General features: G+C 34.3%; 5 protein-coding genes and 1 long non-coding RNA gene across 6 annotated transcripts; 2 read left to right on the top strand and 4 right to left on the bottom strand.

The window, feature by feature from the left end:
• Nucleotides 1–5,571: 5,571 nt before the first annotated feature.
• On the bottom strand, nucleotides 5,572–8,523 carry LOC140010208 (uncharacterized). The gene is made up of 2 exons (XM_072056724.1): nucleotides 7,365–8,523; nucleotides 5,572–5,988 (listed from the first exon to the last, which is right to left on the bottom strand). Exons 1-2 carry the CDS (start codon nucleotides 8,049–8,051, stop codon nucleotides 5,902–5,904), a joined length of 774 nt encoding a protein of 257 aa, XP_071912825.1. The 5' UTR covers nucleotides 8,052–8,523; the 3' UTR covers nucleotides 5,572–5,901.
• Nucleotides 8,524–22,796: 14,273 nt separating this feature from the next.
• On the bottom strand, nucleotides 22,797–24,116 carry LOC140010760 (uncharacterized). Its single transcript, XR_011817875.1, has 3 exons — nucleotides 23,958–24,116; nucleotides 23,106–23,215; nucleotides 22,797–22,994 (listed from the first exon to the last, which is right to left on the bottom strand). It is a non-coding gene; the product is annotated as an uncharacterized lncRNA (long non-coding RNA).
• Nucleotides 24,117–31,708: 7,592 nt separating this feature from the next.
• On the top strand, nucleotides 31,709–32,353 carry LOC140010567 (uncharacterized). Its single transcript, XM_072057860.1, has one exon. The coding sequence runs from the start codon at nucleotides 31,709–31,711 to the stop codon at nucleotides 32,351–32,353; it is 645 nt and encodes a 214-aa protein (XP_071913961.1).
• A 12,842-nt stretch (nucleotides 32,354–45,195) lies between these two features.
• On the bottom strand, nucleotides 45,196–47,924 carry LOC113698653 (probable pectinesterase/pectinesterase inhibitor 51). Its single transcript, XM_027218535.2, has 2 exons — nucleotides 46,886–47,924; nucleotides 45,196–45,970 (listed from the first exon to the last, which is right to left on the bottom strand). The coding sequence occupies exons 1-2, from the start codon at nucleotides 47,883–47,885 to the stop codon at nucleotides 45,285–45,287; spliced, it is 1,686 nt and encodes a 561-aa protein (XP_027074336.2). The 5' UTR covers nucleotides 47,886–47,924; the 3' UTR covers nucleotides 45,196–45,284.
• Nucleotides 47,925–52,663: 4,739 nt separating this feature from the next.
• Nucleotides 52,664–56,309, top strand: LOC113698047 (probable pectinesterase/pectinesterase inhibitor 51). Its single transcript, XM_027217716.2, has 2 exons — nucleotides 52,664–54,066; nucleotides 55,308–56,309. Exons 1-2 carry the CDS (start codon nucleotides 52,971–52,973, stop codon nucleotides 55,991–55,993), a joined length of 1,782 nt encoding a protein of 593 aa, XP_027073517.1. The 5' UTR covers nucleotides 52,664–52,970; the 3' UTR covers nucleotides 55,994–56,309.
• A 7,708-nt stretch (nucleotides 56,310–64,017) lies between these two features.
• LOC113697778 (UDP-glucuronate:xylan alpha-glucuronosyltransferase 1-like) lies at nucleotides 64,018–69,443 on the bottom strand. The gene is made up of 4 exons (XM_027217358.2): nucleotides 69,280–69,443; nucleotides 66,787–66,993; nucleotides 65,722–66,332; nucleotides 64,018–65,348 (listed from the first exon to the last, which is right to left on the bottom strand). Exons 1-4 carry the CDS (start codon nucleotides 69,300–69,302, stop codon nucleotides 64,369–64,371), a joined length of 1,821 nt encoding a protein of 606 aa, XP_027073159.1. The 5' UTR covers nucleotides 69,303–69,443; the 3' UTR covers nucleotides 64,018–64,368.
• Nucleotides 69,444–72,089: the final 2,646 nt, after the last annotated feature.

Raw genomic sequence — 72,089 nt, 5'->3', positions numbered from 1 at the left:
AAAAAAAGTAAATTTTCTTTCTATATACTCAAACCACTTCACTCTTTCCTTTCATCAGATTATTGACAAGCCCTCGAGCTGAACACTAATAAACTCAGCTCGATTCGTAAAGCCAATTGAGCATACATACATACATACATATATATATATATAATATGGTATACATGGTGAATTTAGTTGTTTGTAGACAAATACACTTGTACATAATTGAGACACATATACAACTCCATTCTTACTAACTTTCACAATGACAAATACGCAAATGAAATATAATTTCCAATAATGAATTATAAACAAGTAGAACACAATTTTTTGGATTACAATTCATATAATCACTAAAACAACAAAACTTTAAATAAAGACACCAAAGAGAAAGTATTAGATGGACGTCTAATAATCTTGCAAGTTGGCAATCTAACTTTTTTTTAATTTAAATATGTATACGGGTTTTTGAAACTGTTAATATGATATTATGTAGGAAAATTGAGAAAAGTTGGATTTAACCACATAAAGTCATTAGATTCGTTTTTGGATTTGTATTTTTAATTTACGTGGATAACTTTGTGAAACTAAGGGGGCATTTTTTGTAACACTAATGTCTAAAGTTTGAAATTGCAAAAATAAAAAATTTAAATAATAAAGTTGGAATCGGCTGAATTCATAAAAGTCACATCTATTAAATAATCTATTGAATTTGAGCTTGAAATTGAGATATTCTACTTTATGTACATTATGTAGTTAGATACCAATATATCAATTTATTAGTTTATAAAATTAATCTTTTAAATATTACCTTTTAATATCGATAGACGACATACCTCAATGACAAAGTAATTTCTTATGTGCAAGAGAGAGTACGCGTTTATGTGTGAACATGTGTGTTTTTAGAAATGAAAGATGTATATTTTTGGGTCTACAATAAATCAAAGATTTAGAAAGGTGCATTGGCAAAGAAAATGTGTATGTTTGTGAGAGTAAAAGAGATAGTGTGTGAGGATCTGATCATTGAGTGGGAGAGAAAGAAGAAGAAAGTATATGTATGTATGCCAAAGCATGTGCGCAAGATAGAGAAGGTACGTGTGTACGAGCAAAAGTATGTAGATATATACTCCTTTCGTCCTACTTTGATAATCCTGTTTTCCTTTTTCGTCTATCCCAAATTGTAGTCCACTTTCCAATTAAAAAATGTAGTTGTATTTTAATTTCTCTAAAATACCTTTATTCAATGTAAGTTGTTATTACTATAAACTATTTTATTTAATATAGATTGTTAGTATTGAATATAACCTACCTCATTTAATGCATTTAGATTTTTCAAAGCATATTGATATATGAAAAGATAACTTTATTTAATGTAAGGGTATTTTAGAAAAATAATAATCTAAATTTGTTTTTCCAACAAAGTTAACTATTTTTTTTTAAACTGTATGAAAAAAACTAGAACTATCAATATGAGACAGAGGGAGTATGGTTTTAAAGAAGTATGCTGATATATGAAACAATAATTTGGAATAATTATTATGATAATGGTATATGCATTCAGCAAATTAATTAGTAAAGCTTTTGCTAAAAATTTTGTATAGTATTAAGTGACCTTTAATGTATTTAAGAGTATCAATCAAACTCAACAAAAAAAAAATTTTAATTCATTAAGTTTAAGTATTCAAGAGGTTCTCAAAGACCGCCTAACTCGTTGATTGAACCAATTAAATTAGTGCATTACAGTTAGTTAATGCGCAGCTTGGTTTAAGCCTGTTACAAACATTGTGGTGTCCAAATTTTGAACAACTAGTGAACAGCCCTAACTTTAATATTCTTTTGACCCTTCGTATTTCAAAATATTTGATGTTTTAAGTAATAGGGGTTGAGAAATTTTGTCCTTTTTCTAAAATTAATGGTTAATTACTATAAGTCCCCCTAAAGTATGACCTGATCTTACTTTATTATTGATGCATTTGTTTGATGTAAAGTAAAGCGACACAATAATGATGCATTTGCTTGATCTTTGACATCGAAGCTAATTTGAGCTCAAGGTATTGCGTAGAATATGAATGCAATTCTCTACTACTTGCTACACTTGTGGATAGGCAGTCGGCTCCAAGATGTTAAAAATTCTTTTAAAAATTTAAAGTTTTCACTTATTCTTATAGAGAATAGATTTTGTGCCAAAAGATTTTAAAAATCTTTTTTTATCATCTTCAAATATTAAAACTTTTTCATTTACGACTATTAATTAATAAGGCTAATTTCCTAAAGTTGTTGCCTGAAAAAACTAAAGAAATTCAAAAATGGAAGAAGGGTTGGAAAATGAGAAAGAAAGAGATGTAGATTAGAATCTAATGAAGCGGAATAAATAGTGTTATTTACATGATTAAGAATTTCAACTTTCTCCCTGAGCACATATACACAAATTCAAGGCATATCAAAATTTTCAAAATGATGTATTTTTGAATGAATGTAAGCTCATTATTTTGTTATTTCACTTTAATTTTTAAGGAAAATAGCAAACAATGTGTATTTGAAAAAAAAAAGAAGGGAAATTTGGCCCAAATTTCTCCAAAGTCAGCCGGTAAAACAACGGCATTCCACAATTGTAAATTTATCTTGTGTGTTAAACAATTTGTAATTTTATCATGTTGGTCAATGAAGTTATTGATTTCCAATTACTGATATTCGATATCCAAGAATAAGTGAAAATTAAACTAACCAGAATTACTATTATTGTTGTTGGGAGAATTGTAATTTTGGTCCCCAATCTATAGTGTATGCACGAAATTATCCCCAATCTATTTCGAAAATCAATTTTAGTCCCCCAATCTATTCAATTTTGCGCTAAAGTGGACAACTGACGGAATCTCTTCAATTTCAATCGGAACTAAGTCACGTGAGATCACGTGCCGGCACTTAAAACCCCTTTTTCAATTTTTTATTTCTAAAACACATTTTTTCTAGTAGTTTGGCTTTTGGCATGGACACTCCTGTCCCTTCAGCCAGATCAATTTCCTCTTCGCCAATTCTTTTCCAATCATAACTCTGAATTAGAGATCCCAAGGCCAAACCCACCACCCGCTATGTTAGGCCAGAACCAGGGCAAGATCTCCTTCCCATCCCAAATGGAATCAACTTTGATGGCTGAACCTGCAAGCCTTCAAATCTCTCTGGCTTGAAGCTTGTTGGATCATCCCATACGTTTGGGTCCCTGTGAACTGCCCATGCATTAACTAGCAAAATTGTGCCTCACAGAATATTGTATCCCCCAAGTTTATAGTCATCAGACGACTCATGTGGCATTAGCATTGGTGCTGCTGGGTACAACTGAAGTGTTTCTAAAATAATGTTATGAAGATAAGGAAGATTGGATAGATCATGTTTGTCGACCAATCGATCAGTCCCTACTTGAGCATCCAATTTAGCTTGAGCTTTCTCTAGCACCTCGGGTGGTTGAGCAAAAGAGACAAGGCCCATTCTATAGTTACTGATGAAGTGTCGGTTCTAGCCGTAAGCATGACCTACCAATAATGGCTAATTCTAGTTCAACCATGAAGAATGGCTAATAGGGAAAGAATATACTTACCAGTATAATCCCTTTGATCATTTGGTCCGTATAATCCCATTGATTTCCAATTATCATCATCCGCTCTTTTCTCTCGGCTGCTTGCTTGCTTGCTTATGAAGTAGTATTGCTGCTGCTGCTCCTGTTGTTTGTGCAGGAGAGTTGAATTGGGTCCGTCTCTAGCATTGATTGCAGATTATCTCCATTACTAATGGAGGCAGGAACGAGACTTGGACTTGGAGGCCAAGTTGAGCTTCTTACTCGTGCTGTGGGTTTTGGGGGTTTGAAGGCAGCGGCCAACAAGAGGAGTAGTTTGGATTGTGAGATTAACCTTTGCATGTCTTTGTTTAATAAAGCTGAAAATATTAAAAAACGTTATTTAGAAATTAAAAAATTGAAAAAGGGGTTTTAGGTGCCGGCACATGATCTCACGTGACTTAGTTCCGATTGAAATTGAAGAGATTCCGTCAATTGTCCACTTTAGCGCAAAATTGAATAGATTGGGGACCAAAATTGATTTTCGAAATAGATTGGGAATAATTTCGCATATGCACTATAGATTGGGGACCAAAATTACAATTCTCCCTATTGTTGTTTTACTGCTTCTGAATATTTGGTGGAAATAACAAGAAGGGATGTTACTTGAGTGTAGGATTTTGTTTGAGAAAGTGAGTCAAGAATGATTAAATGAGAATATGTGCAAACTGAGACGCTTATAAATGCTCAATTCCCAATGATAACCCAAATAAACTTTTCCTTAAAATCTTTTTTCCTCATTCTTGCTGGTTTAGAGTAATGAAAATATCAGCTTAAAAAAACACATTTTAAAAAAATTAATCTATGTGATAAAAGTATAACGTCATAAAAGAGTTCACATTCAACAAATGTGACATTGAATTTGAAATTTTATGTAAGGGGTGGAGTTACATTCAATTCTTTTTAAAAAAAATTAATCTAGAGTTCACATTCAACAAATGTGACATTGAATTTGGAATTTTATGTAAGGGGTCGAGTTACATTCAATTCTTTTTTAAAAAATTAATCTATGTGATAAAAGTATAACGTCATAAAAGAGTTCTCATTCAGCAAATGCGACATTGAATTTGGAATTTTATGTAAGGGGTGGAGTTACATTCAATTCTTTTTTTAAAAAATTAATCTAGAGTTCACATTCAACAAATGTGACATTGAATTTGGAATTTTATATAAGGGATGGAGTTTGGAATTTTTTTGAATTTGTTCAATTCTTTTTAAAAAAAATTAATCTACGTGATAAAATTATATGCGTCATAAAAGAGTTCACATTCAGCAAATGCGACATTGAATTTGGAATTTTATGTAAGGGGTGGAGTTACATTCAATTCCTAAGAGACAAAAAAGTTTTACAGTGCTATATGACACTGATTGAACTTTTATCCTTTTCTAATTTCCAAAAAAAGTCGTATATGATATACTGGTTTACATATGTGTTGAAATTGAATCTCTACCAATTTTTTTTTTTTTTTAAAAATAAGCATTACCCCCTCAATCAGGGTAATATTGTCATAGTTTACTTTGTCCATGCAACTTGCTGAGCTTTGGAAATTTCACCAACATATCTTTTTATTTACTTATGTTTAATTTGTCTCCAAAATCTAAAATTTGCAATAGAAACTAAAACAAATTTATGTTTCTAGTCCAAATATTGAAACCATTGAACGACAACCATGAAATTTGAGTATACATAATGAAAAAGAAAACCACTAAGAGTCACTTTTCCGTTTTAAATAAAAGTTGAAAAAAATATGAAAAAAGGGAGTTGTTTCAACAAAAGTAATCAATGTTCAACTATCAATAAAACTTGAAAACTGATAATTTTGTAGTCTAGATAAGCTTGAAAACTTGAAAGCTGATAATTTTATGTTGAAAAGGGGGAAACAAAAGAAAAGATGCAGAACATAAATCAGAAAATGATTTAGAGGAAGTGAACACAGAAGTTCAATTAACATCAAAGAAACACCTTGTCTACCATATTTCAATTTGTCTTTAGCTAAATAATCATGTTTAAGCAACTAAACGTTTGACTTAATCCTCAGAGAAGGAATGTAAAGCTGGAGGACTAGTACACCAGTTCCTTGCTGCTTTTGAAATGTAATGTACTCAGAGGATGCAGAAAGAAAGACAAAAAAAAAAAAAAAAAAAAAAAAGGGCAAAAAGCTGCTGGTGCTGTCTCTCAACATGCAATTGATTCAAACGAATAATATTGGTTATGCAATAATAGATTTTGAAATTATGATAATTTGAAAATGTCCTAATTTTTGCCCCAAAAAGAAAAATGTACGACATAGTAATTTGTTATAATCAAATTGTTAACAGATATGTTTAACTTTCCACTCTGTGGAAGTAAATTCACTGCTTCTTGCAACATATGAAGTCAAAGTATTGATGGAGTTTACCTGCATTATGAACAATAGCGAGTAAAGGTGAGTAATTACTACATATCACTAATTACCTTCATGTTGCATACTTGAACGGTAGAGAATGGTATCTAAATGAAGAAAGTTAATATATCATTTCAGATAGAATAGAAAAGGTTCATAAGTTTATGGCTATCAATTCGGACAAGAGGAAAAATATGCTTCTTCAGCTGTCATCTTGCTATAAAGTGAAGATATAGAAAAATATGCTTCTTCAGAATGTGACTACAAATTACTATGTCTTCACCCACAATGGTGAATGTTGAATTATCTTCATCCCCAATGGTGAATGTTGAATTATCATCAATGAAGTACTAAAAGCTGGAGCTACCGTGACTACAATTATGTATTGTAGGGGCACCATGAGTAATCAAAAGATCAATCTTATGTTGACCCCTATCTTTGTGATATAATTTCTTTTTTCTTCCTAAATATAGACCATAAGCAACTGCAAATTAGGGGGGGAAAAAAAGGAGATAAGGGCTCACAACAAATTGGAGTGAAAGCACAATTTTAGCCTCTGCACTCTCTTAATGCAGGAAATTTTTCCCCACAATTTCCATTTTTTGGGTAGAAGTTCTATGCAACTGGTCTTATGCTTTCTAAGAAGCAAGATGTATGGGTGATTAAATAAATAAAAAAGAAAAAGTGGTAATCATGAAAATCCCAAAAGCCAACTCCCATGAAGAAATTTAGGGTTTGATCATCATGCTGAACACAGGGATCTTTTAGCACATCTGGGACTGCAAAAACAATCATTTGGACCTAGTGGACCATATAATTCCTATACCAAGAACCTTTCCAAAGCACATAATACATAGACAAGATTGACATAAAAGAAATATTGTATACATGCAACTCAAAATCCTCTTTGTTGTTTTCCCACAAAAATCATAAGCTTTCCAGAAAGAAACGCACGCACACACACGGTACACACAGTGGGGGGGAAAGATAGGCAGGCAGTGAGGGTATAATCATATTCAATTGCTTCCTCACGTCACTGTTTTATTCCTGGGATAGAAATCGGCCAAATGAGCTTTCTGAGGTAGAAAGGAAAAGAAACCTTATTCTATATATTAAACATATGGATATACACAGCTCAGGGTAACCGTTATGATTATTCAATTGCCCTTTAGTCAACAATATCCTAACAAACGTTTCTTGGAATCACATGATTTTTTCTAACATAAAATCTTATTCTAATTAACTTGAAACGTCACACCGTTTAATAATTAATTATATATACATAAAAATTGCTGTAGTACAATTATTAATCAATTAATTACTCAAGTAAGGACGTTACAATTTTACTAGCTAATGCTAGCACACTTAGTCATTAATTATCCACCAATTACCTCATTGTTGAAGCTCATAGGATCACCATTTCCATTACACCCTACAATGGGGGGGATTGGGGTAGCGGTGGGAGCAGTGACAGGGTCAAGACCCTTGTTTGACCAAGTTCGAAGAGGTGGACATGCCGGAACTCCGATGGGTGGGGGACTATTAGCTTGGAGTAGGCGGATTTGTCGCTTCAAGAACTTAACATAGCGAATGGCTTCATCTAACATGGATGCAGTGTCCATTTTTGTTCCCCCAGGGACGAGTCTTTGTAGAATTCGAATTTTTTCACTGATTCTCTCGCGGCGATGCCTTGCTGCAACACTTTGGGGATCATCACTAATGCGCACATTTCGCCTTTTAGGCTTCCGAACGGTTGCTGGATCAATGTCCACCGGTTGCATAGCTGCAATCTTGAACATCATTTCCTTCATGGCTCCTAGTTCTTCCTCAGGATCTTCTTCTGCTTGATCTTCTTCCATCTGCTGATGAGGATGATCATGATGATGATGGTCAATTTGACCGCTGCTGAGAATAGCTGAAGTTGATATATGTTGGCTTGACGAAGAAGGGATTTGATGGTTTTCAAAGACATAGTTAGGCCAAGGAGTCTCAAAGAAAATGTGATCATGATGTGCCATATGATTTTCCACAGGCATGGAGGTTTCCCATGCTGTGAGTTTTTGAGGGTTGATATCCATAAATTCAGCTTCAAATTTCTTGATTTAAAAGAAAAGCAGAAAGAAAAAGAAGAACCCTATTTGATGCCTCCTTCAATCCACATAAAGTGTAGAGTTCTGAAAAATGATAAGCACAAAACTTTCAACAAGATGGAGATCAAGAAAGGAAGTGAGAGATGGCTGATGGGAAATTGGAATGGAAACTTGTTTAAAGTTTCTGTACAACTTCTGGAACTTCTTTTTTTCAACTATTCTGCTACTCATAAGATTTATGAGTGAGGGAGAAAGAGATAAGAAGGGCAAAATGTTAGGTGGGACCACAATGAGTTTAGGGTGATGAAGGGCTAGGATTTCATTCTTTTGTGAAAGTAGTAGTACAACTTTAAGGGTCAAGAAATGCATTTACTGAGAATTGCAGGCTTTGCTTGATGGTAGCTTATTCCTAGAGTTCTCTCTGCCTTTCTGACCATCACGATCCTAGAATTTGGAGGCTGTTTTGTTCCCACGAGATAAGATTTGAAGTAATTAGTCCTTTATTAAACCAATCTAGTCATTAGATCTGCAATGTACAAAACCTTCCACAGTCGTGCATCACATTTTTAATGGCCATTTTATGACCTTTGTCCTCTAGTAATTGATATAACTTATCAGTTACTCACCTCTAATGATTACATATGTATGTGTGTATGTATTTTGTCATCACGAGAAAATTTATGTGAAACAATCAATCTTCGGAATTTAGTTGTCAAACTTAGTTAATCATATGGCAATTTTTTTTAGACAATTTGCAATAGATATGGCTGGCTATTGTCATGATAACAGTTTTAAATCTTTATTTATCTTGGTGGTTTGAAGATTTTGAGAGTCTAGTGATTGTTTGAAGCTATTTTACGGAACTTTGCCATTATTTATTTATGACTTTGCTTACGACCCATTATTTGTTTTGTGCAACCCAAAGGGAAATGAACAAGCAACCAATATACTGGAACAGGGAGAGTAGTCGCTCTTTAAAACTCTTGATATGCACTTTGTTGAATTGACAGAAAAACAATTTGAAACTAATGGTTTTCTTTTACTAATAGAATTCTTTGAGTTGGATTATCTATAATGTTTTGAGGATTTACTTTTTAACCACTTAAAACGATTAGTCTAGACAAACTAAAGAAAGTTCCACAAAAAGCAGAACCAAAGGAAACAAATTTAATTTGTAGACAATTATTTGCTATGAAACCAAATATCATTTTGCAGTTGTTAAAACTTTTCTAGAGGTGTCAGGAAAAATTAGACTAAGAATATTCACTAAGAAAAATTTGCCTCCATCTACTTAAAGGAAACTAAATTACAGAGTGTTGAGTGACTAGGATAAGCTTTGTTAAACATTACACTAGGCCGCCTTGTTTGTTCAAAATAGGAGAAATTCAATTTGGTTTTGGAAGAAGAAAAAGGCAAAGTATCGTTTTAACAGATTAAAACCTAAGCCTTCAAGTACTCTTTTGAATCATTTCAGACAAGCTCTTGATCTACCTTATTGCTTCAAATTAAGAATTAAGGCCTTGACAGTTCAAAGGTTCAAGAAATATGTTTAAAGACACAAGATACTAGCATGAAACTTTAAACTATTAAAAGTGCTATTCAGTTTTCCTTGATTAAGGCTTCTGAAAATTTTCAAACAACCAAAGCTTATATTTTTTGTGCGAGAAGTTAGCAAGGATGGAAAAGACGAGGATTCTCGTGCTATTTGGCTTTCAAATTTAAGCAATTTATGTGAATTTTGTGGGGAGTGGAGGGCCAAAAAATGCAAGATCTCCTCAAACTAAAAATTCGCAAATGCAGTCGATAGACACAAATTGAAATGCAGAAGGTTCATATGCAACAAAACCAAAGTTTATGGACTAAAACTTAATATGACGAAACATTTAGGGTTTCTTGTTATTAAAGAGAGGATAGGAAGGTACATTGGGACAAAAAGGAGTTTGCATCACAACCCATGTTCCAAAGTCCTTGAATGCAAAAGCTAGAAAGATCGACATGCAAGATGCTCGAAACGTCACCGTCATTGACGATTAATATTACCTAACAAGGAAACCAGTCTTTCGTTATATGAAGCATGAAGAAGACCGTACCGTCTGGTTGGAGACAACCAATCTTTGAAAAAAGAAGAAGAAGATCTCATGTTATCAATGGAGCTAGATTTCCCATATCAAAACGCATTTAACTAGAAAGCTTGCTACTAATTTATGGTTGAGTTCTTGGGTGTATTAGATGATCTATGTAACTTTAAATATTGCCACTCTTGGGAGAAAGTATACCAGTCCATATAAGGAGTACGAAAATGATTTTGAGGATGAAATTTTTTGCTTGAAGTAAGGTGTGAAAATGGGAAAAGAAATGCAATACGTTGTAGCACGGTATTAGACTTGAAATCACAAATGTACGTATACGGTGCAACTAGTTGCATTTGATTAGAGATAATGTCGGACAGGCAACTTTCGGAATATGGGGAAAAAATATGAATATAGATTAGGTCTATGATTTCACTCATTGATGGTAGATTAGGTTAGGATTGTGTTCAAACCAAATGAATTTTGAGCCTGACTGTGAAAGAAACACGCATGTACTCGAATTTGAGATCGAGTTTGAATAAATATCTTAAGACAAACTTGAGTTTCACTCATAAAATATATGTTAACATCGAGTTTAATTCGTATGAGTTTTATTTTGAGTCCATTTTACTTTAGTTAGAATTAATCCGTCATGAGTTAGAGTTCAATCATCTCCATTGTGTTCAATAGAGCTTGAGTAACACAGATTAATGCCTTATGGTATTTTAAATATGACATATAATAGGCATGCCACACGCTAAACAACACTCAAATTTCAATCGAACATATTTTTGAGCTTGATTCAATTGATTCAAGCTGCTTGACCTCAAGACTTTGAGCCCTTTTTTTTTTTTTTTTGTGAAAGAGAGGTGTTTTGGGGAAGGAGAGGGGGGGGGGGGGTTGGGAGACTTGGAGCTATTGCTACAACTAGGCAACTCGCTAGTTACTCAGTTGAAGTTGATTCTTTGCAGCCCCAAACTAGGACTCCTTAAGTATCATCCAAAAACATATGGCTAGTTAGAGTTGCATGCGAAGTTTCCTTTATTCCTATTGTAGTTTTACTTCTCGTTGCTTACAGCCTTTATGGTTTGTCAGATATATTGAATGGCAAACGCTTGACAGAAAAGTACAACAACTAGAACACTGAAAATGTACCAGATGATAGTACAAGAATTTAAGGTGTTCGTTCATAGTTTTCATCAATTGCCACTTGTAATTTGTTCTAAGCGCATGCTCAGTGTAATCATTAGCAATTTTCAGATGAAAATGATGGGTAATATAAATATGACAGCTTTCTTGAGTATTTACATTTAGGAAAATTTAAATTCAAGAATATCAATGTAAGAAAGACTCCCACAAATACACTGCTCAAAAGGAGGCAATAGCCTTTTTATCAGTTTCATTAAGAATCCATTCGTTGTTGCTAGTTTGACAGCTACTAAGATGGAATTTTGGTAATTTGTATGTATGAAATCTAAAAAAATATATAAAGAAAAATATTGCAAGTGTGTAAGTTTATTAAGATGCTACCCTTCGGCCTTGGATCGCGATGTGGAAGAGGTGCAGTTAAACTTTGATACAATTGTGCACGGTTAGTGTATTACTTTTCATATTAAGTTTACACTTGCATATGCAACTATCTTTTATATTTAATTAGTGTATATGAGTAAAATTCAAGTGTATAATAAAGTTGTATAAGTTTCTTTAAATCGTGTAACAAGTACAATCAGTGGTAGAGTGAGACCTATGGACAGGGAAGTAACTACCGATATATAGATTTGTAATAGAGTCAAGTCTTTAATATAGATTGTTGTCTAACCTTGTATGGAAATTGCTGCTCTAGAGTTATAATGATCTTCATAGTTGTGCTTAAACTAATAAAGATTGAATTGTTTTTTCTTTTTATAGTGAATAGTATATTACATGAAGGAGGAGATATACATAATAAGTATGTGAACTTTATAAATTTCAAAAGGTCTAACGTATGGAACTTTACAAAATTATTTGCATGAAGGGAGCAAATAGGTGCTTTGTGAACTTTATAAATTTCGTGTAAGGAACTTTACAAAATTATGGGGATGAAGATTGCAAATAGGTACTTTTAAAAATTTGGAGGGGGAGTAGGTGTGCTATCGAATTAAGTCAAGTTCGAGTAGCACCATACTCAAACTCGAATTCGATCACTATCAGTGTTACTCAAACTCGAGTTCGAACTCGATCAAGTATATAAATTTGAGTTCGAACTCAACTCGACATAATAGAAATCAAACTCGAATTCAACTCATTTGAGATCGAGTAAATTGCAAGCCTTATCAAACTCGAGCTACTGGAGCTTGAGATTGAGTTTCCAATAGCTCGAGTTTTTCTTTTCTTGTTTTTTACATTTTAGATTTTTTAGATTACCATTTTTTCATCAATCACTTTTTTTTACTGAATATAATTTCATATAAATTTATTAAAATACAAACCCATAATAGTCATTTCATAATTAAAATGTATAATATGTAAATAATATAAATATTTGATTAAGCTCATCGAGTACTCGATATTTATTACTGATACTTAAACTCGACTCGTTACACGTAACGAACAACTTAAGTTCGAGTTTGAATTCGGTCAAACCAAGTTTGAGCCAAGCTTTTGACCAAGTGGTCACAAACACCCCTATGGGGAGGGGTGGGGAGGCAAATAAGGTGTAAAATTAAAAACACTACAAATATATAAGGCTATTCTATAATTTCTTAGAACATGAGAGAAGGGCAATTGCCCACCCTCAGTACATGTGGCTCCACCATTGAGAACACTAACCAAAATACCCCATAAAAATCAAAGCCATACATGTCTCTTTTCCCTTGAATCATTCCCATGAAGCACCTTTGGCACTGATTGAGGAAGAAGGGACCTCAATGTTCCTAAACTGCTGGTTGGGGGCCAATTAGTACATTATTCGACAGATCAGTTACACTAGGATGCAAAGTACTATTATGCACAGAATTTACATGCAAAACCATCTAACCACATCGCATATACGTACAATCTGAACCAACATAAATTTTCAAACTCTGTTTCTAAAATCTATTTGTTTTAGTGTTTATATTATATTCTGTGAAATGTTTTAAGGCTCTTGGTTGCTCGTTGTTATGAATATGAATAATATTACTCGTAGCACGGGTTCATTCTGCATTGAGACCAGGTATTGCGAAACAAAAACAAAGAAAAAAAATTATAGACATGACTAGTTTAATGCAGTCCATCAAAGAATCTCATCTTTTATACATGAAAATGCATATGTTCAAAAGTGACCTACTAGAAAAAAAATACTTGCCAAACAGTTAGTGTAAAGATTCATTCGAGGTTAAAAGAATCGAGCAAATAACTAGTGGTGGCACTTGTTACCCTTCCTCATTTGTTGCCTTTTCAACTTTTTCTTATTTCTTGGAGATATGTTTCATTTAGTTTATTTATAATTTGCTAAAAGTAAAATAACTATACGGACCAATATGATAGTGATAGAATAACATGACAAAATTTAGTTCCATTACTACATGGGTAACGTTAATTTGATATGTTAAAGGGTGCAAGAGACCTATAATCAAATGCTTAGTACTAATTTTAACCTTGACACATAAGGTTTTAGTAAGGGAAAGGAGTAAGCAATGAATTAGAATGTCATTTATTTGTTCTTTCTTGGAATATATTGCAGGAAAATCAATAGAAACATTTCTTCTTGCACTAAAAGTCCTGCTAATTCACCTAGATTCGATTGGTAAATTACTTGTAGAATGTTTCATATATATATATATATATATATATATATATATATATTTTTTTTTTTTAGTTATAAGTGAAATGATTTGAATTCGAAACTTCTCACTTACATTCCCACCTCTTGAACTATTCAACCCATCTCCTTTCCCCTCCAGAATGTTGCATATACTTATCCATTGACTGCCATTTTCTCTCCTATATTTTCCTATTTTACCAAACATGGAGAAACCTCCTTTTTTATTTTTTTCCTTTATTTTCTATGTACCCCACTTCACTTAATTTTTATTTACTGTAATTTGTTGCAAAATGTTCTGGTCGTTCAATCCGAGCATTTGTTTTACCATTTCTTTGGTTTTGCACGCAAAATGTTTGTTTGAAGTACTTGCACGTAGATTGACAAGACGTCCAAGCAATAGACATGGCAATGTAATAAGAAGTCAATTTCTTTATGCTGGAACTATCACAAATTCTCAAAAGCAGTTTCTGAATTCCATAGACAGCTAGGTACCAATAGAACGTTGGTAACCTATGTATCATTGAATATTAGTTTCAAAGGATATATTAAGGAGATATTCATCCATCCTTCATCAAAGAAAACTTGGTTGGAGACTGGATTGGCTAAATATCTAATTATTTGTTTAACAAGGGAAGCCATGTTAAAAGAAGGGGTTAAAAAAAAATGCCTTTTGGCTCGTTAGGTCAACCATTACTTTCACTTCTTTGATCTTTTCGATTTTGACTTTAGTGCTATAGCTTTTGTGGCGCTTCGTTTGCTTCCTTAATATTAAGGATGAGACGAGAAAAACATCCATTGATGACAAAAAGGGAAAAGAGAAAAGGAGAGAAGAATAAACTTGAGTAAATAAAGTACTCATACTATTTTAATTCACAAATAAAAGCAAAAGGCTTGTACTATTTTTCTTTATGGTCATTTTATCATTAACCATACCTAATAGTTAGGGAAGAGTTTTTAAAATTTTTTTCACTATCAAATTCAGGATTTAGATTCTAAGCCGACAGTTCGAGAATGGAAAAAATATGAGGAGGAGAAGGAAGTTTTGAAAAAAGGGAGAAAAAAATTATTTGCCTAGAGCTTCTCATTTAGATTATAGTTTCTGGTTTATTATTTAGATTTCAGCCACCTAATGTGGGAGGGGAGAAAATAGTGGGTAATGAAGGTGCGTAATCTCTTTACTTTTGCTTCCTCGTCCTTTTCTTCTAATCAAACAGGGAAAAATTGAACCCTTTACTCCTTTATCTATTCTTCCACTTTTCTTTAAACAAAAGTTTAAGGCATTGCCTGGTTGATCAATACATTCTTAAATCATCTGATAGTAAATTTGTCGAACAAAAGTGAAACTTCATCATGCATGCTAGGTAAAATGCAAATCAAGGAAATGTTGGAGAAATTATTCATTTACTCCTCCTAAAAATTGGACAAAACAGGAATAACATAATACAATTGCATATCTCCTTTGTCTAGAACAAGAAATCTATAAAATTTCCATTTATTGCTAATCTCCAGTTGAAATCAAAGGAACATATCAACACATATTGGAGGACCAAAACCGAAATTCTTGAAATTCCATTCTCCTACTCTATAAACATATGCACATATATAGTGGTGACTCTAGGCAAAAAAAATTTTGAAATTCTAAATTTTTTGAGAAATTCAATTTTTTTTGTTACAAGCCCTATTAAAAAAATTAGAAAATTCCCTTAAAAAACCTATACAAACTATAGTTAAATTGCCATTCTAGGATACAATTCCCTCTGTCGAAAATTATATTAATGTATTTTATATACGTATTATACGTGCATGTATACGCTTGTAGTATATACATGGCATCCAATTAAGTATATTGGAGCGGAAATATCATAAATTATATTTGACCTAGTAACTTACACACATCTATAGACACATAAAGCTAATTATAAAAATTTTTAAATCAATTTGTATCTTGCAAGTAAATGGTCCCTATCAGAAAGAAAAGGAAGACAAGCATACAAAATGGTCCACACGTCCAAAAATGGTATTTTTATCCTCTCATCATAAGAGACTAACTTTGTCAAAAGTAAGTATGAAAGGAAAATCACATCCCGAGAAGAATTGATAAGGCCTGAGACTTCTCCTTCACTCGTACCATACAAAAGAGAAGTCAGGGAAGGAAGCCCAAAATTTCAACCTACAATTGCTCCTCAGAGTCCGCAATAACAATGACTAGTTTGGGGACAAAACTTTCAACTTTCCAGAAATGGAAATTGAGAAGGAAAAGTGGATGCTAGTCTTGTTTGGTCCAAAAATAGTTTAAAGAAAATGTCCCCCCATAAATTAGGTCATGCAGGTTAAGGGATTCTTCTAAGTCATTGGGAAGATGCACATGTAGATATGTATCATAGCGTCATCACTTTGTAGACCATTAGAGGTTCCTCAAAAGAAATTTTTGTATCATTGTCTAATGACATTTTTATCTGTCCAACTACTTTTTTTTTTAATCTTACTTATATTATCTAGTGGATGGGATAAATACTACATTAATATACATATAAATTTGCCGAATAACCTTCAATCCAAACGCACTCAAATTTATAAAACATGATTTTCAAAAATTAGTGTATGAAAATCATGTTTAGTCGATTGAACTTCTTCAATCATGAAGTTAAATTCCAAGTTCCTTCAAAATATTCATCCAAACAAGGACTAAAGCTAATTGCTAGCCAAGAATTCCCTTTAAACTTCAATTAACAAGCAAGGACATTGTAATTGCTAACCATCAGGATTTTACATTGATGAACTGTACAGATATATTGCTTTCATCGGATGGTTGTAGTTATACATGAGTTTTGTCTACTATATGCTCATAAGATAGCGTTTTATTTACCTTGAATAAAATCAGGTCCTTAAACATGACAATTATTTGGTTAATTCATGATCAACAGCATGATTTGTCAAATCGAAATTATTATCAGAATTCCAAAATTATTCTTGTCTCATATTACACTAAGCTAAATATTTCAGCTAAAGTATAATTTTTATGTAGCATGACAATGGCACAGCTAAGTATGCCGGAACTGAAACTGCAGCATAAAGAATGAAAGACTAAATTAATATTTATTGTAAATTCGAGTGTTCACTGATTTAACGATTTTGTGCTAAAGCATGTATGCAATTAAAATCCATATTTATTAATTAAAATTCATTTCTCGAACAGCAATTTACTGCAAATGTGGCTTACCTTGGAAACATTTGGTTGAGTTTCAAAGAGGAAATGGCACTTTTAACTTTGAAAGGTTCGTTTCACAGCATGTAAATTGTAGCCCAGAATGTATCTTTCTTTTTTTTTTCTTCCCTGGCCAGGGAATGGGGACTTTTTAATTTATTTTAGCAGGAAAGTGGAGGAATTTAAACAATGGAAAGGGAGAAGAGAAATATGAACCAGAAATTCTCAACACAACAATGAACAACTACATTAAGTCGATTATTGATTTTAGATGTACAATTGAACAAAAGGACTTTTTCAAATCAAACGAAGAGGACGAGTAATAAATGTTACATATGCAAAAGCTTACAAATTTGTAAGCATTGCACAAGTGTCCAATGACGTACATTTATTGGAATCCACACTCTTTTAACTTGTTACTTCTTTCACCTTTCCTTTTAAGTGAAAAGTCACACTTTTATCTACAACCGATTTTGGGTAATGTTGAGTCTATACCTGGCAATTGGGTGGATTGGGCGAGTTGATATTGAATTTTTATTTAAATGAGTTATACCCAATTCATCCAATTTTAAATTGGATTAATTTTAGGTTGGGTCATATTAGATTATCTCAAACTCATGACCCAAATATAACCCAATATATTAATTAATAGATCTTGATACATAAATTCTCTCAAATACATTTTTACATGCAAAAAAAATTTTCACACACATAAATACATTTTTGCACATTAAAATACTTTCATAGATACAAGCACACACTCACTTTTTAAATTCTTTAGAAATACATTATTTTTATACATTAAAATACACACTAATATACTTTCATAAATATACACGTATTAACTGTTTAAAATATTTCTAGTCCCATAAAAGATCCAATCACGCTTAAATTAAACTAAAATTTTGATGAGAGAGATACAATTCTCAACAAATTAGTTCAAATATCACTATTCAATTCATTTGAAAAGCTCCAATGAAAGCACAATTTGTGAAGTAGTCCAAAAACGATATGAAGCATGCCAGCAAACTTTACAAGATCTGGCACAATATGCTCAGCTGCTGATCTGGATAGGTTTCTATATTTCAATTGCATTTCTGATATGCTTTCTGGCGGTGGTGGCTGATATTTTCCATGGTTTTCTAAACAATATTTGTTAGTGGCATGGTTTTCTGAAATCTCAAACTAACTATATCATCAATAAGAGACTTTGAGAAACAATGGCCCACTGGGGCAATACATCAAACACCAAGCGTGGTTGAATATAAATTGAAGAAGAGATATGAATTTGCTCAAGAGTAGAGGTGGCAAATGAGGAGGTGGTGGTGATTCATTCGGGCAAAAGAACAAAAGTTATCGTTGAAGTCGTCGGAAACGAGAGTTGTATTTCTTGAATTTAATTTCTTTCTTTATTTTTTAAATTTAAGTTGGGTAATGGGTGCTCAAGACAAATACTCCAAACCGTCCAAAATATATTTGGATTTTTATTACCCAACCCAAATTTGACCCAACACCCAAATTACCTAACCCAATCTCTCAAATTAGTGGGTGGGTTGGGTGAGTTGTTGGGTTTTGGGCATAATTGCCATGTCTAATTGAGTCATTAGATAGGATTTTTGAAATCGAGCTATGTTTAAAATAGAATTGACAATAAGCTTACTTTCTACCCAAAAGATACATAATAGAATTGTGGTAACAAGGTGAATGGTTTACAAATATTTGGGGCAATATATAAACCACTAATCAACAATTACAAAGATGTCAATGAAAGCTTTTGTTTTGGAATTGCATATGCAATACTTCTCTAACCTTTATAAGTCAACAAATTAACAGATACAGACCCAGTTAAGGGGCGCTGTTAATGCCATAGTCCATTTTTCAATTTCACAGCCATTTTTATACAAAATGTCAAAATTACCCTTCTCAATTCCAAATGAAATTTGGACTTAGATTGGGTAGTTTTGTAATTGTACATAAACTGGTCGTGGAAACAAAATATAAGCTGTGGCATTATCATTTGTTCCAGTGACCTACTGTATTTGTTATAATAATAGAGATAATCTAGCAAGGAGCAAATTACAAACAGTCAAATTTTGGTTCAATTTAAGCATGTACATGGATGCCAAATCTATATGAATTTTAACGCAAATCTATATACCATTTTAGTTTTACGTTTTAGTTGAAGTCGTTTTGGGTTGTTTAGTAACGAAGTGCCATATTAGCAGTTAGTTAGTTAGCAGTAATCAAGAGGCTAGCAAAGAATTTGCCAGTTAATTATGTTGAGTAGAGAAATTTCATTATGTTTGAAGCCTTGAGAATGATTTTTTTTTAAATTTTTTTTCTAGTAGAAAATGGATGTGACTTAAGTAGTGAAGAGGAAGCGGGAACATTTGAATCCAGACAATTAATTATTGCGAATTGAAATCTCAATCTTAGTCACTAAATGCCTTCCTAGTGAATTATTGTAGAAACAAGTTGAGTGATACAATTGTCTTCCCGCCTCTAATTTCCAGAGCAATTCTTCATCTTTCTCATTCTCCAATTCTGTTTTCATCTGCTTCTCAATTCTTTTCTTTTTATATTAATTTCTCTCAAATCTTCTTCTATTACATAAGGGTCTGACAAATAATTCTCCAAGCTGTACACTCTACAAAAGAACAATGGGTTGGCCCTTAATTAGGTGGAGTCTGTCTGGGTCCAAAGTGGGCTGAATTGGTGTCTGTGTTAGCCTGTCTTTTGCTGGCAAAATGGGCTAGCTGGTGCATTGCCAGTCAACGGACCTACCAATATTTGACAAACATGGGGCTAGAACGGCATCACAGAACCATGGTTAAAGCAGCTTATGACAAAATTGTTTTTTAACAAAAAAATTGTTAGTCATTTTAACAACATTGTAATTGCTATTGTTGTTATTTTAACAATATAGCAATTGTGTTTAAAATTATTATAAGAAAAGTAAGGTCTTATTTGATAATTCAATTATGCACTTAATAGATTCAGATTTTAACATATATAGACGCGTTTGATAACAACAAATTGAACATGTGAATTAATCAAGTGATGCTAAATTTTCTAGACAAAACTTGTTTCCAAAAATAAGCAATAAGCTATTCACTTATCACTAAATGTGATATACATTCAAATGTATCAAATTTAATACTTAACAATTCAATAGTTTAATGGATTTAGACTTTAGATTTTAGATTTCGGGTTTTATTTTTCAAACTTCAATTTTATTAAAGTCACCCTAAGTTTAGAATCATGACCAAACTAGGGATTGAATAGTGAGAATAGTATACAGTCCTTGAAGGCTTGCTGTTTGTTGCACAAACTGCATTTGTGTCACCTCGTTTATCATCATACCATACAATTATAGAGATCCTATTCTCATCATGCAGTATAGAGAGTTCTTGTATCTCATATCGCCAAAAGAAGATGTTAGTTGAATTCTCAAGAGGAGACCAAAGGTTTCCCAATGAAGAATCGAAATATTTTTGGTTGAGTTTTTGGAGTACAGTTGTGGACACCACACCTTTACACCGAGAATTCCCTCGTGGGCCCAAAACAACTTAAGTTTGGGATTTTGGTATCATTTGCCAAGTCTACATTTGTACTGTCTTCCCCTCCAAGTCCAAACTCATGCATTTGTAAGTAGATCCAGCCAAATGTTACTGAAAATGCCTACGAGGAAATCTACTCTCACCTGAGATTTAATTTCACTTACTAATTACCCCTTTAATCATCTGAAAAATGGCTATTAAGTACAACATGAAGATCAATTGACAAACATGAGAGAGTAGAAATATGAGACTCCTAATGATTTGAGAGAAGAAATACTAAAACTGAAGAAGAATTCTTTCGAGATCGTAGTAAAACACAATGTTCTTGGTTATGGTATGTAGAACATTTTTTTTTGTTTCAATGAAAAATGGTAATCAGGCTGGGATCTTGACCATACATAGCGAACATGAAGACAATAAAGCGGTTATACATAGAAGATGATAATGAAATTCCTGGAAAGTTATATACAGCAGCTGCTTCTTAATCAACATGAGTAGCAAGCTTGAACCCTTGAAGACACTGAACGTTGTATGAAATGAAGTAGAAAGAAACATTGCTTGGAATAGTAAAACTTGTATGGCCATTGCTTCCAAGAAATGTTCCCTGAATTTCATCACATCCGATCCGAGGTAACCGTAAAAGGTAACATTGAAGACTTGGGCAACCATTGCTCCATACTCGAAATCTAACAAAGTAGTTGGGGCTTAAAAAAAAAAGGCTTTATGGTTAAAAAAAAATTAAAACAAGATTTTTGTTGTAGTCAAATTGCTAGGATGGCCTTACCGAGCACATCACCTTTGAAAAAGGTCTTCCCAAGAGTAAATGTTGCAACATCAATACAAACTCTCCAAGAAACTGTATACAAAATGGCAAAACTTGGGACACGAAGATAGATAATAAGAATGCAACACATGCCCATGGGTGGAAATACTGCCCATCTTCATTGTGATTCACTGTGTGGGTATATGGGAGCAAGGAAGGTTGTTTGATATATGATAGTACTTAATGGCATACTTCCCATTTCTTATATAGGGTTTTTTAAGGCATGTAAATAGATAATGTCTGGGTTGGATTCATCAGATTCATTCAGTTTCAGACTCACTAAATTTATTCAGACACACAGACTCCAGTAGGTCTAGTTACTCAGTTGATATCTATGGGTTATTTTATGTAAAATGCAATTAAAAATTCTAAATTCAAACACTATGGAACAATCAATAGAAGTTTTAGAAAAGGAAAAACTGCTCTTTTACATAAATTTTACATACACATGGGTAATTTTGACGCAAGATAATTTTGTCTGCTTGTGTATAAACCCACGTATAAACAAACATTATTTAAGTTTGTGTTTCTATGTGATGCCTGTAGATATGTATGATATTTTCTTATTTGTATTTTGTTTATGGAAGTTAATTATCAAATGTCATTAATGAAATATATAAATACTTTACTACTCTCAAATTATTTTAGAAAAAATTATTTTGCATATAATTAAACATTATAAGATGTAGTTGTTTCCTACACACATATATATACATATATATATACATACATATATATACATATATATATATATATATAAAGGAGCTGGTGTGTAACTGTTGGGTTGGATGATTTTCATCTGACATTTTTAAGGGCACTTTAGGGATAGGAAAAGTATAATACAAGTGAGCAGCTCAAGATACAAACATGGCATGCTCATTGAAACATGAATTTACAATGGTACCCTTTGTGAGATGATGGTTACATTCTTAAACGGTGCTTGTGTCTCGGAGATTGGTTCTGGGTAAGACTCAATGCGCTGCATTAAAATGCCAAGATTTATGTAGTTATTTAATTCTGTGTTTAAATAAAATTTGGTTGGTGTCCAATTCCAATCACTCACCACATCTAGGTGAATTTTCGGATGCGTGTTAGCATAGCTTACTTTCATATGTTCAATCCTTACTATCTCTGTGTTTTCGAGGGAGTTGACACCTATGTTTTCAGATTGAAATCGGATATTAACTCGGTCAAACTCAGGAGTCAGGGGTCAATGGGTTCGACCGGGTTCAATCAGGGTCAAATCGGATGATGTCATAAATACATCATATATATATATATATAGACACGCATACACATTCATTTTTCCTAGAAATCAAATTTATAAATCATAATCAATAACTCAAACATTCAAATCCATATCACAAAAACATATGGCAGCCCCTCTGCCACCAAAAATACATTTGATCATATGAATTTGGATCTGATATGATTTGAAGCTCTATCCTCTTTTCAGCAAAAACCATATGATTGGTGATATGAATTTGCATCTGCAGGTTCAAGTGTGAATAACCAATGTATTATCAAACAGTCAAATAATTCTTTATTTATCGTGTCAATAACATACTGGGTGAGGGAGCCAAAAGTAAAGTGTTCAGTACCTGATGGCAGTAGAAAAAAAGGTGTAGTAGTTCTTGAGAAAATGCCCACTCCAACAGCCTATATGTGAGCTTAATAATATCACAGCCATATCTATCATGATTGAACTGACCTACGTGCACATCCACACAAGCAACTCATGTAAATAGAACAAGGCAAATTATTGAGTTTTGGGTAGCTGAATTGTAAGTTTTTGGCAATTCCTATATAAACAAATTCCTGTTGTAAGTTATCATCATCTGAAGGAAAGATGAGAAAACAATCAAAATCTTACAATCCATTCCATTTTTTGAGGAAAGTTGAACATTGAGAGAGTCAGGCCAAATATAGTAATGTTGCAAGGCCAATCACTGACAAGCTTTGTGAATAATCACAAATTATCTTAAAAAAGTAACCATTAAACACATAAACACATACTAATATGATAACAATAACCTTAAAAAAGTATCAATAAACTTATTCAGCAAAGCTTTACACCTAATAAAGCCAACCAATGGTTAACTAATAACCAAGATAACTTATTACTATCATTCAAGTTGGCAACCAATCCAAAACGTATCAACACAAATGGCACCCTGAAATCGGACAATAAGCTCAAACTTCGAACTCCACAAAAACGTAATCGAATAAACAAAGTACTTCGAAGGAGCTTAACACAGCTGAGCAACAAAAATATAATCGGAAAAAAAATTCTATATCTAGAATCGACACCCATTTGAAGCTAAGCAACACAAATGTAGTCAATTTCACAAATAATTTGTGATTTGAACACAGGTTTTTGAAATATGCAGTGGAAAAAAAAGCCAAAATATAAAACTTGAAAAGCTCTTTAATCGGTTGATTGACCTCCCTACCTTGATGTCCTTTGAAGGGGATGGTGTTCTTAGGCGGCGCCGCTGTGGAGGTTGAAGGAGTAAGCGGCGATTAAGGAGATTAGGGTTTCTCTCTCTTCAATTTTTTTTCTTCTCGTTCATTTTTCTTTTTTTCCTGCTCGTTTTTCTTTTCTTTCTAGCTTTTAGAAGTTATTGTTTTACACGATCAATACAAGAGCCAAGAAGTCAAAGCTTTCCAAATAAAAAAATAGAGTCAGAATTGGAAAAATGAAAAAATCAAGTTTAATCTGGTTCTTCCGGTTCCCGGTCAAACCCGATTTTTGACCAGTTTTGACCGGCTTTTTGCCATTCGAGTCTTTTGATTGACTTAGACCGGATGCCTGGCCGATTCCCGGTCTGACCGGTTCAACTGGCCGGTTCGGTCCGAGTCTGAAAACACAGGTTGTGACAGGGTGTCAGCCTGTGCAATAATAAAAACCTACTCGAGAAAAATACAGATTTTGTATATAGCGGTGAGTAGGGTCGAATCCACAGGGACTGGGGATAATTCGTTTCTTCTAGAGTCTAAAGTATGGGGGGTTTTTGGATCAAATACTAACTAAATAAATTAACTGCAGAAAATAATTGATTAAGAGAAATAATTAAAAGAAACTCTAGCCAAGGGTACACTTCAGAAATGGTTCATGCACTAATCATCGATTCACAGATAATTCCACATCTATTAATAGATTGGTTATAGTTGTCATACACGCGATAAACAACCAACCCTTCCTTAATTTATCGATAGTTAAGGTACGACCGTTAACTAATTCCCTAACCCAAAAACAATCCTAAGTACAACCGTAGGATTTAATTTCTAGATTACATTAAAAATTAGAAAGGTCCAATCTTAACTAACAAACACGCTAAGAGGGTTTGTTTAAATTAGATCGTATGTTTCCCTGACATAAACCCAATTACGCCAGTTGCTACTGGGATAGAGGTAACGAACAATTACGGATTCAATTACCCCTATTTAGCAAAATAGCCTATATGAATAATTAATTATTGCGCACTAATCAATTATACACAAGAGCTATAACAATTGAAAGCAGGAATCATATGAATACTAATAAATGAAGGAAGCGATTAAAATAAATTAGATCTCACAGTAATTGCAGAACCAAATCTTCAGTTGTCCCTTGACTAGAATTAGAAGGTTAGTTCTCCATTAATGGAGAACAACCATGCGAAAAAGCTATCTGAATCTTACCAAATTGTTCCTGGCCAAATCAGCCAAGGAAGAAAAGTAAAAGTCGGCTACGGAGGAAAAGTCCCCGACCCCCGTACCTTCCCCCCAGCTTTTCCAAGTAAAAACAAATTTAAAAACAAGCCTCCCCAAGTCTCCTAATCCTCTACGTTTTTAGCCACTCAAAGGGATGAAGGAAATCCATTTCCTTTTAGGCCAGGCCCACCGAGAGAACAAACAGATTCCCATCCTAATTTCTCTCCTTCAAAATTGGTACCCGAGTACCAATTTTCCTAAACAATAGGAATCCTATTATAGATAGCTTTCTTCAGCTTTTGAAATGGCCCCACTGCTTTTCAGCATTGTAGTCCGCTGCTTTATTTAGTTTTGGAAGCTTTCACGTGTGCAAATCATCCCGAAAATCCGTCCTTGAAAGCTGGAGTTAGGCGTGGGCACGCCAAACTATCAGGGAATCTGCTGGAATGACGATTTTCAGTACTTTTTCTTCACCACTTCCTGCAATTAATCCCAAATACCAAATATTAGTAGAATATATCAATTAAGATAATATTTGGCTAAAATCAAAGGGAAAAATAATTATAAATTTAGCACAAATTATGACTTATCAGGTTGACACAGAGCATAAGTATTGTTGACGATTTATCATCACTAAAAAAAAAAAATACTTGAAGAGTTTATTTCAATGCACCTAACGTAAAGCTAACTCATTTTTTTTTAAAATTAATGTAAGTGGAAGGTCTCAAATCCGGGATCTTTCACTTACACTCTCTCTTTTGTACCACTCAACTTATCCCTAATTATGTGTTGTGCAGGAAAAAGATAGTCATAATCAATTTATGCTTGTAGTTATTATAGCACATAAGAGTTTTCAAAATTTTTAAAAAATTACTAAAAATGAAAATTTTCATAATAAACACAATTATCAAATTAGATTTACTGAATGCCTATATTATATATATATATATACTGACTAATTATTTAAATAAAGTAATGCTATTGTAGCCATAGACCTATAATATTTAAAGTAAATAATTTTATTATCAAGTGTACATTTTATTCTTATTGTATGTGAAATCAAAACTGAAATACGAGATTAAAACCATTATATCTTATATAACACAGTAAGAACCCTAGTACACAATAGCATAATAAGAATCCAAAACATGAAAGAAGTAATAGTGTTCAATTCAATACTCCCTCCGTCCCGAAATAATTGTCGCACTTCGGGAGTTGTATTTATTTTCAACAGTGTCTGAATTTCAAACGATTTTAGTGTAACTTCCAGCAATGCCCCTATCCGGTTTCTATGGAGCAGCGTAACTTATTGACTATTAGAATGATAATGGAGTGGTGACAGACATGTGGGACCGATGTTTCAACAATGTTTCAGCCACTTTTTTGGAATGTTCCTTGCACGACCATTGTTTCCATTTGCTGTGAAACTCACGCATATCAAGTGCAATCCTTGTAATTTTTTGGGGCCCATCAAAATCTTAAAAGAATCTGGTATATTTAAGGGCATGAGATGGAAATGGGGGAAAGTTTTTATTGCCAATTGTGTTAAGTGACATTAATTTTGGGACAGACCAAAAAGGAAAGTATGACACTTTCAATGGGACGGAGGGAGTACAATAAAAGAAATAGGTAACCATCAAATAATGCTATAAAATATAAAGACATGGAGAAGCGAGCATTTCTACCATATTCTCAATAAGTATTTTCTCTATATTTTGATCAATTCCAATGGTCACAACTTCCTGAAATAAAAAATAATAACAATAATAAATATCATTGGAGTTGAATAATCCCAATCAATGTCTTGATTTGGAGTTATTTTAAAATGTCTTTATATTGTTGAAATAATTTTAGATGTGATATTCAACATGCTAATTGATGTGGGACACATGGCTTCTACATTTTGGGATAAGATGGATTGAGCAAGGGAAGAGAAAAAGAAGAATTGCACGGATTTGTTTTTCATCGATCCATGCGTAGATCTGACCCAAAATAGTGGATTCATGCCATAGATCAGGCTCTGAGTACAAAGTCCTTTTCTGCTTAGATCCGCATCCAATTCGAATCAATGCAAATAAGCAAGTTTCAGCTGATATGTGATATTGTCAAGTTGACTATGCCAATATCAGCTGAGTCATGTCAAATTATATCTCAAATAGGTCCACTAGTGATTCTCATTATTAGTGTCATACCAGAAGGCTCCAATTATGTACCGTCGAAGTCATCTAGAACTTGGGCAATACAGCGAACACTAGCTCTAGATGATAGAGCCTTGCATGTAATTAGCATTTTTTAACCTCTTTGTTCTTTCGAAATTGATCTGATGTGTCATCGTTTGGTTCATCCTTGTGAATTAGAGGATAGTTGGATAGATTTAAACATCAATCCCTGGGATTAATGTGATTATACTATTATAAATTGGGGAAGCCTTGTCCACATTTGTCTCTATTCTTCTGCATGTCTGAGTATCAAACCCCAGTTGAACAGAAAAGAAAGGATAATTGAATTCAAAGAAGAAGTAAATATTTGCACATATGATATAGTGCTGTGTAATGAACATTATTTGATCATCTGTGTTGTCTAATCACATAGGTACTAAACATAATCATCAGGATAGATGTCATAAATTAATCCAGGGTCAGCAGCTCTTACTAGATTTACATATCTAGCACCGATTGTGAATAAATTCACAAGAAGCATCATTTCATCAAGGATAAGGCTCTCGTTATGGTTCAAGAAGTCAGCACTGGTCATAGTAGTAGATTTAATAGCAGCAAGTGACCAATTAGGAGACAAACTTCGTATTAAGGCTACAATGCCACTCAGGTGAGGTATTGACATTGAGATTTTAGGTTGAATGGGGCTATTGAATTTGTGTTGTTATCCATAGAGGAAGGCCAGGCAGCAAGAATGATGACACCTAAGCCAACGAGACCAGGTTTAAAAATCCCGACGCTTGACAGGAGCCGAACCTGTGCAATAATAATTACCTACTCAAGAAAAATACAAATTCTATATATAGCGGTGAGTAGGGTCGAATTCACAGGGATTGGGGATAATTCGTTTCTTCTAGAGTTCAACGCATGGGGGATTTTTTGGAAAATATAAAATAACTAATTAACTAACTAAAGAAACAACTACTAGAAATAAACAAAAATTAATCAATAATCAATACGACTCTAACCAAAGGTGCAACTTTTCAGACACGGTCCATTCAACTGATCATCGATGCAAAGATAATTCAATTACTCATTACTAGATTGGTTATAGTTGCCATACACGCGATGAACAACCAGTCTTTCCTTAATTTTTTGATAGTTAAGGTACGACCGTTAACTATTTCTCTAACCAAGAAATAACCCTAGGTACGACCGTAGGATTTAATTACTCGATTGCATTAAAAATTAGAAAAACCCAACCCTAACTAACACACACGCTACGAGGGTTTGTTTAAATTAGATCATACGTTTCCTTAACATGAAACCAATCACGCTAGTCGCCACTGGTGTTAATCAATTGAACAATTACGGATTCAATCAATTAATTTGGCATTAGATCATTAAGTTAATTCGAATATCGGGCCCGTGACATTCAAATAACATAACAAGCATAAGCAATTAAATCAGGAAACGCACAAATACCCATAAATAAAAGAAATAAGTAAAATAATTAGATCTCACAGATGTTCTGAATCGAGTCCTCAAATTGACCTTCGACTAGATGAGAAACTTAGCCACGCCTCATGAGAAAATCTTCCCGTAATTTAACTGAGGTCCAGGCCATCAAAGAAACCAAGAAAGAAAAGAAAACTAAAACTATACTAAAAACTCCCTAAACTAGTGATAAAAACTCTTTGTACATCCCTTTTCTCTTTTAAAGCCAAAGATACCAATGCTATCTAGTCCCGTGGTCCCCGCATGAATTGAGAGTCCAATTCCATTTCACAAGCCTCTGTACGTTTCTTTCCAAGAGCCCAAATGACTCATGCTTCTTATCTCCATGGTTCCCACGCAATTGAGAAAAGAGTCCATCCCCTGTAGTCCAGTCCTCCGAAGTCCTCCTTTTTACTTTCCTCTTGATAGTCAAAAACTTTAATACTCCAAAACACTCCTAATTAGCAAAAAGGAAGCGCAATCCGGTTCCAGTACAACGTGGGCCAGGCTCGTGGAAAATCTCCCACGCTTGGAGTCTTTTTCTCAATATGGTTTCTTCTTTTTAGCACGTTTCACTTCCATTTCCTGAAATTAAATCCAAATACCAAATATAAGTAAATATTAATAATTAAAACAATATTTGGCAAGGATAAAGGAAAAATTAACAATAAAATAACCAACAATTAATACCCTATCAACGCTTGTCAAGCTTAGGCCTCTTGAGGAGAAAAGTGCAGCTATAGAAGCATATTTTACTCTTGTAATCGCTCCTTGGAACACTATGGTGGCAGTGGATGTACATAAAGGGTTTATGTATGCCTTTGTTGCTTCTCTATAAGCAAAATTCACCTTAGTTGTGGGGAGGTGAGATTTAACACCTATATGCATCTCTATTTGTCACTATTATAGCAGCTTCCACTTGCATCTCTCATAGTCTGTCCTAAGTCAAATGTTTCAAAGAATCCATCAATTTCACATAAAACCACCTTACTAGCAACAAAAGTCTTATTCAATATGTTGGGGTCATATTTTTCCAATTGCTAGATGTGCTAGGGGCAACAATGTACTTAGAAAAGCCTTGGGTTGAAAGACTAATACATGATCAAAGCATGCATTGTTACCTAGCATAGTTGTTGCCCTTATACTGCAGTCTATGGTACTTGCACCCATAGTCAAAATTCATTGTATCATGTAATGGTCTTTTATCACCAGTTGCACAATCGACAATAATCCCTTTTGGAATTGCCCAAAAACATCGATTGCAATACCATTTGCACCCATCTACAATAATAGTTTTCCTAGTTGTGACGATTCCTCACATGCATCATCCTTACAAGCTTGATACAAGACTAAATGAGCTAGTCGTGCTATTCCAGCTGCTATGTCATTAACTTAGCCAAAAGTATTGGCACCGCATTCAAGAGTTAGACTTCTTTTTGTGGTTAAGCTATATCTAATGTTTGTAGAAATAGGATATTCTTCACTTGGTTTTGTTGAAGAGCTTGTATTGAGTTCATTTTATAGTCGCAATGCCAGTTAATATGTATCATATAACATGATACAATTTGGACTTTTTTGGATATAGATAGCTTTCTAATCCTTTTATCACGATATGTGCACATACTGTGCACGTGCCCTGAACTTCTTGTGAGATAACTACATTTGTTAGAATTTATCACTTTTTCATTAGAAATCCTCCATTAACTTTATTTTATAAAAATGAGGAATTAAATTAGTAAGTAGTGACATTAAGGGACTAAATTGACCACAACTTAAAAAATAAGGAACCAAAATTATTATTTTAAAATGGTCCATACACATACCTGCACATGATAAGTACCATTAGGGCTCTCTAATTTTCTATTTGAAGTCCTACTTTGCTTTATTTTAAGAGATAAGAGAATAAATTGATAGATACTAATATATAGAAAATTAGATTTGCTGCAACCTTAAAGATAATAGACCAAAATAGTTATTTCCTTAAAAGTTAATAGCGTAGAATTAGAATATGTTCAAATTGTTGGTAATAGTTTGTAATGAAAATGTTGAAGTTCATTGTTCCATATTGAAAGAGGATAGAGTGCTCATTGTCTATATATGTATTATTGTCTTGTTTCCTTTACAAACTTGTTCCAAAATATTAGTTTGGAGGGAAAGTTTGGTGGAAAAGTTATTTTAATTTATATCTTATATACTTGAATATGAATTGAAAGATATATAAAATCTTGACAAGGGCACTTGAGCACATGGGGCTTTCTGATTAGGATAGGGCGTTAGAGGTAGTTAATGACGGTTACATTTAGCAGACATATCTGTTAATTGGTTAACTACCTATACACCTATTCAATAAGAATTGCATCCTCTGATACTCCCCTGGATAGGTATTTCAATTCTTTTAAATAGTAGAATTTTGACAGAATTAAATTATTTTTTCCTTTCATTTGATAGTTCTTAAATTTTGTTGTATCCTAGAGATAGTTTGTCTAACACAGAGGCAAATAACACCTTAAGAAAAAGTGCTTTCACGTTCAAAGTCTCTGTATTGTCTAGTTTAAATTTCTTACTTACTACAACTTTTCAACAATCTTAAGGTGTTATTATCAACAATGGAGTCCAGTTCTGAATTCACTTTCAAAGTGATGAATCAGGTTTTCGTCAAGTTGGACAAATTTGACGGCACTAACTTCTCCCGTTGGAAGGATAAGATAATATTTTTCCTAATGGCTTTGAAGATTGCTTATGTTCTGGATCCTTCACTTCCTGAAATTCCAACGCCTAAAAATAATGGTTCTGATGAAGTCAAGGCACAATGCAAAAAACGCGCAGAGGACGAGTTGCTGTGCAGATGACACATCATGAATACTCTTTCTGACCGCTTGTATGATCTGTATACTGCAGTCAAGTCACCAAAGGAAATCTGGAATGCGCTGGAGTACAAGTATAATACGATGAAACAAGGTGCAGACAAATTTCTAATTATGCAATATTTTGATTTTCGTATCACTAAGAATTCTTCTCTTATGGATCAGATTCATGATCTCCAAGTGATTGTGTCTAAGTTACATGATTTGAAAGTAGAGATATCTGAATTTTTGCAAGTTGGAGCAATAATAGTCAAACTTCCAACTAGTTGGAATGATTATAAGAAAAAGTTGTTCCATACTACTGAAATATTCACTATAGATCAGATTTTGAAACATTTGCGTATTGAAGAAGATACCAGAAATTTTCAAAAGAAGCAAATAGAATCTGATGTCAAAGTGAATGCTTTAAGTGAGAAGAATTCACAGAAATTTTCTGGTTTCAAAAGAAAGTCTCCAGAAGCAAGTACATCCAAGGATAAGAAGAAGAATAGAGTCTGCTATAAGTGTGGCAAGAAGGGACATTACAAGCGTGAATGTAAGGCAGATAGCAACAAAAATCAAAAGAAAGACGATGCCAAAAATGCAAATCTGGTTGAACAAGAAGTTGCTGAGATTGTTGCAATGGTTTCACATTAGAACATTGGCATGATTTCTGAGTTGCATGTGGCTGCTGCAACCAAATCGTGTGACTGGTGGTATGATTCTAGTGCCACCGTACATGTTTGTAATGATAAGTCCCAGTTCAAGACTTATGAAGAAGTTCCTGATGGTCATGAAGTATTGATGGAAAACCATAATACAGCAAAAAAAGTGTAGACTTGCAGTTTACTTCTGGAAAGAAACTTATATTGGTCAATGTATTTCATGTTCCAGAAATTAGGAAAAATCTTGTGTCGGCTGATGCCTTAAACAAAAAGGGGCTAAAAGGCTATACTAGAGTCTAATAAGGTTATCTTCTCTATGAATGGTGTATTTGTAGGCAAGGGATACTCTTGTGATGGAATGTTCAAGCTATGTATCAATAAAGATAATGTTTCTGTGTATTCTGTCGATGCTTCATATTCTCTTTGGCATGGTAGATTAGCACATGTTAATCATAAAACTTTGTAATTTTTGTCTAAATATGGGCTGATTTCGTTCAAAGATAACATTGAAAAAGGATGTGAAATATGCATACAAGCAAAAATGACCAGATTACCTTTTTCTAAAGTAGAAAGAAACAATGAGTTGTTACATCTTGCTCATTCTGACATTTGTGAATTAAATGGATTTCTAACAAGAGGAGGAAATAGGTATTTCATCATATTTATTGATGATTATTCAAGATATGTGTATGTTTACTTGGTAAAAACGAAAGATAAGTCATTTCATATGTTTAAGTGTTACAAAAATCTTATGGAAAATCAACAAGGAAAGAAAATTAAAATTTTGAGAAGTGATAGCGGTGGGGAATATTTCCCTACTAATTTTTCTCAATTTTATGAAAAAAATAGGATTATACACCAAACTAGTGCACCTGATACTCTGCAACAAAATGGTTTGGTAGAAAGAAAAAATAGGACTTTAGAAAATATGGTTAATGCCATGATTATAAGTTCTGGATTGCCTAAACATTTGTGGGGAAAGGCTTTACTGGCTGCTTATCATATACATAATTGAGTATCTTCGCTTAAATCCAAGGTATCACTATATGAATTATGGAAAGGTAGAAAATCAAACTTGAAGTATTTTCGAGTTTGGGGTTGTATAGCCTTTTATAGAGTCCTTGATCATAAAAGACCTAAATTGGGACCTCAAGCACTTAAAAGTGTGTTTGTAGACTATGCTGAAAATTCACAAGCATATCAGTTGCTAGATTTAGATTCTAACGTCATTGTGGAATCTAGAGATATTGAATTTTTAGAAGATAAATTTCTTTATAATTCGACAATGAGTACAGATTCAAGCCAAGAGCCACCGCCCATTTCCAATGCTAAACACTCTAATAATAATAAAAGGGATGCAAGGGACATTCCAAGTGAATTGAGGAGTCAAAGGCAACGGAAGGAAAAACATTTATCCTCTGATTTTATAGATTCACAAGCTATTGTTTTCTTAGTTGAAGACGATAGACAATTTCTACTTGACAAGATTCCTATCTTCTTAAATGTAGAAGATGACCCTAAAACTTTTAGTGGAGCTATGAAATCAAGAGATGCGTCGTTTTAGAGAGAGGCAATTAATGATGAAATGGGTTTATTATTGAGTAATCATACTTGGATCCTAGTTGATTTGCCTCCGGATTCTAAGCCAATTGGCTGTAAGGGGGTATTTCGAAAGAAATACGCTACTGATGGATCTGTACAAACTTTTAAGGCAAGATTAGTAGCAAAAGGATTAGGTAAAAAAAGGGAATCGATTATTTTTATACTTATGCACCAGTGGCCAGAATTATATCTATAAGAGTACTATTAGCATTAGCTTCAATGTTTGATTTGTGTGTACATCAGATGGATGTAAAAACGGCTTTTTTAAATGGCGACTTAAATGAAGAAATGTATATGGATTAACCGGAAGGTTTTGTTCTTCTTGAAAATGAAAAGAAAGTTTGCAAACTGATAAGATTTTTGTAAGGTTTAAAGCAAGCACCTAAACAGTGGCATTAAAAGTTTGAATCTGCTATACTCTCTAATGGTTTTAAATATAATAATGCTGATAAGTGCATTTATTCCAAGTTTACTAGAGAGTATGGTGTGATAATCTTTCTATATGCGGATGACATGCTAATTGTTGGTACTAATTACAAAGGCGTTGAAGAAACTAAGAAGTATTTATCTTCTATATTCAATATGAAAGATCTTAGAGAAGTAGATGCTATCTTAGGAATTAAAGTTAAGAAACATAGTGCGGGCTATTCTTTAAGTCAATCTCATTATGTTGAGAAAGTTTTGAACAAGTATCAACATTTGAAGGTGAAAGAAACAAGCACTCCTTATGATCCTAACTTTAAGCTGTTTGAAAATTCTAGAAAGCCAGTTGCTCAATTAGAGTATGCTAATGCAATTGGTAGCCTAATGTATGCTCTGCATTGTACTAGGCCAAATATTTCATATGCAGTTTGTAGACTCGCTAGGTACACTAAAAATCCTGGTATAGAACATTGGAAAGCTATAGGTAGAGTACTCGAATATCTTAAAAGGACAAAAGATTTAGAGCTTTCCTATAACAAATTTCCAATTGCACTTGAAGGTTATTCTGATGCAAATTGGGTAACCAATGTATGTGACAATGTGTCTACTTCTGGATGGATTTTTACATTGGGTTGAGGAGCTATTTCTTGGGTATCAAAGAAACAAGCCGTCATTACTCATTCCATCACGGAGGCGGAATTTGTAGCCTTAGCAGTTGCATGCAAAGAGGCCGAATGGCTAAGAAATTTATTGTTAGACATTGAGTTGTGGCCAAAACCAATTCCAGCCATTTCTTTGCATTGTGACAGCGAAGCCACTATGTCTAGAGCGTTAAATAGAATATATAACGGCAAATCCAAACATACAAGTCTAAGACATGAATATGTCAGAGAATTATTGAATGATGACATAGTCACAGTAGTGTATGTTAGATCATTCAACAACTTGGCGGATCCATTCACTAAAGCTCTCTCAAGAGATGTAGTGAAAGCAACGTCATTAGGAATGTGGTTAAAACCCGTTGTCTAGAACCACTAGTAATGGTAACCCAACTTCTCGTCTGGTACTAACACTAGATGAAAGATTTAAATGGTAATAACAAGTTACTAATAGGTGGTTGTGAGCACTAGAAATTGTATTATATCATTCCAAGGTACTAGTGCAATTTGATACTTAAGAGGCTGAGTATTATACTCTTAATGAAGTTAAATATGGTTTCATAGTACCTTGGTAATAAAGGCTTGAAATGTGCTTCACCTATATGATCATGGGAGTGGTGCCGCTCCTAACAAAAGTGTAGGTTTTCTTTTGTAAATGATCATGAATCTAGGATGGAGCACACGACCGGTAAAAGTGCTAAAATTATTTTGTGAACTATTTTCCGAAAGGGATATAATCTTGTGTGTGCTATTTTTGTTTTAACTTTAAAATTATGGTTTAAGCAACGTAGCTACCATAACTTGTTAGAATAAGTGAAATATTTACACTAAGAGAAGGGTTTAAGTTCACAATCACCTTTCTCTATGCAAGATAATATGAGTGCTGATTTAATTTCATTACAAACTAAGTGGGGGATTGCTGGTAATAGTTTGTAATGAGAATGTTGAAATTCATTGTCCCACATAAAAAGAGGATAGAGTGCTCATTGTCTATATATGCATCATTGTCTTGTTTCCTTTACAAACTTGTTCCAAAATATTAGTTTGGAGGAAAAGTTTGGTGGGAAAGTTATTTCAATTTATATCTCATATACTTGAATATGCTCATATACTTGAATATGAATTGAAAGATATATAAAATCTTGACAAGGGCACTTGGGCACTTGGGGCTTTCTGATTAGGATAGGGGGTTAGAGGTAGTTAATGACGGTTATATTTAGTAGACATATTTGTTAATTGGTTAACTACCTATACACTTATTCAATAAGGATTGCATCCTCTGATAGTCCCTTGGATAGGTGCTTCAATTCTTTTAAATAGTAGGATTTTGACAGAATTAAATCACTTTTTTCCTTTCATTTGATAGTTCTTAGACTTTGTTGTATGCTAGAGGTAATTTGTCTAACATAGAGACAAATAACATCTTAAGGAAAGTGCTTTCATGCCTCAAAGTCTCTATATTTGTCTAGTTTAGATTTCTTATTTACTACAACTTTTCAACACAAATATCTTTCTTTACTTTGTAAGGCGATATAAGATCTCACGAAAGTCACATAGGAAGCATTGCTGATGAAGTCTTTGTTCATATGCCAATTTTTTGTGTTTCCTAGATCAGTTTGATTTTTTTTATAGAGTTCTCTTTTATTAGAGTCATACTGGTGCTGAAATTACATTCTGAAAGTTGCTAGGATGTGTTTTTGGTGAATTCTCCTTCCATTTTGTCTGGATATTAATGAAGAACATGACTATCTTATTAGAGTTAGGTTATCTTTATGCAAGTTGGGCATTCGACTTTATTCTTCTAGGTCAGATCGACATTTCTTTTCTTTATTTTACTCATGTTAAGAATTTTCCAAAGACAAAATTTGAAAAAATCAAAACATACTCATCTGCTCTGCATTTTTTCCCTACCTAAGCTTTATGCTACTTGACTCCATTGATCTCTAGATCTTAACTTGTGCCTTGATCATGCATGACTTGTGTACTTGTAGTAATAGAAGTTTGAATATAAAGTAAAATTTCGCCATCAAAATCCATCAACTTTGCATAAAACCACATTGTCAGCAAAAAAGTCTTGTTCAATGTGTTTGGGGCATATTTTCTAGTTGCCCGATAAAATATCCCATATCGGATGGCATAGGAGAAGAGGAATAATATAGAATGTCCGGCCTGTTAAGTTGCTAATAGTTTTGAGTTAACCAATTTGAACTCGTGATTTCAACTTAAAAGGTTATTGGGCTAGTTTATTAGATATGAAGTGTTACATTGGATGTACTAGGGGTAGCAATATGCTTGAAAAAACATTGGGTTAGAAGATACACTATCAAATCGTGCATTGTTATCTAGCATGGCTATTTCCCTTATACTACAGTCCATGGTGCTCACACCCACAGTCAGAATTCATGGTGCATAATTTGATAGTGTACCACGGAATGGTCCTCCATCTCCAGCTACACAGCTGACAATAACCCCTTTTTAAATTGCTCGAGAAGCACTAATTACAATGCCATTTGCAACTATTGCTCCTCGTGTCCTCCAATAGAGAGTGATAGCACATCAACATCTACAATGGCAACTTTCATGGTTGCAACGATGGTGCTTTCCTCACATGCATTATCCTTACAAACTTGATATATGGCTAAATGAGCTAGTGATGCCATTCTCGCTGCTATGCCATTTGCTTGGCCAAAAACTTTGGCACCATATTCAGGAGTTGAACTTTTTTTGGTGGTTGAGCTATATTCTATGCTTGTAGGAGTTAGGTTTCTTCACGTGGTGTTGTTAAGGATCTTGTAATGGGTCACTTTATAATGGGTTACATTTTATATGGATCATAAAACATGAGACGGCTTGGACTTTTTTGAACATAAATAACTTTCTAATCCTTTTATTAGGATATGTGCACATACCGTGCACATGTCGTGCACATGCCTTGCACATGCCCTGAACTTGTTGTGAGGTAGCCAACTTTGTTGGAGTTTTTCACTTTTTCGTTACAAATCATCCATTAGCTTAATTAAATTAGTAACCAATGTTAATAAGGGACTAAATTGATAACAACTTAAAAAAAAAGGAATCAAAATTATTATTTTTAAATGATGCACATACCTACGCACGATAAGCAACATTAGGGCTATTTAATTTTAAGTTCTACTTGGCTTTATTTTAGGAAATGAGAGATGAAATTGATAGATACTAATATATAGAAATTCAGATTAGCTACAATCTCAAAGATAATGGACCAAAATGGTCATTTTTTCTAAAAATTAATAGCTTAAATATGTATATGTACAAATAGTTTCTCTTAATTTGTAGGGTGACGTAGGTTCTCAAGAAAGTTGCACGGCAAGCACTGCTACTAATGTCTTTGTTCCTTTGCCAATTTTCTCTACGTTTGCACCCACTGCCATGATAGCATTCGAAGGTACATTTGTTGGATTAAAAGAAGCTCCTGCCATAGCATTTTGCTCCTCAAGAGGTCCGAGCTTGACAAGCCCCAGAAATCTTAAACCCGATATCATTGGCCTAGGTGTCAGCATTTTTGCTGCTTGGCCTTCCTTTGTGGACAACATCACAAAAGGAAGTTTGCATCCCGATTGCTTGCCTGCTGCCGTTAAATCTTCTATCGTGACCAGTGCTGACTTCTTGAACCATGACGGGAGCCTCATCCTTGATGAGAGGATGCTTCCCGCAAATTTATTTGCAATTGGTGCTGGCCATGTAAATCCGGCAAGAGCTGCTGACCCTGGATTAGTTTATGACATCCATCCTGATAATTATGTTCAGTACTTGTGTGGTTTGAACTACACAGATGATCACATAATGTTCATTACGCAGCGCCGAATCACATGTGTGAATATTTACAGCATCCCGAAGCTGAACTCAATTATCCTTAGTTTTCTATTCAGTTGCGGCCTGATACTCAGACATATAAAAGAACGGTGACGAACGTGGACAAGGCTTACTCAGTTTACAATAGTCTGATCACATCCATCCCAGGGATCGATATTCGCGTATATCCAACTGTACTCCGGTTCATAAGAATGAACCAAAAGATGACATATCAGATCAGTTTCAAAAGAACAGACAGGTTCAAAAATGCTACTTACATGCAGGGCCCAATCACCTGGAGCTCAAATCAGCACTCTGTGAGAAGTCCCATTTTGATTAAATTAATCTAGCAGATACATGGGTAGTGACTGCTGTTTCTAATTAAGTAAATTATGCTTGTCTAGTGTTATAGGCCTTGACCTGTGATGTATGTGTTAAACGATGCAAGCTCCATGGTAGAACTGCTAAATTTCAAGAAGTTTTAAGCATTGAAGTATTTTAGTGTCTTCTCTTTACATGGTTATTGAAGGAAACTTTTGTTTTTGGTGCAATTATCCATGGAATAGAAAAGATTATACAAATATCACTAGTAATATGTCTGAGCAATGAAAAGCACTGGAAAAATTAGAGGAAAAAGGTCCAGATAGAACTAAGAAAATGCTAAAAACGAGAGGGAGGAACAGAGTTTTTCCAGTAAAAACAGGCCCAGCTGTCCAGCCCTCTTTTCGTTCTAATATCTCTTTCGATTTTGAGTTTCTTTCTGGTAATTTTGTTTCTACACTTTCGCATAAGATCAAGAAACAACTTCTACCTGAAAACGATCATAGGCAAAAATCGGTTGATCACATCCCAGAATCAACAGCGATTAAGATCACCAATCATGCATAGATAGATCTTTTTGAGGAATTAAACAAAACTATGCACAAACTTTGTCCTCCTCATGATTCATAATACCATATAATGTCCTGTTATTCCAATTTGTTTTCCCCAAGAAGTGCTAATAGAGTATCCGATTGAACAACCTTCGCCATCTTTCTTATGTGTTTCGCCATTCGGGCAAAACCATATACATAACATAATTGCGTTGAAAGATTATATAGAAACGAACCTTTTCTTACCAATAAAAGGAAAAGAGAAAATATAACAGAGGAAATGTGAAATGAAATAGGTTTGGGCTTCAGGAAGGATAGATTACAAATAAGGATGTCCAAAATTTTGGAAAAAAGGAAAAACTGGCTCATTCAATTTTAGATCTAATATCGAAATTTGGACAACTACCCATCGGTATTAATTGATTAACAACCATCTTGAAATGCATATTGAACATTTTTCAATTTCCCATTATTGGTCGAATTATCATATTTTATATGTTTATTGCATATCATGTGATTATGTACCTGCTAGGCTACTAATCTATTACACATTTCATTTTATACGAATATACTAATTAATATTGTTATAAATTACAACTTACTATAACTTACATTGTTATAGAATTCCTACTAATAATCTATTATAGGTAACCAAAATTTAATAATATGATTATTGAGTATATATAAAAGTAACTGTTATAGTTACATTCTTAGGGCAATGCATATTAATTCATCTACAAATACGTACTTCAGAAGTGCTGGAAAATTAGAAAAATAAAGAAAGAAATGTTCTTAAGTGGATCTAATATGTAACATCTTTAGCCATAACAAACAAGCCCATTTCGCTAAAATTAACATGAAGGATGTGTTTTATGCTCTGCACATAGCTTCCATCACTTTGCTCCAGAAAGATCCTAAACTAGGGACTATAGAGCCCTACAGGCTCCTACATGTCACCTGCAAAACTGGTGGTGCAAAAGCGAATCGTATATTTCTTGATTGACACGGGGTCTTTTGTCAAGCTGATGATGTTGCCTAGGACACTTAGGAGCTGGCTTTTTATTCCAACATTCGGCCTTCAAAAAAAGCATAATCCCAGGCTTCCATGCATTCTGCATTTTGTGTAGTTTAGATTCATCAGGTGAATTTATATAACTAAAATCCCCAAGAGAAAAAATAGTTTAGTTTATAAAAGTTTCATGTAATTCAGTAGGAAAAAAATCAGCATGCTAATTGCTAAATATAGTAGCTCCCATATTACTCACTAAATACACTATGAAAACTTATTAAGAAGGTCTATTTGGTGGTCGTAAACTCATCAATGTTCGATTTTCATTGTCACATCATTTGGTGCAAAAAAATTCATCTTGAGTTTAAGATTGGTTTTTATCAAAGCAAAATAGGAAGCAAAAGTAAAGAAACACCAGCTACAGTTAAAAAGAAGAAAATAAAGGCTATAGAAACTATGCTTGGATTACAATTAATTTTGCTGTATCTCAACTCCATATTTTGCGACGAGTATTTTGGCTGTCTTTTTATTTTTTACTCTAGTATGAAGGTTCTTTAGGTGTTTGTAGAGTTTCCATACTTTTTTTTTATTTTTATGATGTTATCATATCTCTAGACTCTAAACCTGCATTTTAAGCATAGTGCATTCAAACACGTTTCTCGATTTTTGTTTTTCTATTATTTTACTTTTTACCTGTGATTCCTTTTCATTTTCCTCATTCCCTACATGCGATTTGTAGTGTTCAAATAGTCCTTACCATTCCGGGGATAGGATCAATGAAATGGTTGAAATTAGCTTTGCTGAAGAGTCTGAACATAGGATCAATAGATTATCTAATAACATTCTTGTATTTATTCTCTCTATGCTAACACTTAAGGAAGTTTCAAGAGTGTATATATGCTCAAATATTTCAAATTTGCTTGCAATTGGCATGATTGTGGGACACATATTTCGATTGCAAATTTATTGCGATTATAATATGACTTTGTTTTTTAAATTCAAAATATATTTTTTCTTAGTTCTTTGCATAAGATATGGATGTTGAGAATTTTATTACTTTTTATAAAGTTCAATAAAAAGCTTATTTTTGTCCTTTATCTCTTAACAATTTGAACATGTTTCCCAATCCAAGGATGCCATTTGCCTTAAAAAAAAAGTGATTAATTTAAATCAAAATGCAACTCACTCATGTCTTTACAAACTTTAATTTACAATAATTAGTGATAAGTAATATTAATTACAAACTTACAAATTATAATGATTAGTGATAAGTGATATTAGTTACAAACTTATGATTTATAATGATTAGTGATATTAGTTGTAAGTGGTATTAGTTATAAGTTACAGACTTATAATAATAAAATAAGTTACAGACTTAGTTCTCCTAATTGCTCCTCACGTACGAGGGAGAACTACCACTACCAAAAGCTAAGAAGGAAAAGTCAAAGAGCCAAAGCTCAAAGGATAGTGCTAGTTCTTTGTTCCTAATTCTAATTTCTATCTAATGCTTCCTACTGTGCGGCGGCTCCAGCAGAATAAGACTCCAGCCCTTCCGTTGTTTCCCTCCATGCTGTCTTCCACAAATTACCAAAAAAAGTTCGAGCGAATTATCCGGTTGGCCACTAAACTTTTGCGATCGTCGAGTTTTGGTCACTCAACTATTAAAAGTCTGGTTTTGGCCACTAAAATATATAAAGTTAAAACGCGAGGCCATTCTGCTACATTTGGCCGTTAAGTTCACGGATTTGTCTATCTGTGCGATTTCTAAGACAAAAGGCAGGGTCAATTTAGGAAGTTCAAATGGATTAAAAGCTGATGAGCAAAGCGGGGACATAAATATAACTAGAACTAAGCAAAAAATACGCAGTCAAATTGGGAATTGAAGAAACAAATAGTATAGATTACGAGGGCCCTCCAAATCTAATGCTCGATCGAAGCTTTTCTCTTCATCCCCTTCAATCACCTCAACCACCTTCTCAAGTCGCCAGTCGAAGAAGGTGAAATCTCCCCTACTGTCAGACTCTTGGCGTAGCAAGATGAATAGTTAGATAGCCGTTCAAACCTCAGATGCACTCCACAAGCACTTTTAAAGCTTGGGCTTCTCATATAATCTCCATAGCTCGTGTTTGCATCATATGGGTCTGGGACAGGGAACAACCATCTCTTCTTTAGCAGATTCTGTTGCGGCCATGTAATTAGGCACCGCACTAGTCATGCCTCTGGATTGTTGGTGCAAGCCACCACTGATGTACTGGTGGTAATTAGATCTCAGTGTTGGGGTTTGAGCTGTATGACCGCATCTTTCTTCCAATGCAGCTTATCTAGGACTGGCGGAGCAGACTTGGAGAGGCCTTGTTTTGGACGAAAAAGGTGTGACAGGAGAGTGGAGAGATAGAGCGAGCTTGTTGGGTCGACCTATGAAGAGGGGAACAAGAGGTACAAGTGGATGTTGAACTTCCTAAATTGACCTTGCCTTTTGTCTTGGAAATCATGCAGACAGACATATCTGCGAACTTAACGGCCAAATGTAACAGAATGGCCTCGTGTTTTAACTTTATACATTTTAGTGGCCAAAATCAGACTTTTAATAGTTGAGTGACCAAAACTCGACGATCGCAAAAGTTTAGTGGCCAACCGGATAACTTGCTCAAAAAAGTTCGCATCTTCATATTCCAAAAATACCCCTGGGCGCCTGCTACTTGAACTCTTCCCGGCCAAATAGGCACTTGTTATGGTATTTTCGTTCTACTCCCTGTAATAAATGTAAATTTTCAAAAGTGAGTATAATCTAACGATTAATCCATATCAGGTCAGGTAATAGGGGAAATTAATAATAAAATAAATGATAAAATTGCAACCTATCCATATTAGTTACAAACTTATGATTTATAATGATTAGTGATATTAGTTGTAAGTGGTATTAGTTATAAGTTACAGACTTATAACTTAGCCAAACCAAAATGGAACTGCCTTATGATATTGTGCAGATGTGTACACTTAATCATTTATTTACTTATAATTTACATATTATGTAATGCATTACACTTACTTTTATTCATATTTCTTATATAGCTTTAATGCTTAATTTGCAAATGACTTAATTGCTTTTAATGTGAAAGCTAATACATTAATATATTGACATGCAATTCATATGCATTTACTTAAGTTGCTTAGTTGTCTATGCTTAAACAAGCTTCGTGATTAGAGAATATAAATGTGTATATTATATATGTAATGCAATTTTAGTGTATACTAATACTTGCAATTTACAAGTTACACATTCAAATATTCAATAATTCATACATGAATGATGTACCAAATTACCCATGCTTAAATTCCAATTACTAATTATGGTCAATATTTAGGACTATGCTTATACTTAATATCTAATTCTAGTCATGTATAAAAGACAAGTTTTATAATTATATATTATTATAGTCATATAACAAATACTAAAATAGTATATTATACATCATAAGCACGTGATAATATATAAGTATATTATATATCATTATTATCATAAACACGTGATAATACTATATACTAACAATTATTAATAGTCTATATCTATTTAATATAATAATATATTAATAATATATAATCTTTACCTATATAATATATAATTTTATAAACTAATTTGATATTTGAATGCAGTAATATGGTACCCTATTTCATTTTATCGAATTTGAATTCAAGATCGATTATCGTCAAATTGAAAATCTCATTACCAATTTCATACCATATTGAAATTCAGTGAATTTTATACACACTGCTCTTGTACAAAATTCCAAATACCCAATTTCAAATTACTTTGAAATTAGGTACAAATTCGGTATGTACCAAATTTGCTCACCCCTAAACTTCAGGGATAGCTTCACAATGAGATAGGAGTGTTTTAGAAAAAAATGGATTTGTTTGGATTTTGAAAAAAATAGAATAATATTTTAATTCTTTTATGATGTAATATATGTGAGACAAATATGAAATTGAACAAAAAAAATTATAATTGAAGAACATTATTATGGTATAACAATAAAAAAATATTTGCCAAAAAATTACAATCCATCAAATCATCTGTTTGTACGGTTAATTTCAGAAACCTTCTCTTAGGCTTTTACAAATATCACTTAGCGTCACTAAGATTATTCTCCCGCTGAAAGAAAAGCAAATTGGTCACTTCATTTACATATTTTTCTGGCCACATCAATTACTAATTTTTGTGAAGAGAGTTTGATTACTTCACATAGTCATGTGAAGTGCACATGATCAAATTAATCACAAACTGGTTTGTCTGACCCGATTACGCGTAATTGGGAATATTGTAATATTATAAGGATGGATTTGTGCAATTCAACCTTCAAGGTGCAAGACAAAAAAAAAAAAAAAATAGTATTTTTGAGGGGGTTTATTAGAATTGACCCCCAAAAAAAAAAGAGTATATCTCAATCTAAACATACACGAAATGAGAAAAAATATGTTGCCTCTGAAAATTATAATGTCTGGCATGACTAATTTTTCTTCTATGAATCAGGATGAAGCAGGGATCCAACCATCACCTTGGATAAAATTATGCACAGAATATGCCTGAACATGCTCATCAGGTATCCTACTACTCCAACTCACCCGGCCTGTTACATTAGCCCCCGGTCCACTATTTGCATATTCCCCATAATAAAGTGTCGCCAATGCATAATCGCCATTCCAAGGCAACCATCCTTCAGGGGAAATCAATGCCTCTATTGTAGAATTAATATATATTGTCCTGGAATACTCCCTCCATGGCCTTCCAAGAAAATTTCGATGTACACTTGGATTGCTATAGTACAATGCCATATATTCTTCAGTTCCATTGATCACGCAGTTATGAAAAACAAAACCTGTTGATTGAGCAGGGCTCGTCCTGCTTTGAGCTGTAACAGCATTGGTTTCTCCCTTTTCGGGTTCGATTTGCCGAGGGGCAACTAGGATGACACAGTCCTGGAAAAATGCAGCTGCATTGCCAAATATGAAATCTACGTTGCCCTGGATACGACAGGATTTGTAGTATTGGCGGAGAGAATGAGCATATAACGTGTCTTGGTTGCTGATGAATTCGCAGTTTTCGATGACTGAAAGGTCAGATTGTGATCGGAAGGCTACTGCTTGGTGTTCAACAGGGCCGGCGGTGTTCTGAAATGTGACACCGCTGGCCATGAATCCATCACCGATTACACCTACAAAGAGATTTACAAAATACTTTAGAAAATGTAAGACCACCGACAGTTTTGTTTGCCAAATCATGTGACGGACCTCTATATTTGATTTGCAAGCTATAGGTGCCCAGATACATGGGAAACAATACCACATGGGAATTATTAGCTATGCGTGATGACCGGAATTTTAAAGAAAAAACTTACCAGATCATGTGTTTATAATTCCCCCCTTCACAACAATTTGTCCAAAAACCAGAAAGCATAGAGAACACAAATAGACTACTGTGATGACCAAGAATTTCTCGAATTGCAGACCGTTTGGCAAATGAATTTTTTTGGACGTTTGTCTAAAATTTTACTGTAATTTACTGTAGAAGTCATAGGAAAAATTTTTTACGATGAAATTTTTTTTTTTTTTTTGTATGTTTTGGGTATTTTGAAGTGTGTAGTTTAAAGTTTGTTAAAATTTTTTTTGAAATTATTGTAGTTAAAGTTATTAAAAAACTTATAGAAAACAAAATGGGCCAAAAACTCCTTTACCAAATAGGGATTCAGTAGAATAACTAACAAAGTGGCTAAAGCTGTAGAGCTGTAGTTCAAATTTAGTGCACCAATCAAGTTTAACTAGTCAAAAACAAAATTTTCCTTACTCCATAATTTAATTTGTGCAAAGCATATAGAATTCAACTTCTCAAACTTGCTATGGTGTAACGAATTTAAATTTTACAAAATTTAAGTTTTGAAACTTGTTTGCCAGAATAAATTGAAAAACAACTACATAACATGCTTGTATCACCAATCATTCCAAAGACAAACAGAATAAAACAATACTAGGCAAGTAACTGCAACCCTTCTATTGAATTAAAGGAACAAAACTGTTAAAAAAAACTCACCAATACAGCTGAAAGCAAAATGCCAAATGAAATTCCAACTTACCTACTGTTGCAGTATTGTAGGTGGACATTCTTGGCATGCCAACATTCAACGACCCTGTAATGACAGTTTTGCCCATCCCATCACCCAAAAACACCACATTCTTTTTCTCCAGCGGTACCCGAACTATTTCCTCGTATAAACCCGCTTTGATCCAGATCACAAACCTCCGGCTAGCATCGTTGTCCGGCGCCACATTCACCGCCTCTTGCACCGTCTCATAGTCGCAACCACCGCCCTTGCACACCGTTACGCTCGCCTTCAACCCGGACGGCACCCCGCCGTTAAAGTCAAACCCGGATCCAACACCATCGCTCGACCCGTTAACCCGATCCCAAAACCCATCCCGCTCTGTTTTGGGTGGGCCCCATGACCTGGATTCGTTTCCAAAATTATCATAATTTACCATCATGCCCAAAGCATTAGTAGTTATCCCAATTAGACCATCCAAAAACGCCACCGTTTTGTTCACTTTAGAATTGAAACCCCCGTTGGCAGTTTTCAACCCGGACGAACAGCCAGCTTGGTAAGCCAGAGCCGCACTCATCCATGCACGTGAATCCTTCATTCTACCACGTGGCAAATTCTCAGCCGTTGAACCTGTCCTATACGCAGAATAGACGAGTCCCTCCACACAATTCCAGGCAGCAATGGAGAGGTTCAGATTCTCTGCGGACGAGTTCAGGATATCATTCACCATTAAAATGGAAAGGTTGAGGTTTTCTGAAGAAGCCCAAGTGGCAGATTGGATGACGTCCAAGAGGGTTGAATTGGGAGGCGGCACGTGGCTGGATTGGGACAATGTCGACTCACATGTAGGCGGGTCACGTGAAGCCTTACAGGCTTCATGAATGAGGTTATTCTCCGGCGGTGAGGAGGAGGGAGAAGAAGATGGTGGTGGTGGTGGCTGGAGGAAGGAGGTGGTGGTCTTGGCAGAGGAGATGGAGAAGAAGAGGAGAAAGGACAAGAGGGTGCAAGAAATGAAAGAAGTCATTGGAAGCATTTCAAATGTGTTCCAAGTTAGTTGTCCGATATCATTATATACGAGATCGCAGAATGGCAAAATGGGTAAATGGATCCTCTTAAACGGATAGTGGATTCAGATTGATCCAATTTCTTTATACCTATTTAATATGATTAAATAGATATAAATGGATAGGATTTCAATGGATAATACAGGGCCATAATCCATCCATTTAAACATTTACTAATCCTAGAACTGGTATTATTGTGCATTGTACTTTTGTGTCTTTTTTTTCGTATATGTTGTTTTTTCCCTGTTTCAGCGTATATTCTGTTTTTATGCACTCCTTTTTTTCGTTGGATATTTTCGTTGGATTTGTTTTGGTTTTCTAATGATGCTTGATATTTTAAAGTTTTTTTTTCCACACCTCATTTCTATCGTATTTAGTCCTATTAATTAAATTAAGAATTCATGAATAGAATGTATTACTAAAAAAGATTGTTATGAAAAAGTTTTAATTCTTTAATACTTAAAATTTATCACAAGATTATGGAATTACAATGATTTTTTTTCCATTTCTATGGTGGGAAAGATTTTGCAATAAAAAATATACTCTCCAAATTAAATTCACCACCCCTGGTACAACTTCTGATACTAATGATACAAGTTAACAATGTTTATGATACAGGTTATTAAAGCATTAGGAGTGTGGATTAAGGTCTGAATTTAGCCTATCCCATTTTTTAATTTATTTTGCAATAACTACACGAAGGCCATATTTACCGGTAGTATATCGCTAGGCCACCTATCATCCCCTCTCTACATACCAAAACAAACAATAGAAGCCAATTTTCTAAAATAAAAGAACACAAATAAAAAATGAAAATTTATTGTTTTTGTGGTATGGTAATATTCTCTCTTCTTAATTCCTGCAAATTTGCCGCCAGCCAGCAGTTCCTATGAGAGCATACGAAACAGAGAGGAAAAGAAACAGCAAGAAGGAGAGAATCGATAATAAAAATTTACTAAAACAGAAACATTTGCACCTCTTTGGATACACATGGATGATGGGGGCCAAAGAGATTATTGACTTCAACATATTACTTGCAAATTTTGACTACGTTATTTTGACAATTGGGAATGAACAAACTGCACTTTGGTAACCAAGAATGAATAAACAACTTAGTAATTGGAATTAGGGAATAAATTAATAAATAATAGCTTTTATTTAAAATAAAAAGGAATAAGGAAAAAGAAAAAGAAAGCTAACCTGTGCACTGTAACGCTTATCAAGTAGTTGACAAGCAATTTTATCAAAATTTTGACTAAAAAAATTTATCAAAACTTGAAAAGAAGGGCTTGTAACGTTCTTTTAAAAACATTTTTCCACAATAAGAAAAGGCCATAAACGACATAGGCCTAACAAATTTGGCGATGACTTTTTGGGCGTTCTAATCTCATTGTGTATGTGTTTCTTCTGTCTATGGAAAAAGGACATAGGCCTAACAAATGGTCCTTCCATATTTTTTTTTTCAAAAAAGTCTGCGCAATGAATATACACCTTCATAAGTTTAAGTGTACTTGTTACCAATTTCCCAAACATGGTTGCATGTGATTATCCATAAATGTTAAAGTGTACTTGACTAAGAAAATATTAAAGTTTGTGGAACATATTTTACAAATATTAAAAGGCAATTAGTAAGTATATATAGGTGAAGAAATTCAGATTTTTCACGTCCTAGCTTTTGATCTTTTGGCAAATTTGGACGGACAACTGAAATTGCTAAAACTGGTCATGAAATAAGTTAGGCGTGCAAGCAATGAAGAGCAATAGATGTATAGGATATTTGTGCATAGGTGATGCAACAACTTTCGCTCATCCAAAACTAGCAAAGTATGGTGTTTCTTTTTCGTAATGGTCTTTGGACTTTTTTTTTTTCCGCTTTTTTGTTGAAGGAGCTGTACTGCTTAGATCATTTCGGATAGGAGTTGAATCTCACCTATTAGGTGGTTTAGAACCATGGCATGTTTGAGATGAATGGACTACATTAAGAGAGAAAGAGAGAGAGATATATATATATATATCAAAACTGTTTGTGAAGATAGCCATATTTTTTGGTTTTTTTGTTTTTTTTGGGGGGGGGGGGGGGGGGACAAAAAACAAACTTTACTAGGTTTTGATTTCTTTTTGCGTTTCTATCTAACTGAGATTCATCTTTTACCTTGGTTTCTTTCAACTCAAATAGGCCCATGTAAAACTTAAATATTTAGTCACCAGATTTCACACTTTTCTTTGTTAGTACTTCAAGAATATATAGAATTATGGATAAGGAAATTCTCTGATAAATGATAAAAGGTCAAAGCTAGCCCGCCCTTTATCCAACAAAATAAATGGTTGTCATGCAGCTAGACCTACTTATGTATACAATGTTAGTGTATACAAACTTTATCCTTAAATATAGTATTTCACATTTTAGGTATAAGATTTCTGGTACATGTATTAATAAAATATTTTATAGGAAATTTATATTATATTCAATGACTTATGTAATAATTGGTTATTGTGAGAGTTGTGACAAAATAAATTTGGTTAGGAATCCAATTAAGTTCAAGTGTAGAATTCATTTTTATTTAGTTTGTTAGATTATCTTATCTACAAGTTTTTAAGCATAAGATATTATTTAGAGTAATTTTTACTTCAGAATGATTCATAATAAGTTTTAATAGCACACTCCAAATATGCATTTGAAGGGAAAGTCTTGAAAAAAAAAAGAAGAAGGAATTTGAAGGGGAAAGGAGACTAATAGTTCAAAGCATGATATATAACCAATTAAAGGCAGTAATTAACATAAGAAAACATGTGGCTTGTTGGTTGAAGTTTGTTTTGAAATCCATGACGTCCTATGTTTGTTAATAGTAAACGAGCTAGAAGATTTTATCAGTAATCGGGTTACTCAAAAATCAGCCCAAATTTGATTCAACCTGGTTGAACTGCTTAAAACCAAACAAGTTTTGATTCATTCATTGAATAGTTAATGAGTCTTCATATTATCTGGCCATATTAATGATTCAATCCGATTAAGTGGTTGATTCATCGAGTTAACCTATTGAACTAGTGAGTCGGTCCAGATTTCATAACTATGAGGTTTAGTAGGAAAAGAGGAATATAAACAAAGATTATGAGCATTACTATATAGCATTCTAGTAATGTTGGGGTAGAAATTAAGAACTTGTAATTCGATCAAGTAGAAAGAAAAGGAGGAGGAAAGAGATGTTCGTGTTAACCTGTAATAAGGGCTTTGGAGTTTTTTTTTTTTTTTTTTCAAATGAACGGGAGGTTTTGAATTCAGGATTTCCTACTTATAATTTCTCTCATCTTACCGTCAAATTCAACCCTTCTCCGGTTGTTGGAATTGCTAGTGTGAAGAGGATTATATTTATCTAGACAATCTACCGTGGGCAGAAGATAAGAAGACCAAAAAAAAAAAGAAAAAAAAAGAGGATGAAACTCCATTGCCGTATTCTTTGACAACAGTTTTAGAAATTCCAAGCCACATGCTACGAGCAATTAAGGGAGCTGGAAATCTTGAGCACACCGAGCTGGACAATAAGGAAAGCGAAGACGATGAACGCGTGCCGGTTGACTTGGAGGGAAGACTTGATAGGTGAGGATACCAAAAGCCTGACATAGTGGAAAAAAAAAAAAAAAAGAGGAAAACACTTTGGATGAGGAATTAAATCATGCTTTGGATGAGCAAGTTGGATCCATCTTGGTGCTTTATGTGTGAATTAAAGCATGGGGTTAAATCCACTTTGCACCCTTTAATCATAACTGAATTTTTGCCTTGGTCAATTAAAATATGAAACTTAAGTCCCTAAATAGAAATTTTGTCCTACTTAAGTAAAATTGTTAATGGAAATGAGACGTATTTTATGCTTAAATGGAATAATTAACTTGTATACTTTGAGAACTAATGTAGAATTAATTTATACTTTAAGGATTAAAGTGGGCAAGATTTCGTTTTTTAAAAATAAAAGTTAGATGAATTTAGCCTTTTTAAGGGGTAAAGCGTCTCATTTTAAAATTTAGAAATCAAAATAAAAATACGGATAAAATTACCCCTTAAATTGAGGTATGATTATTCGAGATGAGCATTTGGATAGAGACAAAACCATGTAAGTTTGTTTATATATATATATATATATATATATACACACAAATATTTTAAAAAAATTATTATTGAAAAAAAATGTATTTTAAAAAACTCGAACGGCACTTAAGTAGAGTTCCTGAGTGTTCAAGATTACCTCGTCAAGCTGGACGAGTAGCTCGAGCTCAACTAGAGTTTTAATTTGACTGAATTTAAATCAAATTTTTAATGAAATTATTCGCGAGTGGCTCGGAAACAGCTTGATAATCCTTGTCACCTTTAGTTTGATTTGACGCCTTTTAGTTTGATTATGTCGGGATCCTCTACTTTTGGCTAAGTGATTTATTAGTTTCCTTATTAGTTTCCTTCTTAGACTGCTACAGCCGACATTGCTGAAACATTTTATCAGCAGCATATATCCTTTTCAAAATCCAAAATTTTCCTCACATTTAATCCTTTTTTGTCCCAAACCAAACTGTTCCTACCCATGAAGTTTCCTAATCATCCCATAAAGGAAAAAGAAAAAAATATGAAACCTTTCAAACCGCCTTTCACAGCAATTAGATATATCTGTTTCTTTCAGTGTCAGTGGTGTCCACTGCATCCATTCCCACTAGTAGCCACCCCACTTCCCCTCCTCCACTACCATTCCCATTCCATTCCATTCCTTCATCGCCCATTCCATTCATGGATCCTTCCATCCCACAAACAAACATCACCCCAGCTTTAATTCCACTCCACCCGTGACTCTTTCAAATCCTGGCACCATCCACCGATCAATTCAATTAACATTACATCAGTGAGTTCTTTACATTTCAAGCCTTCTGCTTTCTTTTTCTCCCCATTTCACTACCATCCAATAACCCGCGGGAATACGTACAAGAATCATTCAAAGTCACAACTCACAAATTTGCATATCCCGTTAATTCTTGATTTTGACAGATAATAAAAGCTATTTCCCAAATTCATCATCATGCATCCCAAAAGGCCTATAAAACCCAAACCCCCACCCAATTTCTCTTCCACTCATTCCGGTTCCAAATCCAAGAAATTCCTCTTCATTCTAATGGCAGCAATATTGTCCCTTTCCCTCCTCTCTCTCCTCCTCTTTTTCTCCTTCTCCACCGCCCTCCGCCACCACAACCACCGCCACTATTCCCCTGCTCCCAGCCATAGCATTTCAAAACCACCCCCCTCTTCTGCTTCTCCTTCAGTCTCATCTCCAAATGGGCTCATTCACGAGGCCTGCAAGGCCTCGCGTGACCCGCCAACATGCGAGTCCTCATTGTCCAGTTCCTCCGCCGGGTCTCCCAACCCGACCGTTTTGGACACCATCCAATTGGCCATCCGGGTCTCGAAGGAAAACCTCAGGACTGCCCAGTCCATGGTGAACGATATCCTGGGGGCGTCCGCAGGGAATCTAAACCGGACCAATGCGGCAAAGAATTGTGTGGAGGTGCTGAATTATTCTGATTTTCGGAGTGATCAGACGGCTTCGGCGCTGGCACGTGGCAAAATCAAGGACGCCCGTGCATGGATGTCTGCTGCTCTGGTCTACCAGTACGATTGCTGGTCCGCTTTGAAATACGTCAATGGGACGTCTAAGGTGAACGAAACGATGGCGTTTTTGAACGGTTTACTTGGGTTGAGCAGCAACGCTCTGGGGATGATGGTGAACTATGATAATCTGGGCGACGATACCGGGTCATGGGGCCCACCCAAGACTGAGAGGGACGGGTTTTGGGAAGGGGTTGGCGGGTCGGGTAGTGGGTCGGGGTTGGAGTTCCATGGCGGAGTGCCGACCGGGTTGAAGCCAGACGTGACGGTTTGTAAAGAGGACGGGTGTAATTACGGGTCGGTGCAGGCGGCGGTGCATGCGGGTCCGGATAACGCGGTGGATCGGAGGTTCGTGATATGGATAAAGGCGGGCGTGTATGAGGAGACGGTTCGGGTCCCGTTGGAGAAAAAGAATGTGGTGTTTTTGGGTGATGGGATGGGTAAAACGGTCATTACAGGGTCTATGAATGTGGGCCAGCCTGGTGTTACCACCTATGATTCTGCTACTGTTGGTAAGTTTGAATGCCAAATATTTTGCTCCTTTTTTTTTTGTTGTTGTTGTTATTATGTGTATTTTGTTTTTATTATTTTCATTTTATAATAGTGTTTCACTTGTTTGGCTATGCTTTTTTCTTTTTCTTCTTCTTTTTTTTTTTTTTAAATTATTGTTCATGAATTTTTAACCCTGATGGATAGCCTAAATTTTATTAGCACTATAAATTATTGAAACATGTGATTTTGCTGTTCCTAGTTTTTCTGAATAATATGCTTTCTTTATTTTGAACAAGTGGGCTTTTGGGATTTTTTTTTATAATTCTATGCCATATACACGTTTGCAATTAATTTTTTTACTTCACATACGTCGAATCCAGAATTAATATAGGGTAGTAGAACACTGTCCAAACAAAAAAAAAAAAAAAAAAAAAAAAACTTGGTAGCAAGCATCTGAGAAGTGGCTAGGGAATGATTTGGCAAAACATTTTGTTGGTTGTTTTGGGTTGATGAGAAGAAGTAATTGCTTGAAAGCAAGTACTATCAGGAAAGATATGCTATCCAAATTCAAGGAATACTATCCAACACACGTCCATTAAATGCATGAAACTTAGTAAAACAGTTGGTGATTTGTCTGGTGCTGTAGTTTTATATGCCTGAGACAAAAAGGGTGTAAGCAGCTTCTGAAGAAGTACGTAGATACATGAATCAATGGAACTAAACTAAATTCAGCTTCACCTAAACCTCGGTAGTTAATGGGAACAGAACTGCAAGGATCTGAGTTAAAGAGGTGGGTGGGAAATCAAAAGTAAGACCCTTTTGTCATTGACTGATTCTAGCCTTCAATTTAAAGGGACCAGTTCTTCATCCTTTGGTTGCCTTATTTTTCTGCCATATGTGTCTATTTGCTGCGTTTATTTGAAGCATTCTGCTTACCTACCTCATCAATTGAGAGTGTATTCATTTATATATCTCATGAAGTTCTAGACATGAGTCGGCTGAAATTCTATGTACATCGCTAATGGAGTATGTGTTGAATCATTCAATGTAGAACATGAATACGAAGCTGGAGAAAAAATTCATTTCGTCAGGAAAATGAAAGGCTGACTGCAACTGCTTTTACGCGTTTTAGATTGGGACGTCTTTTTCATTCAGAATACTTGGCCGTAAAGAAAATTAACACAAGGGCTTTGTGATGGATGGGATTTCGTCCCTCAGTTCTTGTGATTTATGAGTAATGATTTTTGGAATCCTCTTACAGGAGTTGTTGGTGATGGTTTCATGGCGAGCGGTCTCACCATACAGAACACAGCTGGCCCTAATGCGCACCAAGCAGTAGCCTTTCGATCAGACAGTGATCTTTCAGTGATAGAAAATTGTGAATTTCTTGGCAATCAGGACACCTTATATGCTCACTCGCTACGCCAATATTACAAGTCATGCCGCATTCAGGGCAACGTTGATTTCGTATTTGGGAACTCCGCTGCATTCTTCCAGGGTTGCCTCGTCTTAGTCGCTCCACGGCAAGTAAAACCAGAGAAGGGAGAGAACAATGCTGTGACTGCTCATGGAAGAATCGACCCTGCCCAGTCCACAGGCTTTGTCTTCCTGGGCTGCATCGTCAACGGCACAGAAGAGTACATGTCCTTGTACTATAGTAAACCTAGCGTACACAGAAACTACCTTGGAAGGCCATGGAAAGAGTATTCGAGGACGGTGTTCATCCAGTGCACCTTGGAGGCTCTCATTACTCCAGATGGATGGATGCCCTGGAGTGGAGATTTTGCTCTGAAGACGCTGTATTATGGGGAATTCGGTAATACTGGAGCTGGTGCTAACACTTCTAAACGAGTTCCTTGGAGCAGTCAGATTCCAGCTAAACATGTTTCCTCATATTCAGTGCCAAATTTCATTCAAGGTGATCAGTGGATTCCTACTTCTTCTTGATTAACTAGGCACATATTATCAGTGGAATTATGTCTACCTGGGAAATTTGTACTTAGCCAAGGCTTATCTATGCTGGGGGAATTTTGTGAATTGATACAGAGGATGTGCTAGTCCAAACCATGATGATATTCGGGTGAATTAGACTGTGCTCATAGCATAAAATGGTGGCTGTATATAAACCCGAAATGTTAATCTTCGACTCAATTAGTAAGGATGGGGTGGACTTAAACTTGCCTTGCTTTGATTAACAAGCAAAATTAGGATGCTCTCTATGTTAGATTGTTGTTAATTGAATCAAGAGTATTATTAGGACTCATCTTGAAGTAGAAAGGCGATCAAATAAAGAATCTTATCTTTCAACAATTTTATCAGCATACGTTCATTAATAGGACTCATCTTTTACTTGGTTCGATTAACAATTGAGATTTGAGAAGCTGGCAACTACCTTTTTTTTTTTGGTCATAATGGTAACATTTGTATAACCTATTATAGCATAATTTAGGAAGAGGGGAACCTAACTGAACGAAAACCATTGGAGGAAGCCATTTAAAAGTGACAGTCACAATTAAGTGATAAGTATATAGTAGGAGGTAAGGATTGAACCTATTGATACTTGAAATGCCATAATCTTGACAGTTTTCTTCTCTCCAGCCTTAGCCTTCAGTCGCAATTAATGCTCCAAAATGATGGCAAAATAACTGTTTCCTGTTTGTAATTACATGTACGAGGATTATAACTAAAATCGTGTTTGTAATTAATTACATGTTCTGTGTACGAGGGGTGTAACTGTGGTGGTCATGTAACAGACATGATTTCAAGTCTAGCAAACGTGAGAAATTTTATGTCTGTCTAGACCAAGTAACAATAAATATGTGGTAAGTTTAGTAATTCGTCTTTGATCAATTTAATATCGTCTATTAATAGGACAAACAAAAATTTTATAATCTGATGTAGATGACATGTGATTGTACAAGTGAGATGAGCCCCCGGGGCTTGGTGTGGTGGTATGGGGTTGATGAATATGGGGTGTTGTTTTTTGTTCGAGTTTCGCTGCCAACAAGTTGCTAGAGGCAGGGGATTAGTCTGTGTGATCCACTTCCTGTCGAAAATCCAAAAAAAAAAAAGAAAGTGATATGAAATTAATGAGCTTCATATTTTTATTTGAAGCACTTTCATTGGTTAATTGACAAATATACGAGTCACGTGAAGATAGGGAATTTTTTTTTTTTTTTTTTTTTTTTTTGTGTGTGTAAGTAATCCATGTCCGTGACTCTCTATTACTTTGGTGACTCTTATGTCCGTGACTCTACAATGAAGGACGTACTATTCTTGAAGCATCATTCCCGTTCAACAGGCAGCTTTGGTCTTGCATGTCAAATATATTTTAAGGACCGGGGGCATGCACGGTTGTCATTGGAGTGATGTAATATTTTCTAAACGAGCTGTAATTTTATATAATTATTTGTAAAAGCTTACAATAGATAAATAATTATTATGTATGAAACACACATGAATGACAACAGAATATTACACTTCTGTTGTACGAATGTACAAATAGTTCATTTAGAGTTACAAAATATTTAAAAAATATTACATCGTTTAAAAATGGTTGATATGACAACCGTCCTTGCTTGTACCATATATTTTTTTTTAATAAGATCACAACCAATATAAAGTTGTAGTATTATATTACAACTTAGTTCTAACTAGTAACTACATAGTAATAATACAACCTACTTCAAAAAATGTTGGAGGAAGAACACTATCATAAAGTTAGACAAAATTCACATCTAGTTAAATTTGGATTCATAATTCTTGAGTTCTCAGTTTAATTTATTAAAAGAAAATTTTCAGCAATTCATTGTGGCGACGTTGCTACATTTTGAAATGTAAGACAAACTAATTTGACATACACTTTTGTCAAGGGAGTGTTATCGTTTCAACCAGTAAAACATTTGGTGAATTTTTAATGCCTGTACTATCTATATACGTGAACATGAATAATAAACAACAAACTATAGCTAATGTTGAGAATTCAGGAGTTAAGGGTTCTCGGTTCAATTCCCTCAATCCCTCTTAATTTTTTAAATTTCATCCTTTCTCTGTATAAGATTTTTTTTTTTTTTAAATCCCATGGCATACAATAATTTGGTAATGGTTGAGCCCTTTCCTAGTATCTTTTTACTCGATAAGATATATATATATATATATATCCAAGAAGATGCAGTTTTTTCACTTTCTTTATGGTCTCCGTTCATGGATGGTACCTCTATCTTCATTTAGTCCCAAAAGAAAACAGAAATAGGGAATTGGACATCATCACATGGCTCCATTTATATAATAATTAGAACATGGATACCATTCTGGAGAGTTGACATCTACAAAGCCTTTTTGTAGCCAAAGGAAAAGACATCAAAAAGTATGCATTCAATATGGTTAATTTTGAATTAATTAATTTTAAGCACTTTATTCAGACAATTATATGTGCTAACATTCGTTTAAAATTGTCTAAGGGTTTTAAAATCAACTGATTTTGCTGACATAAAAAAAATAATAGATTTATAGTTTTTCTAGAATTCAGTTCTAGTTTCCATGAGTCGTTTAACTAACCCTCAAATATTTTACCCTCAAATTCTTTGTAAAAGTGGAAATACAAAGAATGGTTTATCTTGAAAATCACTTAATAAATATTAAACAACTGATTCATTTCGTACAAAATTTGAAAGAGTATATTAATTCACGTGCAAAATTAATGTTGTAGTAAAATATTTATGACAAGGAAAATCAAGAAATAAGCCAAATGGCCAAAAGAATGAATGTCACATTCCATTTCCATAATGTAAGATGGGCAAAATCTTTTCACATGCTTAGTGTTGAAAAACATTGCATCTAAGTGCTGTCGATCAAAGAAGCACTATCCTCAAATAATCAAACTCTTTGCTGCCTCATCCTAGGGAAAAAATGCCAAAGTTAACCAAAATAAAAATCTTTACCCCACAAAAAAAGTGATTTATCTAAACCTTTCACGTGAAGCTATGCAGATTAGGTTTACAAGGCACATAGACAAAGAAAACTACATTTTTGTTGCATTACCTAAACCATGATTGTGATCAAAGCACCTAGAAATTACACGTCCTGAGTTTAAATCTCTCTTTTTTCTTCATGTTTCTTGAATCTCACTCTTCCCCTGCTATAATATATATATATATATATATATATATATGATCCATAAAAGGTCTTATCATCTTTTGTCACCAAATGTGTAATGCTCCGATTTCACATGTGAAATATGTTTTCGTAGCACCGAACCAATGAAAATTTTGTATCTTAGACACCCGTGAGTAACTCGATCGTGGCAATAAACAGAATGTACTTATGTCTTTGGACCCTTGTGACGGACCAATTTATTCTTGAGGAGAGACAAATTAGAAGAAAAAATGTACATCCTTCATCCATGAAAAGAAGTGCATTCCCCCCCCCCCCCTCTTCTTTTTGGTATTTAAAAGTTTAGGAGGAAGGAAGATATCATTATACAGTTTTAAAGTCAAGAAAGGTCATCCACGCATTTTTTAGTGACTTGCAATGGTTCTTACTAACTTACTTACCACCCAAAAACTGCTAATTGAGGGACCAATTGTTTGGCTGCTTTGAACATTGAATAGTTGAAAAAGAATCCACACCATTAATTTATAGGACCAATTATTGGTCAGGTACAGATCTCATTTGGGCTTCGTGATTATTTTTTTTATAGCTTTGAAATTAAATTTAACAAGTCAGAAAAGCGTTCCTTCAAAAAAGAGCGAAAAATAAAAAAAAAATTAGTGTAATTAGTTATGAATGAGCATTTGCTTAAGAAATTACCTAATGATAGGGGGAAAAAAGCAGTTCAATGGAGGAGGGATTGCTTTTCCAGTTTTCTTCTAATCATTATAGTCCGGTTCTTGAAAAAAGAAAAGGGATTACGCACGTAGAACCGATTAACAACCAAGATGACATATTCTATAGCTAAAAGGTTGCCTAATATCTAGAATTAATTTTATATATACTAACAGTATATGTACTATCACAATTAGATGTATGACACATATGCAAAATTTAATTTTAAATTTAAATTCAAATTATGTATCATATATTTAATGGTAAAAGTGTATACACTGTATAGAAGATTAATCATAATATATAACCTATACTATATGACTATTCATGCTTAAGTTTAAAATTCTGCACAAAAAATTATATGACATGGTGGTCAACTTAGGGAAGAGAGGCGCTCAGGATGGTGTCCAACGGATGGCTCAATAGAGTATGATTGTAGAGAAATTTAAAGAGTTATTACTAAAGGGAAATTTACTTAACATTTGAAGGGATTAAACAAAGGGGGATGGGTTGGATGTTTCATATGGGAAGGGAATGTAAGTGAGAAGTTCTGAATTCGAGATCTCCCACTTTCATTTAAAAAAAGGATTAAACTTAACGAAAAGAAAGTTGATTTCTTGAGAATAAGATAAGAAGTTCTTAATCCATGGTTGAGCAGGTAATGCCTACTATTGATCATTTATCAGTCTTATGCATAATTTGGGTGGGAAGTCCGCTATGTATTTTGTGTATGGAGCATTATAATGTCTTTACCCTCAGTGCAGAACCTCCAAATTGATCGATTTTCCTTATTTAATTTGCCTTTTAAAATTCTGCAAAGTGCAAACATGACAAGCTGTGGCAGTGGCAATAAATGGCTATGGGCACCACGTGACTTCCACTATATCAAGGAGGTGATAGAGTGACTAAACTAAGTTTTAAGGTTTTTTGAAAAACTAAAAATAAATTGCATAAGTATTTATGCAATCTCAAAGTGTGCAATAAGTGATAACGTATATATGCATGTTATATGTAAGGGTATTTTTCTTTTCAACCATATGAGAAGTTAACATAGATTTATAAATAAGTCTCCAATGATTACGTATTAAAAAAAAAATCTTTACTTTTTCTTGGGGTTAAAAGTTGTTCTTATGTTCTTCTAAATCAATACTTGCTTTTATAACTTTCTAGGATAAATGTTATCTTTTGATATACTTTATTTAGTAATTTCAAGAGATGAAATAGATTTAGAAAAGATAAAATATAGGAAGAAACTGTCGTGTCTAATATTTTCGTAGGTGGGCTTCAGGTTTGGAGGGTTAAATCGAAACTTTTTAAGTTTTGAGGGGGCTCAATTGATAATTTTGGTGACTTAGATTGTCACTGTGTAACGTTGTCCATCAATGTGTCTTTATATGATGTATAGAGTATCAAATAAAATAATCTTTATATGATGTATATTGAGGATGGTCATTTCGGCCCGGGTAGTCCAAAGGCTCACCCCGGGTTTTCCACTTTGGCCACCGTCCGTCGGGTAACATCCCACCTCCTCGTCACCTCGGTTAACATCGTAGCTGAGGTGACTCCTGGACATTCGACATCAATACGAAGGTTGGATGTGACCCCTGGCACCTCTGACGCCTGACGGAAAGCTGCCCTGACACGCCGCCTGAACCTGACGAACGTCCCATCATGTCTTTTCACAGAGACCGGTCCAGTCCACTGGATGCACTGACCGTATGAGATCTCTAGGAACCTGTGATAGCAGTCCCTCTCTCCCATCCTCTATAAATACTTGAAGCGTCCACCGTGAAAGGGGATGACCAATTTCTGGTAACAGACTGCCCTACCCTTTTATCTTACTTCTCCCAATACCGAACTAACTTAAGTTTCGGAGATACACCGGGGGATCCAGCCCCCCTTTGTTTGACCTAAGCAGGTGATCTCGTCCAAGTGGCCCACACAAGATAGGAGCACTTCTTCAGCTCGGGTGACTCACTCCAGCGGGACAAAAATCACCTCTTCATATATCTAGGATATATTAGATTAGAAATCCTTAAACTCCTGATAAATGTTGTATATAATACCTCAATCCAATTTAGTCCCTAATAATTCTCAATGAAAAACATTTTCTTTTGAAAGAAATGCAAAATTACTTATTCACCTATTGCTTTTGCTCAAACACAAAATTCACCTTCCTAACTTAATGGAGTTTGATAATAAATCCATCAAATGGTTGGCCAGATGCACTTAGATAATAAGCACATAGTGGTTTTAGAATAACAATTACCAAAGCATAAATGAAATCAAATAAGTCTTCCATGATTTTGTACAAACATATGTATGAATATTGCAGCAAAATAATGTCCTATATATTCACGTCATGGCTATTTAAAATGAACATTGCACCATCTAAAGTGATGAAGTTTTTTCCACTTAGCTCCTTTTATTTAAAGTTTTCAATACTTTCAAATTAACATTCAAGGGTTTAGTTCTGAAGCAACTTTAATGAAAAGGGTAAGCTGGCCTTGGTAGAATCAACAACTTAGAAGAAATCAGTCCGCTACATGTAGAAAGAAGGCAGGACCAATATAGTATATTGAGCTCCATGGTTTACAATTATATTTGTTCTTAAAAATGCCCTTAAGTGGACATTATTTTTGCCCAAATTCACTAATTATTAATGTTATTGATAGGAATTTTGCCCTTTTGTTATGTGCACGTAAGATGAAGAAGTGATTTTCAATTTGGAGTTTCTTGGTTGAGTGGAGTAAATTAGAAGAACTTGAGGGTGGATTTATCCAATAGCATAATGAATGAGCGAGTAATCTTCAAGAGGGCATTTTGTAATTAACCATGAAACAATGTTAGGCCAATTATGAAGAAGGCATGTGAGAAAGTTGTATTCTTCAAGCATTTTGCAATTATCCCTAAACATATCTTTCATTTATTTAGCCCATGGCCCTAGAAATGAGGCAATTTGGAGTCATATCTTTAATAGTTTCATGTGACTGGTGCTACCAATTATCGTAATCATCCAGTAAGTATAAAGAACATTATCCTTGTGGAAATGTTATGCATGGATTAAATTTCACCTGGTTTTGCTCAAATATTGTTTAGAACTAATTGGACTTCACACTAGATTGATGACAAGCCAAATGACAGAAGGCATTCTAAAAAGTAAATAGCAACTGATGTTTTGTTGCTTTACAAAAATTTCGAATTTAGTGTTTCTTTACTAACCAATCGATACATCTTTAATTTACAGTATATGCTAATGCGTTAGGAGCTTAATGTTGTAAAGGATGAAAACAGCCCTAAACAAGAAACAAAATGTTACGGTAGATTGTTTGGTAATCAAACTTGTACAGATTAATAGACTTGAAACCTTTGAACTCAAAATCCAAATGAAGGAGATCTATTCTTAGGTAGAAGAATTAAGTTTGTTTCAAAGACAGCAGCCTATGAGCACACTTACTAGAGGTATAGGCTCGCAATCATTCAATTGTTTACCTTTGCTTTGTCAAATCTCTATGCCTAACAGTATTGTCCATGCAGCATTATGTATTTGTTCAGACAAAAGAACAAAAACCACAATGCTGTATGATGAGCTGAAACAGTTTATGAATCAAGAGGAAACTTTCAGCCCTGTGCATTCAGATTTGCCTAGAAAACCTGGAAGATAACAATGCTGCCTGAAATGAAATGTTATACATGGACATTAAGTTGAAGGTGAGGTAAGTTGAGCTATATATTATGCTCTCTGACATTGTATATTAATCTATGCAAGCATAATGTTCTTTTGAGATCTGCATCACTTCTATGTCTTCATTTCCAACTTTATTTCTGTATAGTCTACCACACCAGCTCGAAAATATTAGGCTAATTGTACATCAGTATGGCATTCCGTTTGTGTGAGTTAACGGTAGCATTCAGCACTGTTCCAAGGATAGCGTTGTCTGAATTGAGACTTTCTGAATTCAAATGATAGGACTTTGATGCAGATAGACGAAGGGACAACGCTGATTGTTCGTGACAAAGGTGTGGATTCATTTGAAAAAGTCAAGACTCCAAGGTCCTGATAAATGTAATCATCTCCACTGAGCAAGCAGACATTTTGTCATTATTAGAAATATTTTCCAGTTTCTGGAATGACATTGAAGGTGAATTGATTATCTTGTGTCGCAAATTGTAATCACCCAATGGCGAATAAAAAACCAGAAAATGGAAAAATTCTTGAATGATACTCCATAAGGGTAGTGGAAATTTTGAAATAAACAGCATAGCTATATAAATTAGCATGATGAGTTTGAAGGACATGACATCTACCATGTAGGGTGCTAGCTGTATCTGGAGAATGTTTCTGCCCCTTCCCTCCCTAAGGATTTGAATAAGCACTGAAAATTATCACTTAGATGGAAAGCCAATCCTGAAACAGACTTAGAGACTGATATTGCAGCACCAAAACAAAGATCGTAGTTACAGTGAGTGGATTGTGGCAGGAAACGTGGATCATCTGCTCACTCGATTTCCCCCCAACGCCACAATCTGGACTCAAAATCAAAGTCACACAAGTCGTCACTGCATTTCATAAAACGTGGATCCTTGATTTTGATTTTCCAATGACCATCTGTATAATTTCTTTTCTCAGCTTCTCGTCTGTCATAGTTCAACTGTGCCTTCTGTTTGGATTTTAACTTGCAGAAGTCTTGCAATTTCTCTGGCATTGCATCATGCACCTCCCACCAGCTTCCGTGAGCATCATCACTCGCAAATTCATGCAGTTTACCAACGTTCCAGTTGCAATCGTAGTCTCTGGAGCACATCCATGGCTTGTATCCTAAGTAGTGAATGACATGTAGAACTGGAGGTTCTGCTGCAATCAAGCGGATTTTCTTCTCATTTACTTCTTCCCCCTCGTAACTCAAAAAATTCTTCAGGAAGTTGAAATGATTGGGTATCCGGTGCCACCATGTAAATACTTCATTCAAGTAACCCTGATCTCCACCGTTATAGGACTCAATATCAGTTATATGGTCCATCAACAACTGGAATGTGCAATTTGACGGCTCTATCACCATTACTCCAGAGTTGAAAAGTACGCCATTGTTTCCTCTAGCTGAGATCTCTGGCATTGAGAATAAGAAATCAATGTTCCTACGGATAAGCAGATCAGAATCAATGAAAATTATTTTGTCATAGTCTGTTAATTGCCATAATCTGAACTTGCTGTAATTCCATGCATTGTAAGCATATTTTTCAGCTTTGGGATTTCTGATTCTCAGTATTGTCCGAACTTTCCATCCTGCCATTTGAAGTCCACTCTTGTGATATTCACTGATAGTTTCATCAACAAGAATCACAAGGTCCCTGGTGGAACCTGCCATGCGGACGCTTTGAGCTGCAGCTATGGCTCCACAAACATACAGATGAGCTGAAAGGAGGACTGTAGCATATGCTTCCCGGTTCTTTTTCACTGAACAGTCTTGTTCTGTTTTTCCTATCAGATAATTGTAAGTGCTTGTGAACAAATTACTTTCAGTCAGTCAAGCATCCAAAGAGTCTAGATTGTTCCCAAAATATGTTCATGATCATCATATTATTGTAAGCATTTAAAAGAACCTTTTTTCTTTTTTGGTTCAAATCATTGTACATCATATTTTGTTAGGATATCTGTGCTTTTTGTTTCCAACAAAACTTGTTTCCTCAAATTTACTGTGCCAAACATACAGAATAGTGGAGTAACAATAGCATCTTTATTTAGATTTTTCATTGACACAAAGTTATAAGAGAAAAATTTTTCATTGACACAAAGTTATAAGATAAAAATAAGCAATGACTTGGACAGAGAGGGCGAATTGAAATGAACTTACCCGCATCTCCAAGTGGCAGTGCAAGTTCACAAGATCCTTTTGGAAGATGAAGTTTTTCTCTTAATTGATTCAAGTTTGGTTTGAACAACCATGCATTTCCCTGGCGTGCAATAAGTTCCTTGCACGTAAACAGATTTGGTATTGGAAAGCAATTGGTAACGAAGAGCACATAGACAGGGAAATTGCCTTTAGCAAATGTGGCTAAACCAGCTACTGCTACTTGCAAGTGTAACCTTGCAACATCTCTATTCCAATTTTGTTCGTTTCTGCAAGGAAGCTTAACAGCAATGAGATCAAGTCGACTTCCCGGAACTTCAATTTGTGGGAGGGAAGGGCAGCTAGGAACTTCGTATTCTTGTTCTTGATCAATCCATTCAGGATAAAAGGAGTTCCATGTAACATTTTGATCAGCATGGTCCAGATGCAAGATGGTATGATTGGAGTAGGGAAGAAGCTGTTTCCAGTGAGTAATTTCACTGGAGTTGAAATTGAGAAGGCCGACTCCAGGAACTGTATTCTTTCCAGGTACGTGTTCTAGAACTCGCGAAATTTCATTCCAACTGATATCTAAATTTGATATGTACCGAGGATCAGAATTGCTCCACAATAACCTGTTTACAAAATGTGGCCTGTATCAAATTAGCTACTCATTAATGATTAAATAAATTATCCTACTTGTATTTATTTGTACTACTTGATTTGTCTATGTTGACAATGATTGATAAGTTCCACATGAAAATAAATTCACATGGACAAATTTTTGGTAGTTCCACGTGGACTTCATCATCCAAACATAAAATTATCAGTGGCGGAAAATTCTCAAATGTTCGACAAAGGTTGAGGATCGGTGGCAGAGAATTCTCAAATGCTTGAAAAAGGTTGAGGATCGGTTCTCTTATGCCCCTTCAGTGGCAGAAAATTTGCAGTGGTTAAACCAAATACTTCAAGTAAAATACATCGGCTAAGAGCATCTAGTTCATTTTCTTCTTTGATAAGGTGAGCTACGAAAGATTGGTTAATGACAACATCTTACTAGTAATACAAGCAGTAGAAATCAGAACTTACTGGGAAACAGCATCAGATATTCTCTGCTGAGGACAAATAGTTGAGGAGATGAAGATCGCCAGCAAAATACCGAGTAAAATGACAAGCACGATGAATTTCAGGAGATGGTGTCTGTATTTTATGCTCTGCTGTTGTAAAGGTATCTGCAAGGATTTCTCTACGTCTTTAACTCTGATCCTCTGTAACTTCCTTTTGTATACATCTTCTCTGATATAGAAAGCAAGAATTGTCCTTTAGTAGATGAAATGAATTCGTACGAGGTAAGCATTTAGTTAGATGTTATACTATCAGTAGAAAACTAAAAAACATGAAAACAGGTTTCCTTTGAGTTCCAGAGATCAATTTTTAACAATCACTACGAATTATAATTACATGGTGATTTCACTCTGCAATGAGAAAGCACTGATAAAACAGCAATCACCTGAGTTGAAACTCAGGATATGTAAAGACTTGATCTTCAGGACATTCTACCAATGTATCAGAGACTGAATTAAACTGCATTATGAGACCATTATAGTACTTGCAATCTAGATATTCAACAGAAATGCAAGTTGGCATTCTTGATTTATCACCACTTTTCTTTGGAAAATCATGAACTGGAACATAACCTGTACCAAAATGACCTTGCAGAAGTAGAAATGATACTCAGCACATTTAATTCGAAAGTCAACCCTATAATCATTTTCTTGAAAATTTTTATTGGTACTCAGCAGAATTTTTGTGGCCAATGTCTGACTGAAATTGTCAAATATTTTTAATTTGGAAAGATATCCTTTAAGATGAAATGTAAAAGGGAACTCAATAATTTAATGATATTTCTTTCCTCTTGAAGTTTGCTTCACAACATCAAATCTATCTATACTATATTAAACATGCGAGTTTGAATTTGTGAATTAGTGCATCAGATTTTCTTTTCGAGAATATCCTCACTATATATTTTAATGATTTTATCGTGCTTCCAAACATGAATGCTTTTTTGTTAATATTGTTGAGACTATTTACGTAATACTGCATTGAGTTTTAAATTAAGGAATATAATTTCCATTGGCTATATTGATATTTTTTGAATTGGAGAGAAAGTGTTTGGAAAGGGATTATAGAAATTTTTGTGGCAATGCTTTAGGAAATTAAGTAAGAAAAAGGGAAAAAAAAAATTTGTAACCATGAACAAGAGTATGTTGAGATCATTCAAAAGTTTGTCAAAACTCCCATTAAGCATCTTTGTATATGAATACTATACTATGCTAAAATGTGGGAGTTTTAATATTGTAATTTTCAAATATAGAAATATAATTTCATTGGCCATTTTAATGTTGGAAATTGTTTGGAAAGGGATCATAGAAACTTCTATGGCAACGCTTCAGGATTTAAGTAAGGAAAGGGGAAAAAAATTCTTATTAACCATGAATGGAGGAATTGAGACTTATGCCTTTAGGAAGCTAAAGAACCAAACACAAATCTTATCAAGTATTGAGACTTATGCCTTTAGAAAAGCCTTCACACAGCAATTTTGATGCTCTACAAAAATGATAGGGAGATAAATTGCTTATCTAATAAACAAGTTGTTCTATATAAAATCTTGATCATGGATACTGATAAACTCTTATAGAAATGCTAGCTCTTTGTCAGTTCTATCATTTATGCATTCAATGATTAAGGACAGATAAAAATTGCCAATTCATATGCTACTGATCCCTTGGAAGAAAAACAATTAAGGAATTTTCTCATTTGTGCCATATCCTAATAAGAATCTCTCTGTCCACAATTGTGTAAGAAGTGATAGTAATCCAAAAGTAATTCAATCAGTAAGAAGAAACAAATTCATCAGTAGGAGTGGTAATCCAGCCACCATATATTTGGTTAATCACATTTGACCTCTTAAATTTCCAGATGGGATGAAACTTGCCAAAACAAGAATAAGATGAAATGCAGCTACATGGTGAAAGTGGAGGGGTTCACTTGAGATGATTTCCTACTTCACAATTTGATTGATAGGAAAAGAAGACAACATGAAATGGAAATGGTGACAGGATAGTGCATCAGATATATCAATTTCTTATTGATCCATAGGAAAGTTCTTTTTTTGTGGATCAATTTCCTTTTCTTGTTAATCAGCATGCAAATGATATACATTTTCTTGGCTGTTTCTCTATTGCCTTTACTCACTGGAGGAAAAGAAACGGGAAAACATAGTTGCATAACAGGATCTGATGGACAAATAAGTGCTACAACAAAGAATTGCACAACAGGAAACAAGATAAAACAAGAGATACAGAAGTTTGTAAATATAGATGGCTAAGAATATGCAAAGGATGCTTACGAAACAGACTTATTTTCCAGCACACGAATGGATTGAAAATATCCTTTCCAGAGTGACTGTTTATATGAATCAGTGCGAACAACAGTGTAACTATTTCAGAAAATAAATTTCTGCAAGACCTCACCGTGTTTCGAAAAGCAAGAGAGCAAACAAAAGTGAAGTAGAGTACTCACACTGGTCGGTGTCTTGTATCCATGGACCTTCTCAGAGATAGATCCTCATAACAAGTAAAGTAAAAAGTAGATCATGGAAGACGCAATATGATCTTGGATTGAGTGATAAACTTGAAACATTTCTCTATAACTGCCACGAGTTTCATGACAGCAGCATTGACACAGATTATATCTAGAAAAATATGGCAAGCAATCAACATATGAAATACTTGAATAGCAATTATAATGAATGTGCTAAATATATCAATTTCCCCTGGCATATATCCACAATCAACATGACAGAAACATTTATGCATATAGCAAATGATTTTGCTTTGGAACTGTAAACTAAGAAAAAGGGGAGAGAAAATACTCTTCTTCATACCTTTGGACTACACAATATACAAATATATATACACAAGGTATAACCTAATTTAGATCCTAAAATCATGCTAATCTAAATCAATCTACTACCTAATTAATATATGATACTATAATCATATGATACCTAATTAATACATGATACTATAATCAAATCTTTCCTAATATTTACAATATCAAATCTTTCCATAATATCAGATCACATATCTTCAACAGGAACTCTATAGTTTGTTTCCATAGTTGATAGATATTTCAAGAAGAATTTACATAGTTGCAGATATGGTTCCATGACAACTTTTTTGCTGAAATAGCCCACCCTACTAAGGGAAAAAAAAATGCTGTTTTCCTGATTAATACCATATCTCAGCATTTTTTTGGTTAAACATGTTTCTCACATGTTCTGCAATATGCATACATCATTATGAACTTCCATAATTGTTCACTGTAATTAAATCATTTTAGTCAATTCCATATCTTGATCGCTTTCTAAAAATTGCTTTAGGCATGTGTCTGATACGGTTCTCATGGACCTCTTCACGTCAATGCAGGAAGAATTCTCATCACTATCAGTACTCTTCTCTGCAGTTGTTTTGGCTTTCAGAATTTTCAGGCAACATTTCCTAATAGAATTCAACTATCATTTGAACTCTGCATGTTTATCCTGTTTAAAGAAGCAGCTATGAAATGATATGCTAACTGAATCACAAACACAGTCCAAAAATAGCATCAGGTTCTGGATTGTCATGCTTATTGACTGCGCATTTCCTACCGAGGAAAGTGATATAACAGTGCTGCTACAGATCATACAGTGAGAAACTGAATAAATTTATAGTCTTAAATCATAATTCCGGTTCACCATTTTTGCATATTCAGGCCTTGTTTCAAGGAGCAATCCAACTAGTTATACTTGTAGGTGGTTTATATGAAGTAAAGTTGGGGAAAAGTTAAGAAATTTTCATAATAATTACATTCGTTTTGTGACAAATTCGGTTGCTAAACACACTCAATTTCATCTTTTCCAAATATTTCTATATATACAAATAGCCAGTTTTTTTTTTTTTTTGGAAATAACTGTTTGTAACAAAGTTACAACTAGATGATTTCTAATTGATCACAAGTCACAACAATAAGCCAACACAGTGTTCTTGAGTGAAACAGGTCATGTATGCTTGACTTCCGGAATGTAGAGAACATCTGAATCCAAAACTTCTCTAGTAACCTTTATTGAAAATGCGTGGAGACAAGAAGAGTATAATGTCGTGTAGGACCAGTAACTGAAGAACCATTCAACTAGGAATAAACCTATTATTTTCTTGGATCCGACTTGGACTGCTTGAAGGCTTCTAAATTATTCTCATAACTTGCTGCTCTCACAAGTTGTACAAGGGTAAATTACATATAACTGTCCTGTGGTTTTGCATAATACCAGATGATCTACCTAAGGCTTCAAGATAGCCATGTAACTCCCATATAATTTTATGTAAAATAGAAAATGGACAGAATTCATGATCGGTTATGGTAATTGAACACTCTTTTGTAGTTTTTGTAATTTTTCACATAATTTTCCTATACTTTTATGCAAGATGACTAGGATGTTGTTTGATTTAGTATTTAACTAAGGGCAGTACTAGTACTTTAACTATCGACATTACATAGGTTATTTTCTTTTGAGTTTCCACTTTACATGAAATTATGGCGTGAAGTGGATTTCGAAATATTAGAGGGATCATATGGCAATAAGTGAAACTACAGGGGGTCATGAGTAATTTACCCTTTATACAACCATGCTTTCTTTTCTGTATTTTATTTGTTGAAGAGATGCACTACCAAATTGAGGCAGTGGTTTTTTTTTTTTCTGTCAACCAATTTCATTTTATCTCGGACATTAATGGTATGATGTACCAGACCAATCAAACATTTGCTTAATCATGAAGTCTTCTTCCATTGATAAATCTGAAATTAGAGGTTCGTCAAGAATGTTTCATAAGGATGTATCATTGTAGGGTAATTGTCCAAATCTACTGATTATTTCATTATCATTACTATACAAAAAGTATAATGAGTTTTGGTAATATAGAGTGTAAGTATAAACATATTTTTTTTATGCATAAGTATAAGCATATTTTGATCTTAGTTTTTATTATGTTTAAATTACCCTCATGTCTTTTAATTAGAGTTTTTGCATTTCAATCATGACACTAGTAAGAAAAATAAAAAGTTTCAATAAATTACATCTAAAAAATGTTGGTAATTAAAATTAAAAACTGCCCACTTACAACTATATTCACCAATCATTTTCTTCATCTCGAATTATTGTATGTGTTAAAATTATCTTCAATTATTATATTCTTATGCGTGATAATTAAAGCTAACTATATACATATTGGTTTAGAAGAAAATCACAATTAATAAGAAGATAAAAGTTATAAACAGGTAATGAGACAATTAAT

The sequence above is a fragment of the Coffea arabica genome, chromosome 7c (assembly GCF_036785885.1).
Source record: "Coffea arabica cultivar ET-39 chromosome 7c, Coffea Arabica ET-39 HiFi, whole genome shotgun sequence".
Taxonomy (NCBI): Eukaryota; Viridiplantae; Streptophyta; class Magnoliopsida; order Gentianales; family Rubiaceae; genus Coffea; species Coffea arabica.
Note: the sequence above shows the minus strand (reverse complement) of the source record. Positions and strands in the feature narration are given on the sequence as shown.

Excerpts from the sequence above, each read along its gene's own strand:
- LOC140010567 (XM_072057860.1), top strand. The coding sequence starts at position 31,709 with ATGAATACTCTTTCTGACCGCTTGTATGATCTGTATACTGCAGTCAAG.
- LOC140010208 (XM_072056724.1), bottom strand. The coding sequence starts at position 8,051 with ATGGATATCAACCCTCAAAAACTCACAGCATGGGAAACCTCCATGCCT. Across the intron at positions 5,989-7,364 it reads CTATGAGCTTCAACAATGAG|GTAAACTCCATCAATACTTT; the intron begins GTAATTGGTGGA and ends TTCATAATGCAG.
- LOC113698047 (XM_027217716.2), top strand. The coding sequence starts at position 52,971 with ATGCATCCCAAAAGGCCTATAAAACCCAAACCCCCACCCAATTTCTCT. Across the intron at positions 54,067-55,307 it reads CTATGATTCTGCTACTGTTG|GAGTTGTTGGTGATGGTTTC; the intron begins GTAAGTTTGAAT and ends ATCCTCTTACAG.
- LOC113697778 (XM_027217358.2), bottom strand. The coding sequence starts at position 69,302 with ATGGATACAAGACACCGACCAGT. Across the intron at positions 66,333-66,786 it reads ATATCTGATGCTGTTTCCCA|GTTATTGTGGAGCAATTCTG; the intron begins GTAAGTTCTGAT and ends TTTTGTAAACAG. Across the intron at positions 65,349-65,721 it reads ACTGCCACTTGGAGATGCGG|GAAAAACAGAACAAGACTGT; the intron begins GTAAGTTCATTT and ends ATTATCTGATAG.
- LOC113698653 (XM_027218535.2), bottom strand. The coding sequence starts at position 47,885 with ATGCTTCCAATGACTTCTTTCATTTCTTGCACCCTCTTGTCCTTTCTC. Across the intron at positions 45,971-46,885 it reads CTACAATACTGCAACAGTAG|GTGTAATCGGTGATGGATTC; the intron begins GTAAGTTGGAAT and ends ATCTCTTTGTAG.